This window comes from Pantherophis guttatus, chromosome 2 (genome assembly GCF_059756535.1).
Source record: "Pantherophis guttatus breed Tessera chromosome 2, ASM5975653v1, whole genome shotgun sequence".
Taxonomy (NCBI): domain Eukaryota; kingdom Metazoa; phylum Chordata; class Lepidosauria; order Squamata; family Colubridae; genus Pantherophis; species Pantherophis guttatus.
Window position 1 is genome coordinate 260517785 of NC_142064.1, and position 70446 is coordinate 260588230.

The 70446-nt window shown below is 42.0% G+C and overlaps 4 protein-coding genes across 4 annotated transcripts; 1 reads left to right on the forward strand and 3 right to left on the reverse strand.

Moving 5' to 3' along the window:
* Positions 1-2645: 2645 nt before the first annotated feature.
* LOC148115686 (E3 ubiquitin-protein ligase TRIM11-like) lies at positions 2646-5555 on the forward strand. Its single transcript, XM_087888174.1, has 3 exons — positions 2646-3074; positions 4490-4585; positions 5150-5555. Exons 1-3 carry the CDS (start codon positions 2661-2663, stop codon positions 5411-5413), a joined length of 774 nt encoding a protein of 257 aa, XP_087744300.1. The 5' UTR covers positions 2646-2660; the 3' UTR covers positions 5414-5555.
* A 4075-nt stretch (positions 5556-9630) lies between these two features.
* LOC148115687 (vomeronasal type-2 receptor 26-like) lies at positions 9631-20428 on the reverse strand. Its single transcript, XM_087885220.1, has 5 exons — positions 20267-20428; positions 18152-18964; positions 15618-15845; positions 14019-14145; positions 9631-10532 (listed from the first exon to the last, which is right to left on the reverse strand). Exons 1-5 carry the CDS (start codon positions 20426-20428, stop codon positions 9631-9633), a joined length of 2232 nt encoding a protein of 743 aa, XP_087741346.1.
* A 6284-nt stretch (positions 20429-26712) lies between these two features.
* Positions 26713-44381, reverse strand: LOC148115688 (E3 ubiquitin-protein ligase TRIM7-like). Its single transcript, XM_087888177.1, has 7 exons — positions 43958-44381; positions 41753-41848; positions 41414-41644; positions 37653-37675; positions 34462-34574; positions 32366-32398; positions 26713-28185 (listed from the first exon to the last, which is right to left on the reverse strand). Exons 1-7 carry the CDS (start codon positions 44357-44359, stop codon positions 27668-27670), a joined length of 1416 nt encoding a protein of 471 aa, XP_087744303.1. The 5' UTR covers positions 44360-44381; the 3' UTR covers positions 26713-27667.
* A 4463-nt stretch (positions 44382-48844) lies between these two features.
* On the reverse strand, positions 48845-67929 carry LOC148115689 (E3 ubiquitin-protein ligase TRIM39-like). Its single transcript, XM_087883945.1, has 7 exons — positions 67515-67929; positions 64453-64548; positions 63688-63918; positions 60196-60218; positions 59389-59507; positions 51559-51591; positions 48845-50556 (listed from the first exon to the last, which is right to left on the reverse strand). The coding sequence occupies exons 1-7, from the start codon at positions 67926-67928 to the stop codon at positions 50045-50047; spliced, it is 1428 nt and encodes a 475-aa protein (XP_087740071.1). The 5' UTR covers position 67929; the 3' UTR covers positions 48845-50044.
* Positions 67930-70446: the final 2517 nt, after the last annotated feature.

Here is a 70446-nt window from a genome sequence, read left to right on the forward strand (position 1 = left end):
TGCTAAATTAGAACATATAATGTTCAACATATAATGTTATGTTGAAATGTATGGTAAAAGGGGGAAGTAATAATATTAATAATATTATTAGCATGTAAGGGTCAGTATTTAGAGGAGGGAGTAAGGGGATGGTAAAATATTATATAATCTGTTATGAATTAGGTTTTTGTTGTGAAGAAGTCACGGGGGGATGGGTGGTGAGGGGGGGTTAGGGAGGGGGGGAGAAAAATGGGGGAAAAATTTGTATTTGAAAACTTTTTCAATAAAAAAAAAAAGAAGAAGAAGAAGAGCTGAAGCACTGAGCTGAGCCACAGCAACGAGACATCGCAAATTCTAAGGTCTGACACTGTTCTTCAGGAAGATGTCCACCCTATCTACATTTGCCCCTTTCAACCAGGCAGTGGAGACCTGGCATTCATTCTTCAACCATTTTAACTGTTTCCTGGTCGCAAATGACTATAAAAGTCTGCCAGGGGATAGGAAGTTAGCTGTTTTCCTCAGTGTCTGTGGGCATGATATGTTCGAGACAGCTAGGGCACTATTAGCACCTCAGACAGTCCATAATGTGCCCTGGGAGACATTGCTAGCCATTTTAAAAGGCCACTATGCCCCTCTACCCTCAAGAGTTGCTAGATGTTTTGCATTTCGGCACCGTTTTCAGGCAGAAGGGGAAACTATTAATCAATACATGGCAGCCTTAAGGGCAGCCGCTTTGTATTGTGATTTTAGAGATTACTTAGAAGAAATCCTTTTGGACCAGTTAATATGTGGGGTCAGGGATATCCGCTTACAGCGTCGCTTATTAGCTAGAATGGATATTACATTGCAAACAGCTATAGCTATAGATGAGGCTAGAGCCTCTGAATTATCAGTTAAATCAGCTACCGAGATAAGGCAGAACCTCAGCCCGCAAGTTGCCCAGAAAACTACCATGGTTCACCATGAGGAAATTGAGGTCGAGTCTGACCAGCTGTCAGAGGGCGAGGAAGATGTAAGTTGCTTACAAACGACCCAAAAGAAAGGTGGGAATTCTGAGGGATTGAGGACTCAAGCCCCATGTGCAGGGTGCGGAGGGAATCATTCCCGTTCCTCATGCAGATTCAAAAACGCTGACTGCAGACGATGTGGTCAAAAAGGCCACCTTGCTAGGGTTTGTAAAGCTAGCCAACTGGCTAATAACAGTAATAATAATAATAATAATAATTATAACAGTCTTCCTAGACCTAGCCGAAATTACCAACCCCGAAACAGGCAGAGTAGGAGGGAAGAAGAATGTTTTAATATTTACAAGGGTGCCTGCCACCCTGAGATAGTTATAGGCCAGTCAAAATCGGACTTGAGGGAAAAAATTTTCCTCACAGTTCTCTTAGAGGGTAAACCTTGTAGAATGGAAGTCGACACTGGCTCTTCTGTGTCAATAATTTCGTGGAGCACTTTTAAACGACTGGTGCCCTCGATGTCTAGGAAGCGTTTATCCTTTTGTACATTTAGGCTTCGTGACTACCAAGGTAATCACATTCCGGTTTTGGGATCCGGGAGATTTGGAATCAAGTACAAGGGATTCAAGTGGCGGAGCCCGTTCCTTCCAAGAGGGGGAGTGGGTGTATGCCCAAAATTATGGGGGGGGATCCCCGTTGGGTGCCGGGCCAGATTATAGAGGTTACGGGGCCACGGTCATACAGAGTTCAGCTAGGAGACGGCCGTACCTGGCGGAGGCACGTGGACCAGCTGCGCCGCCGCCAGTTGCCCCCACAAGGGACGATCACAGACGAAGCCCTATCCGGGTTAGTCATACCGAGTTCTGCCAGAGCCTCATCTCCTGAAAGCAAGTCACCTCCTGAGGCTCAAACCGACAACGAGGGGTCCGCAGACTTACCCGTTGTTACTGCACCCATGTTGCCGTTCGAAGCGCCATCCGAAGCTGAACTGCAGTCTCCAGGAGTTCCAGAGGCGCCAGGCATGGGTCCTCCTACCGCAGCTGTCTCCGAGGGGCCACGCAGATCAGGGAGGACCAGAAGACGCCCGGCTTACCTCGCTGAGTACATTTGTGCCATCCAGGAAGAAAGGGGTGTTACGTCCGGACAGCAAGCACGAGTGGCCAAGAGAGCAGCCGATTGGTCTAAACGCCGGCAGGCAGCCGGCGGGAAATTGGCAGCTCCTGATTGGCCCAGCCTCTGACAGCTGAAGTATAAAAGAGCTGTCCGTGCCTCAAAACCTTGCTCGCTCTCCAAGGTAGTTAGCTAATCAGAGCGAGTCATTGTTAGCTGTTATTGTTAGCCAATAAACATGTTGTGAAGTGTTTATCCTGCCTCGCCTCCTTTCTTTAGCCTTTGTTCCATGAACAGAACAGCCAACATGATCGCCAAGATGGAAGAACGAAGAAAGGAAGAAGAAGGATTATTATTTTGAAACCTTTGACGAGCTGATTGGGCAAATAATAATTGATCGGGGGTCCGTCCTGCGAATGTTTGCTTCTCTCCAGTTTGTTGTTTATAAAACACTTTTTTCCCCCTTTAAGAAGCCAGCGAGGCTGACCGCAAGAATAACAGCAATCCATTTCGGTTTCCCGTGTGGGCAGAGCCCAAAGGCGGTCACCTGATTTGGAGGAAAAGAAACAAAGCTTAACTTTCTCTTTCTTTGTCCCGGCGGAGGAGGCGGCGATGGCGGCTGAAGTGCCCTTGCAAGGTTCCCTGGAAGAACTCACCTGCTCCATCTGCCTGGACTTTTTCCAGGACCCCGTGCTCATCCCGGAGTGTGGCCACAACTTCTGCCGGGGCTGCCTGACCCGCAGTTGGGGGACATCGGAATCGGAGGCTTCCTGCCCCCAGTGCAGGCAGACCTTTGTGCCCCGCAGCCTCCTCCCCATCCGGCAGCTGGCGCGGCTGGTGGAAGAGGCCAGGCGATGTGGCAGTCCTAGGAACGAGGAAGGAGGGAGCTTCTGCCCGAAGCACCGGGAGCCCCTCAAGTTCTTTTGTAAGGACCACGAGACCCACATCTGCGTGGTCTGCGACCGATCCAAAGAGCACAGGAGCCACTTGGTGATCCCTGCGGAGGAGGCTTTCCCGGAATACCAGGTAGGAGTCAGCCAGGAGGAATCGCTGCGGAGGGGCATCCAGATCCTTGGTCTTCCTGGCAATCCTTGGACCAATTTACTTTTTCTGTTGTCCACAAACTGGGTTTAGCCTGGCGCAGATGCGAATTAGAACCAGACTGGAGAGGAGGCTGAGGGGACTTTTAATGACGTACTTCAGCAAAAGGGTCTCAACAGCTAAAGGAGCCAAGACCCCTGAACGATGTAATAATTCAAAATATAGGGTTCAGATTAAGGTTCCTTGACAGGAGTTTCTTTTGAGTTCTTGTCCTGGCCTACTTTACTCACATTCCTCATACATTGCGTATTTGTGCTAATTAGCTTTCTTATCAAAAGAGCTGTGTGTTTTATTATTATAATAAGACGGTTTCCAAAGTTGATGTCTATGTGTCCCCCCATTGGTTCCTGGTGTTATTACATTTCTCTGCAACTTTCTGCCTCGGCCATTCCTTTAACAAACTTCCCTAATTCCAACCTGAGACCTTCACCTCCTGCTTTATCCTGTGTGGCTGCTTTTTGAAGACAGATTTACCATAGTCTTTGAATTACAACCATTCATTTAGTGACCTTCTCACAAGCAAAGTCAATTGGGAAGCCAGTATCGCTTCACAACTGTGTTACTAAAAGTGAACAACTGCAGTGATTCACTTAACAACCGAATTGTGAATAGAAGATACTGTAACTTAGATAAGGATGTAAGTTAAGACAGATAGAAGTAGAATTTGTATATGGAAGTTAATTAGGATAGAGATACTTATATAGAAAAGTTGTTACTAGTGCTTAGGTTTTGATGTGTTTCTTTTTGTTTGTTTTTGTTGTATGTTATAGTTTTTTATTTTTTGTTCTTTTCTATTTTTTGTACTGTATATTTTAATGTTTGAAAATTTAATAAATATTATTTTTTAAAAAAAAACAACTGCAGCAAGAACATCACTTAACTGTCTTGCTTAGCAAGGGAAATTGCCTGTAGGGCAAAATAGGCTCCCTTTGCCAGCTCCCTTTCCACATTTGCTCTAGAATGAAATTGTCATTCCTCCAAAGTCTTGAGTGCAGATCCCGAAAAACACTCCTGCTGGATCAGGCCAAACGTTCATTTCTCAGTGATGCTTCTAGATGACTGCAACCAGGAGACTCAGGCAGCTCACTTTAATGCCATTACGTGTAGTCCTTGACTTAAAACCATTCGTTTAGTTACTGATAAAAGTTACGATGTCAATGAAAAAAGTGACATAATGTTTTTCACCCTTATGATCATTGCAGCATTCTGTGGTCACATGATCAAAATTTGGACGCTTGCCAACTGCCATGTATTTATGACGATTGCATATATCTTCTAACTGGGTCTTCCCTCCGATGTAATTCTTTACGGGAAAGAAACTGAAAAGTTGTATTTTTCAGATCAAGGTGGAGGATTGCCTGAAGGCTCAGAAGGAGGAGAAAGAAAAAATAGCTACATACAAAGGAGACACAGAGCAAACAGTGCAGGAGATGCTTGTAAGTATTGATCCAACAGTGAGGAGCTTCTGAGCTAATAGGAAAGAAAACACCGTCTGCCATCTTTGATAATAGACAGCCTGTGTTTTAGTACAAATTCTGACTTAAATGAAATTCAAGTTAAAGATGGTGTTAGGGTACAGAACTTGGTCTTAACCTGGGGACTAAGGTGTCACCATTGACTGAATGAGTCACAGTTGGGTTAAGTGCCCCTATCCCATGAGCCATTTTTTATATAATGGGTTTGTTTTGTTTAATAAATTAATGCAAACCATATTTCATCCTATTGAAAAAATTGTGAACTCAAACATTTTTCTATCTCTGTTTTTGGAATCCCTGATTGCCAAGAAGATTTTCATGACAGGTCATTAAACTAGAGCCTTTTTAAAAAAAATGCTTTCCCCCTACGCTTTTTAATATCAAATGAGTTTTTTGTCTCCTTCAGATATTCTCCCACCTCACTTCTGAAATCTGTTTAATTATTATAACAATTAAAATAAAAGAAAAATTAATTAAGTAAAAAAATAAAATTATGACTTTTGCTTTTCCTCTTTCTTGTTCTAGGATCTCATTGAAAAAGTGAAAAAAAATGTAGTGGCTGAATTCAGAGAGCTACAACTCTGGTTAGAAGGACAGGAGAAGCTTCTATTGACTCAAATGGAAGAAACGGAGAAGGATATTATGGCAAGAAAGGAGAAGGGTTTGGCCAAGCACATGGAGGAACTGGGCTCTCTTGACCATCTCATCCAGGAGATAGAAGAGAAGCTTCAGCAGCCAGCCAGCAAACTCTTACAGGTCAGGCAGGAAGTTGAGATCATAGAATCCTAGGGCTGGAAGGGACCTTGGAGGTCTTTTGGTCCAATCTTCTACCCAAGGCAGGAGACCTTATAACCATCCCCCAAAAATGGTTGTCCAAACTATTATTGGAATCCTCCAGTGATGGAGCACCCAAAACTCAGGGAGGCAGGCTTTTCCACTGATAAATATTTCTCACTATCAGGAAATTTTTCCTTATTTTAGCTTGCATCTCCAGGTGAGCCATTTCCCCCCACCGCTATTTAGCCACAATTTCCACGCCGGGCTAATTTTAGTAATAGTTTAGTAGTTAAAAATATTTAGAATTTTCTTTTTATTGTCTGTGGGTTAGCCAATCACTCACCCAAGACCAGCACTCTGTCCAAATCTTCCCTCCTGTACATCGCTTGCTCCAGAGGCTCCAGCTTCATGGCGATTCACCCTGATCACCACCCCTCATCACCAGCTCGGAGAGAGTTTCTCAGGCTATCCAAGGAACTTGTCTGTCCCTCTTTAGACACCCAGCTGCCTCTCTTTCTTCACTGTCCCTACAGGACAGCTTTGGTCTGAAGACTCCCCAGTGTCGGTTCGTCTGGCTGATTTTTGCCAAGTTCATCAGAGCCCAGCATTTTCCCAGCCAGTGCCGCCGCACCACTTCCAGATTCCCTCCCTATGTGATCAGGCTTGATCGGCCTCTCCTCTCCCCTTCTCTCCCTCAGACTTGCCCCACCGAAGTCTCTCCTTTCCTCTCCCCTTCCCCCCTCTCTCTTTCAGGTGGGGAGTAGAATGTCTAACTCCCAGCCCACAGGTCGGATAAGTCACATTCTGGCAACACCCATGCCCAAGTGGCAGTAGGAACAAAGCTCTTTTCAGGTGGAGAGGGGGAGTAGAAAGTCTAAATCCTTAGCATCAGAAGGTGTTAATCATAATATAAGAAATACTAATGATCTGATGGTCATTTCGAAAAATCCTTTCTTAGCGAGCACCTAGAAGCCAATAGGAACATACATGCCAAATTTCAACTTTATAGGCTTTACGGTTCTACAGATTTCGTGATGATGCATGAGTGGTATTTCGCTTTTATATATATAGATTTGACATGCTATTTTTGAATCATGGATTCTGATGTTAATTTTAAGTTTGTCTGTCTCTATAGATGGACTGTGTTTCAAAGATGTTATGGAAGAGAGACAGGTTTTACCAGAAAAGACTGAGACTGATCTGAAAATGTATTTTAAAATGACAAGCTACAAGAAAGATACAGGAAAAAGATACTGTACTGCATTGGACAGACAAAAGAAACCAGCTGGTGTTAAAATAATTAAAAGGGACATACAAATAATACCTCAAGAGAGTGGCCTTTATAATGTCCTTATATTGGATTTACAAAAGAGGCTTGTGAAACCTTGGAAGAATTTTGTGAGAAGAGACAAAGAGAAAATGAAAAGAAATCAAGTTTTAGGACATTATTTAAAGCAACTAAAGATCAAGATTATTAAAAAGGAAAACAAAAATATAAAGTTGATTTATTTGTTCCAGGTTAAAATACATACGTTCTTCTCTCTGGTAACCCTTAATGGATTTTTGTTAATCAGTACAAAATGTTAAGGTTTTAAAGGATTTTTTTATATATATAAATAAGAGATTGGATATGGGAAGAAGAGATCATTTGTTGTATTTTGAGACAAGGTGGCAAGTTATTAAAATTGTTTAGATTTGTTGTAATGAAGGGGGAAATCATTTATATATACATATATTTCTTTTTTTTCTCTACCTTCTATTATTTTGTTTTTCTTTTTTTTAGTATTTATTAGTTTTTTATTGTTCTAACCTTAATTTTTTTTTATTTATTATTTATTTATTTATTATTTAAAATTTTATACCGCCCTTGTCCTGAAGAACTCAGGGCGGTGTACAGCCACAATAAAACAACATATCTCCAAAAATTTAAAAAACAGTTTAAACCATATTAAATAATTTGGCCCTTGTATCAAAAAACCAAAAACACCCAATTAAAATTCGGTGTTTAATTAAAAAAGCCAGCCTGGCCTGTTGAAACAATAGAGTCTTAAGGACACGGCAAAAGGTATGTAGGTCGGGGATCATACGTATCTCTGGGGGCAATTCATTCCAGAGGCCCCCACAGAGAAGGCTCTACCCCTGGGTGTCACCAGTCGACATTGTTTGACCGACGGCACCCTGAGGAGTCCCTCTCTGTGGGAGCGTATTGGCCGGTGGGAGGCTATCAGTGGCAGAAGACTTTCCTTTATAATAGCCGCAACCCCCCACCCTTACCCTGAGCCCTCGGTTGATGGAATGTGCGGAAGCCTGGTGGGCACATTTCAACGAGGGGAACCCCACTCTCCAAGCCCAGCCAGGTATCCGTAATACCCGCCAGGTCAGCACCCCCCTCCCCACTGTTACAGGATTTAATAAATCCTGTAACTGTTTCTGTTTGTTCGTACTTTTTCTCTTGATTGAGATTTTGAAATGATCTTACTACCACTTTTGTTTATTATGCATCCTATTTATTCTGCTGGTCTTCCAGAAAAATTTAGGCAACTGTTCGTTCAGAAATTGGCTGGTCAGTTACCAAAAATTGTTTTCAGAAGGTCAAAAGTTATTTTCTGCTTTTGCCTTTCTCAAACATTTTACACTGGAGGAACTTTTGAAAGAATGTTCCAAAAAATTCTTATATCTGTAGGTCAAAGTACAGCCTGTGAAATTCAAAAGACAGTGAATAATTTTTTTGTTCAGTCAAGACCTCTTATAGAACCCTGTGAAAACTCTGCAGAACAATATATATATTGTGAAGATCCCCAAATGTGAAGAAGAAACAGCTAATAAGGGAAGGAGATATATACATTATTCTAAATCAGTGTTTCTCAACCTCAGCAATTTTAGATTTGTTAAGTACACATATATTAAAATTTCTGAGGCTGAGAAACACGGCTCTAAATATAAGGATATTACAGTAACATTTGAAATGTAGTATAGCAGCTTTGATATACAAGAGGCACCAAGAGTCTGTTATTTTAACAAGCTGAACATCTTCATCTGCAGAAGAAATAGAAGTAAGATGGCAATCATTACACATCCTTGAATCTATTTATTCCCACTAAATGAATACATTTTATTGATATTTGGGATAATTGATACAACTTTGGCAGATAGAATTATCTTAAGGTAAGAACGAGCTCCCCCCAGAGATACGGAGGATCCCGGATCTGCGCACCTTCCGCCGTGCTTTAAAGACCTTACTATTTCACCAGGCGGGCCTAGCCTAATTTTCTCCCTCTTTTATAAAAGATTTTTAATTTTTAAATATCTTTTAGTATTTTATACATTCAATTTTAAATTGGTTTTAAAAGTTTGGGGTTTTAAATTTGTTGGGGCCAAAATTATTTAATTTGATTTTATTCTACTTTTAAATTTTGTATGTATGTGTTTTATTGTTTGGCTGTGCACCGCCCTGAGTCCTTCGGGAGTAGGGCGGTATAGAAATCAAATAAAATAAATAAATAAATAAATAAGGTCGGCCTATACATTTTATAAATAAATGAAAAATAAAAACTGGCACAACTGTAAACAAAAATCTTATCATCAAATGGACAATTAAGAAGATAGAACATAGGATAAAGCTTTAGTGTTAAATAAAAAATATGCATTGGAATTTATTCCACCACTCATGATCAGGCCAAAGCACATTCATTCCAAATGCATCTGAAATAGATTGTAAACTACCCCATCCTTGCTAGAAATTGTACAATACCCAGTAGAGATTTTGTTTGTGGTTCTGTTGGGAAGACTGCAGAAAATTTCTGTTCTCCCTCGTATTCGGCATTTATTTATCTATTTTAAAATATTTGTCAAGAGCCGGGAAAATTAGGAGATCCAGGCAATTCATTTATTGTAAACTTAAGCTCTCTACAAAAATCTGGCCAATTAACAGTCAAGGGAAATTCGCAGGAATTAAGGACAGAAAGGAATTCAAGACTAGATTTCTTGGAGGTGAACAGGAACTGGTGACGTATGATGTGTTTGACTCCTCCCTCAGGCTTAGCCTGGTCATCTCCTACATTATATAGCTGTTAATATGCAGCAACAATCTTGAGTAGTACAAACAACAGAAAACCCCAAACCATGAAATAAAAATAAAAACTCTATTAAAAAGTCTATAAATATTCATGGTACACCACAGCAGCAATATTGCTAGTATAGCTCCATGTTGCTAGCATCCATGAGGTGATTTATTTTACTTTCATGGTTAGCTGCTCCTTTGTATTCAGCTCCGGCCTGAGCAAAATAATGTAGCACTTGGGGAAAAAAATGCAGCCCAACAAGCCAGCACTGGAGGCCAAGATGGAGAAGACCTGCACAGCCACCATGTACTTGCCCTTGGTGCTCAGATAGGTGGGCACAAAGGAGATCCAAACACTACAGAAAACCAGCATGCTGAAGGTGATCAGCTTAGCTTCATTGAAGGCTGCAGGTAGTCTTCGGGCTAGGAAAGCAATTGTGAAGCAGACAACAGCAAGGAAGCCCATGTAGCCAAGGGCAGAGTAAAACATGGTGATTGAACCTTCATTGCATTGCACTACAATCTCTGCAGCCTGGGAATGCATATCCAAATCAGGGAAGGGGGGAGTGGTGCCCAACCAGATAGTGCAGATCATAATTTGAACAACAGAACAAGAAAAGACAATGGAATTGCCCAAAGACTTCCCCAGCCATCTTCTCATGCTATTGCCTGGCTTGGTGGCTAGGAAGGCCAGCACCACCATGATGGTTTTGGCCAAGAGAGAAGAGATGGCCACTGAAAAAATGATGTTGAAGGCTGCTTGTCGCAGAAGGCAGGTGGCTCTTCTTGGCTGGCCAATGAAGAAAAAGGAAGACAAGAAGGAAAGCAGGAGAGAGCCAAGGAGAATGTAGGAGAGATCTTGATTGTTAGCCTTGACTATTGGAGTTTCTACAAATTTGATGAAGATTCCCAACACAAACCCAGTGGTTAAGGAAAGGAATAAGGCAAAGGCAGCTAGGATGATGCCCAAATGTCCTTCATAAGAAAGGAAGGTTTTAAGTTTGGAAATGCATTTATCGCTGTCCTTATTCGGATGTTGATCTTCTGGACACTTGTTGCACTTTTCAGCATCTGAAAGAGTAAGTGTTAGATCTGAACCATGTCACAGCATGGTTTTTTCCACCCCATTCAATAATTTATAATGATACCAAAAGTCAGGGGGGAAAAAACCCACAGCTAATTATATGGGGGGACAAAAATTCTGCATAATAATATTCATCCCATGCCCCAATCGCCAACATTGACCCTACTGTCCTCAACAGCCATGACTTCCAAATAGCAATAGCAACAACACTTAGACTTATATACCATTTCACAATGCTTTACAGCCCTTTCTAAATGGTTTTCAGAGTCAGCATATTGCCCCCAACAATCTGGGCCCTCATTTTACCAACCTCAGAAGGATGGTGTCAACTTCAAACCGCACGTGGCAGAAGCCATTTTCCTGTTCCTCAGTTGCCACACAGGGGGGAAGGAGGTTGGAATGCCTTACTAGACACAATAGAGAGCTTTCTCTTGGGAACCAAAGTCATCTCTACTGGTAACAGATAAGGTCGGGGAAGGAGTGCCTGGAGAGCCCACCAATTAACCTAATTGGCCATCGTGTCCTGTGATCCTTGGGGATGGGATTATTTCCTATTTTAATTATAATGAAATCACGGGAATTATTTACAGTTGGTTTTCCTTTAAGCGGGGCCGATATGATGTACTCAATAAAGAAGTTCTTTGAGGAAGATTCTAGTCAGAGTTCTGATTGGCTTGTGCTCATTAGTCGGATCATTGACAGATGGAAGTTTGAGTCAACCTTGAACCAGTGAGAAACAAACACCTGGCAGTGAGCAGTGAGTTAGCCTGCAACGCTGTATTCTAACCACTATGTCACAACCAATGTCATTAATATGCAGTATCCCTAGCATTAACCGAGCATTAGCAATGTTATTGTTTTATACTTAGAACTAAGTACAATCTAAAATCAATTTTTCCTATCTGAACTAAAATGGATTTAACTAAGAAAAAGCAATTAATGTTAAACTCCCCTGGGAACTTTCATACTTGACGTGTATTGGACACCTGAAATAACTTTAAGAAGCAAGGGGAAGAGCCACACAACCAGCCAAAACAAATTTGATCTGGAGATAGAGATTTAATTTGAAAAGGTGTTTCAAACGTGACCCTCCCTAATTCTCACAAGGGGGGGGTGCACTCAGATTTGCAAGATTCTGTTATAGTAACCTTAGAATAAAAGTATATTAGTACCAGGGCCGGATTTAGATGAAAAGAGGCCCTAAGCTATTCCACTTATGAGGCCCTTTCACCTATAGTGAAAGTGTAATTTTAATTTTGCTAACAATTTGAATGTAGGCCCCTCTTGATTTTGAGGCCCTAGGCTGAAGCCTAGTTAGCCTATAGGAAAATCCGGCCCTGATTAGTACCCATGAGCTTGGTTTCCTAGTCTAGTCTATCTCAAACGGCTCACATGAGGGAGGAACTAGAAACTGGACCTCTTTACTTCTGGTCCAACTCCTCCACTTACACCACACTGGCTTTTAATCTGTGAGGAAGGAACTATCCCAGATCCCCTCAAGGAGCTTTTTGACCGTAGGTCCATGATGGCGAACCTATGGCATGGGTGCCACAGCTGGCACACAGAGCCCTCTCTGCGGGCATGCGAGCCATCGCCCAGTTCAGCTCCACCGCGCATGCATACGTGCCTCCCGCCGGCCAGCTGATTTTCAGGTCTCTGCCGTGCAAGCGCGTGGGTGGGGCACATGCAGGAGACATGCATGCATGTGCAAGAGGGTTGCGCACGCATGGGCGGGGGACAGGGGGAGCACAGGAGGTGCTGTCGCCCATTTTTGATCCTAGGAGGCTGCAGGGAGGCCTACTAGGCTTAAAACAGGGCACGAGGGGGAGCGGAGTGCCCCCTCACGGCCTGTTTTTGGTTCCAGGAGGCTGCAGGGAAGCCTACTAGGCCCAAAACGGGGCGGGGGGGTTTCATGTGTACATGCGCAGGGGGGGAGCAAGGGGGGGTCATGCACACATGCACAGGGGGGTGGGGCACATGGGGGAGTGCGCAGATTGAATTATGGGTGCCTGCACACGGACATGCTGTTGCACATGCGCACACACACTTTTGGCACAGAACAACAAAAAGATTAGCCATCACTGCCCTAGGTTTTCCTGCTTCTACTCCAGTTTTTATACCTCTACATCACCTTGTTTTGGGGCTGAGAGGGTGATTGACCAGAATCCCCCAGAGAGATGAGGATGGAAAGAACCTGGGACTCTGTGTACTTAATCCAGCTTCTTCATTCATCATTAAATAGGAGGAGCCAGCTCAAAGCCCTCCTGCACTTAAGCAAGAGTCAAACCATCATCTGTCATGGATGTTTCCATTTGGATTCTGGCCCTAATTGGTTGATTAGCTCCTTCCAATACTAGGATTCTATAACTTTCTCAAATTAATTTCTACTATGACACTTGTCCCTGCACTGAGAAAATGCATGATCCTAGCCACTTAAACATAAAGAAATTTCTGCAGTTGGTAAAGTAAACGATGCATTGAGGCAAGCTGCACCTGGTCCAGTGGTGATTCAAATAATTTAACAACCGGTTAGCCCGGGATCAGGTTGGCTGTCATGGGAGGTGTGGCCCATCCCCATTCTCCAGCTCCACCACACATGAGGGACAAGCCTCCCGCAATGGCCAACCTGACCCTGGGTGAACCGGTTGTTAAATTACCCCCTCCCCTGCAATCAAAGTGGATCCTGGGTGTTGCGCTGCGCTGCAATGGAGAAATGGGCAACGGAGCGGCCAGCACAAGGGAAGGAGGAGGGAAAGCTGCCTTCTCCTTCCCTCGCGCCAGCCACTCCATTGCCCATTTCTCCATTGTGCTCAGTGCAGCGTCCAGGATCCACTTTGATAGCGGGAGGGTGGGTAATTTAACAACCGGTTCGCCTGAGCCAGTGCGAATCGGCTGAATCCCACCACTGATCTGGTCAATCCATGACTCTCTATTAAAATCATTTTGTAGAACACAATTTAGGGAATAAATGTTGAGAATAAAATGGCAGGAAAGGGATCAAAGTCCTTTTAAAGAATTCTTGTCTCGGAAAGAGGTGGAGAAGTCTATTTAGAATAGAATAGAATAGAATAGAATAGAATAGAATAGAATAGAATAGAATAGAATAGAATAGAATAGAATAGAATAGAATAGAATAGAATAGAATAGAATAACAGAGTTGGAAGGGACCTTGAAAGTCTTCTAGTCCAACCCCCTGCTTAGGCAGGAAACCCTACACCACTTCAGACAAATGGTTATCCAACATCTTCTTAAAAATTTCCAGTGTTGGGGCATTCACAATTTCTGCAGGCAAGTTGTTCCACTGATTAATTGTTCTAACTGTCAGGAAATTTCTCCTTAGTTCTAAATTGCTTCTCTCCTTGATTAGTTTCCACCCATTGCTTCTTGTTCTACCCTCAGGTGCTTTGGAAAATAGTTTGACTCCTTCTTCTTTGTGGCAACCCGAGACAGCCTTCTACTTTGGAGTCACTCACCTTCGTGAACTGAGATGGTCCCTTCTGCACATGGAACACAATCATAGCAGCAAACTGGCTTCCCCTCTTGAACTACTTTAACAAATCCAGGGAGACAACTTTTTCCACACCTAGAGGGAGGCAGAAACTAATCACACAAGCAAAGAAGATCAAGGAAAATATATTAACAGCTATTTATCTGATTTGGCTTAATACAGACAATCTTTGGTTTACCACAACTTATTTAATGACCGTTCAAAGTTTCAATGACACTGGAAAAAGTAACTTATGACCATTTTTCACATTTACGACCATCGCAGCATCCCCATGGTCACGTGATCAAGATTCAGACTCTGACTCATACTTATGACAGATGCAGTGTCTCAGGGTCATGTGATACCCTTTTGAGACCTTCCGATAAGCAAAGTCAATGAAGGAACTTCAGATTCACTTACCACCGGGTGAACTAACTTAATAAGTGCAGTGATTCACTTAACAAAGATGGCATGACATGTTGTAAAATGGGGCAAATCTCATTTAACAAATGTCTCACTTAGCAACAGAAATTTTGGGCTCAATTGTGGTCACAAGTCGAGGGCTACCTATATAAACTAGCCCTGAAATTAATTAATTAATTAGTTAGTTAGGTAGTTAGTTAGTTAGTTAGTTAATTTTTTTAATTAATTTTATTCATTTATTTATTTATAATTAGACTTCTATACCGCCCTTCTCCCGAAGGACTCAGGGCAGTGTACAGCCATATTAAAACACATAGATTTACAAAATTTAAAACCAATTAAAATCAAATATATAGAATTTGGCTCAAAAATTAAAACATACATACACCCCTTATAAAATTCATATTAGGCCAGTCCAGCTTGCTGGAACAGAAGAGTCTTCAGGGTGCGGCGAAAGATATGCAGGTCAGGGCTAAGACGAAGCTCTAGGGGGAGCTCATTCCAGAAAGCTGGTGCCCCCACAGAGAAGGCTCTCCCCCTGGGTGTTGCCAGTTGACATTGTTTGGCCGACGGCACCCTGAGGAGCCGCTCTCTGTGGGAGCGTATTGGCCAGTGGGAGGCTGTTAGTGGCAGAAGGCGGTCTCGTATATACCCCGGTCCTAAGCCATGGAGCGCTTTAAAGGTGGTCACCAACACCTTGAATCGCACCAGGAAGACCACCGGGAGCCAGTGCAACTCGCGCAGGAGGGGTGTTACGTGCCACCCATCTCACCACAAGGTAATACATTCTTTGTTACCTTTCCCTACGTCCCCTGTCTGCTTCAGTGATGTTTTAGATCAGGGATGTCAAACTTCCGGCCCATGGCCCGGATGCGTCATGGGCTGACCACACCCACCCCTCATTTACCAAAGGGGGGGGGAAGTTGTGATATGTCACGTGACGATGACGTGACGACATGAATTTGACACCCCACTGTTTTAGATTCTTCTTTTTATTCTTCAGGACAAAGACAGTCCTTTAACTCTGGATGAAGCTTTTGATGATCTGTCAGAACTGTGTAAATGGAGGAATAAGGGAAGCGCCATATGATTTCCGATTGGGTGACATTAAGCAGTATTCTAAACGTAGCCAAAATGATAAAATAAAACCATTTCCCCCCACCTTGTTCAACAAATTCATCTGTGCCATATCATCCGGGTTGATGACGAGATTGAAGTCAAGGGTGCTCCGTCGTTTTAGGTTCCCGAATTTCACTCTGGCAATGGACTTATTTGGTAAGACGGTCCAGTAGATGATGTCAAAGTCAGCGGCCAGGTCTCCTCTCTCATCTAAGTAGATTCCATCCATGGAGGAATTGTAGAACGGAGAATTTTGCAAAAAAAGGTGAAGCTGGAATGGAAGAAGAAACTGCAGTAGATAGAAAAGTCAAGTTTCCTATCCAGTTTGGATTATTGGTCCACACTGATGGCTCATGTGAATTTGGAAAGTTGATTTGATTTAGTGTGCTTCACTTCAGATTGATTCACTTTTCTGGATCAAATGGAATCAAAAATGAATGGACAAATCATCTGAACCCACCTCATTCAAAATATTAATCCCAGTTGGAAAGTAAATTCAAAAATTTGATCAAAAGTACTCATACTGAGTACTTTTGTGGGAGCCCCAGCCCTGTGGAATGAACTGCCCCCAGAAATACGTAAGATCTCCGACCTCCGGGTGTTTTGTTGCGCATTGAAGACCCTGTTGTTCCGCCAGGCCGGGCTATCAACATAATAATTTTAAATTGGGGTATTTTAAATTTTTGGGGTTTTAAATCGGCAAAATCTATTTAATTATTTTAATTTTTAATCATTGTTGTGTTTTGTGTTTTTAAATTGGCTGTACACCGCCCTGAGTCCTTCGGGAGAAGGGCGGTATAGAAATAAAATTATTATTATTATTATTATTATTATTATTATTATTATTATTATTATTATTATTATTATTATTATTATTATTATTATTAATGAGGACCCAGATAATGAGGACCTGGATTGTGGGGGCAATAAGATGACTTTGTATAAAAAAAGAACACCGCTTTGGGGGGGGGGGCAAAAGCCCTACTAAGCAGGTATATACAAAAGTATGAAGGCTATTGCTTAACACATTGTAAGCCGCCCTGAGTCTCCGGAGAAGGGTGGCATATAAATCGAACCAATAAATAAACAATAAGTAAATAAATACTTAATCTCCAAACTGAATTTATTATTATTCTGTCTTTAAACATTTGAACCAACCTTCCTTCCTTCCTTCCTTCCTTCCTTCCTTCCTTCCTTCCTTCCTTCCTTCCTTGCTTCCTTCCTTTCTTCCTTCCTTTCTTTCTCTCTCTCTCTCTCTCTCTCCCTTTCTTCCTTCCTTTCTTCTTATTTATTTTATCCTGAGAAGAAACTTCCAAGCTCATCTTGGCTTATTTTCAGACAAAGCAAAATTATTGTTTAGTATTACAAATTAAGTTAAAAAGCAGTAAACTAATTATTGTATGTGTTTAGCTGATTCATTTAATTTCCTGCTTTGGGCATTGGACTGATTAGCAAAAAGTGCAGAGTAAATTATTGTTCACATTTTCTTTGTTTTCCTCGCTCCTTCTCTTCTGTTTTAAAAATGGATATATTAGTTTTGTTGTGCAAAAGTGTGAAACTAGTTTGCACTAAAATAATTATACATGGATTAATAAAGTAATATCATTAATAAAACACTAACGAATCAAAAAGGACTAGGAACAAGATACAAAGTCAAACACACACACACACAAACAAAGACACATAGACACACATATACAAATATTAGCAGGACATCCAAAGACGTCAGACATAGAAAATGCATACAAAAAATTGTCCTTATCAGTCTGTGGGTCATCCAGACTCCAATGTGAGAGAAATGCAAATTTACTGTATGTGTGAATTGAAAGCAAGACTCTTTGAATGGGAAGCTCAATCTGAGAGGTTTGTTATAGTTGTAGCATTATGGGGGAAAGTGGAGGCAACATAGAAAGCTATACAAATGGGTGTCATTCCCAAATTTTTACCTCACCAGCATTTGATGAAATTTGGGAATAAACTTTTGTTTGTTTGTTTCACAACTAATCAAGGAGAGAACCAACCTAGAACTAAGGAGAAATTTCCTGACAATTAATCAGTGGAACAGCTTGCCTTAAGAAGTTGTGGTGCTCCGTGACTGGAGGTTTTTAAGAAGAGATTGGATAACTTGTTTGTCTGAAATGCTTTCAGGTTTCTGTTTGAGCAGGGGGCTGGACTAAAAGACCTCCAAGGCAGTGGTAAAATTCAAATTTTTTTACTACCGGTTCTGTGGGCGTGGCTTGGTGGGCATGGTATGGCTTGGTGGGCGTGGCAAGGGGAGGATACTGCAAAATCCCCATTCCCTCCTCACTCCTGGGGGAAGGATATTGCAAAATCTCCATTCTCACCCCACTCTGGGACCAGCCAGAGGTGGTATTTGCCAATTCTCTGAACAACTCAAAAATTCCGCTACTGGTTCTCCAAACTACTCAAAATTTCCGCTACTGGTTTTCCAGAACTCTGTCAGAATCTGCTGAATTTCACCCCTGCTCCAAGGTCCCTTCCAACTCTGTTATTCTGTTATATTTGCATCATGGATTCTTATGCGTGAGAAGAGGCCTCTGAGGAGAAACGGATTACCTGCCAAGCCTGTAGCTTCTGAATCTCTAACCTGCTTCCACCTTTCATCACCCACCTCTTGGAGAGAGATAAATGTGCAGCATGTAAGGCCCGTGCTGTGGCCCAGATGATGTTGTAAATGCAAGAGCTGTCTAAAGACAAAGTCCTTTGGCAGTCTTCCTGTGGCAAGGTCTCCCGTTTCTCTTTCTCTGTGCATCTTATCCAGCCTTTCACAGTCGAGACATCTTTCAAGTAGGAACAACTAAACACTTTGGCTACAAACTCTCCAACGGAATCATAAAAGGCTTCAAAATCACCAGGTTTCCTCTTTGTATTTCCTTGCATGAAGAAAGAAAAAATGCCGTGGATGTATCGGAAAGAGACATCACTGTACATCAACTCTAAAGAGAGGTCCCAGAGAGCTGTCGTGACCCAGATTTTTCCTACGATAGGTCTTGTCAAGACAGCGATTACTTTTTGTATAACAAATATTGCTTTTAGGAAAGAACTGGCTTCAGCGTAGTAAACAAAGACGTTGATTTGTTTCCATTTGGAGAACTGGGCAAAACGAATGTTGACACTCTTGTCGGTTACCGAAATGCTTTGGGATACAACCGCACAAATGCCGTTCTTTATTAGCATAGGGGTCAAAATCCTCATAAAGCTCTCTCCATTGTCGGTGTCTGCCACAATGAGTCCTATCAAGGTCCAGCTAAAATGCAGGAGCAGTTGGATAATTCCTGGCTTCAGAGTTCCATCTCTGGGGACCACGTGGTAGGAAAAAGGAAACGGGGTTTTATCTGACTGAACTGGTGAAACAAAATTATAACTGAGCTGAAAAGAAAAGGGAGAGGTTAATGGTGTATTTTGTGGGGTCCATGGTGCTCTCTGAGCTTGCTTGTTTTCTTGCAGATGTTTCATTATCTCAAACTAGGTTACATCATCAGTGCTAGTAAGGAGTGCTGTTTGCTGGCAGTTTATATTCTGGTGACTTGCCTCTCTGTGTGGGTGGGTCTTAGAGATTATTTGATTAGGCTGTTTACTGATGTCTCTTTTGCAGTTTCTTGATTGGGATACTGCTTACTTGATTGTTGATCTGAAGTTAATCTTGGAGTTAAATACTGATACAGATTAACAAAGTTGGAAGTGACTTGTAGGTCATCTAATCCAACACTCCCACCCACCCCTCGCCCAAGCAGACCTTACACCATTTTTGATAGATGGCAGTCCAGTCTCCAGTTAATCTATGCTGATCTGGTTGCTGAATAAGAGCCATGGTGGCGCAGTGGTTAAAATGCAGTACTGCAGGCTACTTCTGCTGACTGGCTGCTGCCAGCTGTTTGGCAGTTTGATTCTCACCGGCTCAAGGTTGACTCAGTCTTCCATCCTTCTGAAGTTGGTAAAATGAGGACCCAGACTGTTGGGGGCAATAGGCTTACTCTGTAAACCGCTTAGAGAAAGTTATAAAGCACTGTGAAGCTATATATAAGTCTAAGTGCTGTTGCTATTATTGGTAGATAGGTGCTGGAGTCTTTTTGTTCTCTTTTGGGCTGGTTGATTGTCTCCTTTGCATAGTCTATAGATGCTGTTAATGTCTATGTGTCTATTGATGGCTGATTTGTTAGAATGCCAGCCTTCTAGAAATTCCCTGGCATTTTTGGACTTTTGGACCAAACACAATCTGCAATGGAGAGGACAGGACAATTTAAACTTTTTGCTTCCTCTGAGAATCTATGTCCATCAGCTTTGATGCTATTATCTCCATAGTAATAATCTCATTTTGAATTTTATATACAAAATGTCAAGAGCCGAGGTGGCGCAGTGGTTAGAGTGCAGTACTGCAGCTACTTCAGCTGACTGCTAGTTCAGCAGATCAGTGGATCAAATCTCACCAGGCTCAAGGTTGACTCAGCCTTCCATCCTTCCGAGGTAGGTAAAATGAGGACCCAGATTGTTGGAGGCAATATGCTATTTAGTATACTGTCTTTCTTGTAAGCCGCCCAGAGCCCTGGGAGAGTGGGCGGCATAGAAATATGAAAAGTAAATAAATAAATAAATAAATAAATAAATAAATAAATAAATAAATAAATAAATGGAATTAATTTGCCCACCTTCCTGACACACACCCAGATATACCTGTGGTATTTTGAAGATGCCCAAAATGGTTGAAATCTGGATGGAAATATCAGCATCAGATCCTTCAAGGACAGCCAATAGGTTTTCTTGCCTTCCGCAACTATAGTTTGGAATATTTGCCTCCCCAGTAGAAACTAAGTTTAGAAGAGCATCCGAAGTCATCCTAGCATCATAATAGTTGTCGTAGATATTGTAGCCCAGAGTGATGTTGTAAAGAATCCCGGGGTCTTGGTTGATCTCCTGAATGGCAAAGAGGAAGGAGAGAGTTTTCCAGAACATCATGGATCCTTTCCTGAAAATATATGTTTACAGAGTATCCTATAATTTATTTAATTTGTGCTTTTCGGTCCTCAAAACTTTTTCCATGTAAAATTTACACTAATCCAGAGTCAGGGTTAAAACCCAAGTGTCAACTAAAATGTAATGCTTTGGTCTATTGATGGTCTTCTAACCATGTTCAGGGACTTTTTATGAAACAAATAATCCTATGAATGAATGAATATGCTCCTTATCTGCTCAATCACTGAAGCTTTCTCAGCAAATTATGACGCTGCAAAAACTACAAAAAAGATGATCCAATATGCCATAGAGCAAAAGGTACCATGGGAAAATTAGAAAATAAAATCCACAGTATCATTAGATAGCAATCATTTGAATGGAAGAAGTAAAGAAGTTGAGTGTGCAGAGCAGGGGTCAGCAACCCGCGGCTCTGGAGCCACATGTGGCTCTTTCATCCCTCTGCTGCGGCTCCCTGTTGCCAGTTGGTTCCACAATAGATAGGGCTTTTGGTTAGGACAGGTAAAGGAAAAAGGACGCCATGCAGGAGGAGACTCTATGGTGGGGGAACCAGATTTCCAGTCGGCAGAGGAAGAAAGACGCCGTGCTAGGAGGAAACTCTATGGTGGGGGAACTGGACTTCTGGTCAGCTCCAGAATTGAACAGGGGGCGTCCGGTTAGGACCTTTGTGGCTCTTTGAGTGTTTAAGGTTGCAGGTGTAGAGGTAAAGTTGCTAGACTGGCAAAGGAAAACCCAACTCCTAAACTACTTCCTGAAGCTCCCTGGAGGTCATTGGGTCAATGGATTTGAGGGCCCTCATAAGAACAGAAGAATTAAAATCAAGGATTTCATGCCAGGCTTTGCTAATATACTGTGTCTGTTTAGACCAGGGGTGGGAACTATGGCCTCTTTATGACCTGTGGACGTCAATTCCCAGAATTTCTGAACCAGCCATGCTCAGGAATTCTGGGAATTGAAGTCCACACGTCATAGAGGCTCCATCGTTCCCCACCCCTGTTTTAGACAAAGGCAAGGCAAGGATTTAACTGGGACTGCAGAAGAAAATTGCATTGACACAGCCCCAAAATCATTGCCAGGAAAATTGACTTCCCAGGTTTACTGGAAACATACTGGAGAAATTTAGCTTATTTTTATACTTTAATATGATTTGTTCAATTTTATAACATTTTATATATACGGATAATATATAATTTAACAAAGGTTTATTAAATTTATTAAATAAACCATTATTTTTTTTTAAAAAAAATAGAAGATACAATCTCAAACAAACTAAAAAGGCAGACTATGAGGAAAAAATATCTACCTTCTATTTCATACTTATTAATAGTCACTGGCTTACTCATTAATACACTATTATCCATACAAAATAGTCCTGTAAAATATCACACATCTCTTCCTTGCTCTTTAAACTGATGTCAAAAACATATCAGAAGGAGCTTTAGCCAATGCAGAATAGGAAGTGTGCCTCATGCCCCAAAGTCTTTTCTCCAGAGCAGGAGCTCACACCAACACAGTTCTAAGCTGCATAAACAGAGGGATAGAATCAAGATCACGTGAAGTGTTAATACCACTTTATAATGCCTTGGTAAGGCCACACTTGGAATACTGCATCCAGTTTTGGTCATCACGATGCAAAAAAAAATGTGGAGACTCTAGAAAGAGTGCAGAGAAGAGCAACAAAGATGATTAGGGGACTGGAGGCTAAAACATAGGAAGAACGGTTGCAGGAACTGGGTATGTCTAGTTTACTGAAAAGAAGGACTAGGGGAGACATGATAGCAGTGTTCCAATATCTCAGGGGTTGCTACAAAAAAGAGGGAGCCAAGCTATTCTCCAAAGCACCTGAGGGCAGAACAAGAAGCAATGGGTGGAAACTAATCAAGGAGAGAAGCAACTTAGAACTATGGAGAAATTTCCTGACAGTTAGAACAATTAATCAGTGGAATAACTTCCCTCCAGAAGTTGTGAATGCTCCAACACTGGAAGTTTTTGAGAAGATGTTGGATAACCATTTGTCTGAAGTGGTGTAGGGTTTCCTGTCTAAGCAGGGGGTTGGACTAGAAGACCTCCAAGGTCCCTTCCAACTCTGTTATTCTATTCTGTCCTGTCCTGTCCTGTCCTGTCCTGTCCTATCCTATCCTATCCTATCCTATCCTATCCTATCCTATCCTATCCTATCCTATCCTATCCTATCCTATCCTATCCTATCCTATCCTATCAGATAAAGGGTAAAGAAATAAATCCTTCTAGAAGGCTGGACCTTTAGATATCTGTGACGAAGTGTAGTGACCACGATGGGCCTGCCTTACCAAAAAAATTCAGCAGAGGGTGCCTTGCCGAAACTGTATGCCTGAAACTGCGCCTGCTTGGCAGAGATGATCCCACCGATGAGAAGCTCTCCTGGCTTGTAAAAATTCTGGGGTTGCGCTCCATCCATCTTCAACCTCAAGGGGCATTTGGTTCCGAGCCTGCCATCCGCTACCTGGAATAGCAGCAAGGCAAGCAGAAAAAAGAGGGCCATTCTTAGTATGGCTGACTCCAATTCTCGCTTTGGCACAGCTTATTTGAAATCGCAAGAAAGAGTTTCTAACAAGCTGAGTCCCAAGACACACATGGGTTTCCTGCTTCAGATGGAGCCCAACTAAGGTTGAATATGTGAAGAAGATGAGAGACCTTCAACGCTGTCTCTGCCCACCCCCAAAATCATCCACCCCAGGCATTTATTCACCAATAATTTGCAATGTAAAACCTTAGCATATGTTGCTCCTGAGTCAATTATTTCTACGGCAGGCAACTTGTTAGAAAAATAAAATCTCTGGAGCTTTGGTACAAAACAACAAAGAAATTACTATTATAATTACTATAATAAGGAGGAGAAAAATCATCCTGAACTCTGTGGGATTCTGGTTCAGATGGGACTGCAAAGTATGCCATCTTAGGCCCATTTCAGCATGCTTTCTGGATGCTTCCCTATGTCCCCCTTTTAATCTACAAGTAGAGCAAATATGTTATTTTATTCAGTTTACTTAGTAAGAACAATATACAAAGGAAATTGTATTAAATTGTGATTTGTATTGAAGTTGTCATTTTGTAAGCCGCCTTGAGTCCCTAGGGAGAAAGGCGGCATATAAATCGCAATAAATAAATAAATAAATAAATAAATGTCATTCATTTTTTTTAAAGGTAAATGTTTCCCCTGTCTAGTCGTGTCCTACTCTAGAAGGAGGCTCTCATTCCATTTCTTAGCTGTGGTAGCCAGTGTTGTCTGAAGATACTGATGGGCCGTCTGCTAAAATGAAGCCAGGTCATGGCACCCACTTGAAAGTAAGTCAGGAAGCCTGTAATTGTGGAGTCTGTCTGGCAAGAACAAAGACTGCTGATCCACAGGAAATATGCATGTGTAAAGCTTGTAACAATTCTGGGTAGTTAGAAAGCTTATACAAGTAACAGTTAGGCAACTTGCAGACCTCAGCTAAAAGTTAGGAATAGAGATGGCCTGCAGCAAATCAAAGGGGTATTAGATAACTCCTGGGGCATTCATTAGCCAAGGCTTGGGAATAGGGACAGCTAGAGACCAATAGAACAAATTGTAGAATTATTACTAAAATGTTTATCAGATTACATCTCTTATTATCCTGCCTTGTCCCGCCTTCTCCTTTAGTGAAAATGTATAAAGCTTTCTTAATTCTTTGTTCTTGGCTCTCCTGGCAGTTTGGCCAGGAGCCCTTTTCCTTAGGGTACCCCAATAAAAAGCAATCAAACCTGCATCTCGTGTCTGGAGTCCTTCATTGGCCTCAGCACCAGGCTCAGACCCAAATTGGGGGCAACAATACTTCCATGGTTATGTAGCCAGCATGACTATATGCTGAGATACATGGAATAGTGTGATCTCCCCACCGAAGTGGTACCAATTTACCTACTTGCATTTGCAGGTTTTTGAACTGCTAGGTGGGCTGTAAATATAAGTAGTCCCCAATCTTCAACCGCAATTGAACCCAAAATTTCTGTTACTAAGCAAGACAGTCCTTAAATGCTCTTTGTCCCATTTCATCACCTTTCTTGTCACAGTTACCATATTTTTCGGAGTATAAGACACAGCGGAGTATAAGACGCACCTTAGTTTTTGGGGAGGAAAATAAGAAAAAAGCTGATTGGCAGGTGGATCGGCCTCCCGGAATACCCCCAATCAGCTGTTCCCAGAGGTGAATTTTAGCAATAGGTTCCTTGGTTGTGAGCTCTGCGCCTTGCTTTTTTTTTTTTTTTTTTTTTGCTTTTTTTCCTGACTCTGAAACTTCTGAAACTGTTTCAGAAAAAACTTTTTTTCCTGCCTCTGAAAGCCTCCGAAACAGAACTTCAGGAAAAAAAGCCTCTGAAGCTCTGTTTGGGGGCTTCTTTTCTGAAGCTTCGTTTCTGATGCTTTTTTCAGCCTCTGAAAACTCCCTTTGAGAAGCTGGGTAGGGCTACATTCAGAGTATAAGACGCACCCAGATTTTCACTCTCTTTTTTGGGTGGAAAAGGTTTGTCTTATACTCCGAAAAATACGGTAAGTGAACCACTGCAGTTGTTAAGTTAGCAACACTGTTGTTAAGTAAATCTAGCTTCTCCATTGTCTTTGCTTGTCAGAAGGTGGAGGATACAAGGATTTATATTCCTTGCAGTCATCTGGTCATTAGCACTCTTTCTGAGAGTCACCATGCATATGGCACAACATAGGAGAACAAACTCATCTCTTTTGAAGACAGCAAAGTCCACATTGTGGACAGAGAAGACCGCTGGTTTGAAAGAGGGACTCAAAGAGGCCATCTACATTGAGATTGAACAGCCCTCTCTCAACAGAGGGCGAGGAATATGACGCTGCCTATCTCCTGTTTACAATACAGTCCTTTCAGGAATTCCAAGAAGGTTCCACACCCATTTGCACTGTGATTCAGATGAGCCTGAGGACACAGATAAACCTCCAAGTAGCCTCAATGACTCTCAGAAAGAATACTAATGGCCAGATGACTGCAAGGGACATACATTCTTCCATCCTCCACCATTCACTCAGAACTGAAGAAGCTTCTTGTATGAGAAGCGAAACGTCTTTGAGGAAAAGAGCCTTGATAGTACAGTGGTCTACGCACCCTGTTATTAACACAGCTGCCTGCAATTTACTGCTGGTTCGAATCTCTCCAAGGCTCAAGGTTGACTCAGCCTTCCATCCTTTCTAAGGTAGGTGAAATGAGGACCCAGTTTGTGGGGGCAATAAGCTGACTTTGTATAAAATATACAAAAGAATGAAGGCTATTGCTTAACGCATTGTAAGCCGCCCTGAGTCTCCGGAGAAGGGCGGCATATAAATCAAATTAAAAAAAAAATCCAGTTGCCTTTTGAAAAAGCACCTTTGGCACAATCATAACCTGCATGTCTGAGAATCTCCATAGACAGTCAATACAGTTCTCTTTATTTATCTAAAGCATTCCTTAGCTACTGTAGAAGCTAAAGCAGGAAAGTGTGATGGTGACAGATTTTTATAGAATATTACTGAATGAAAATGTCCTTCCCTTTTGTAACAAAAAATAATCATTTCACTGACTGGAATCACAAACTCACTCCTACTCGGTGGAATTTCTGAAAACCAGTCTGGTTTGAGGCTTGTTGAAGAAATAAATTTCCATATTTAAGTTTCCATATACAAACATTTATGCCCAATTTCCATAGACATGGGAAGGACGGAAGGGAAAATTCAAATTTGGATTAAATGTAAAGATTGCTCTTTTTAACCAATTTTGATTTTCTCCTTCCCTTTGATGAGTCAAGATCTTTCTCCTTCCTTTTGATGAGCCTTCTCAAGTTTTGCAACCTATTTCTATGTGAATTTTAACTCTCCAAATTCCCTAGCCAACATGCTGCTCCCTGAGAATTCTGGGAAAAGACATCAGCATATCTGGAGGGGCACCTGGATTGGATAATCCTATGTTTGATAAAAGCATATGAGAATGTCTCCGCTGTGCAATGGCCGAGATCACTTCAACTCCCAGAATTCCCTTGCCAGCATGGTGATTGGGGGAATGCTGGGAGTTGAAGTCGACACATCTTAGTTGCTAAGATTGAAAGAGACTGGCCTATATTACACACAATTACACACACATACACACACAATATGCTTCCGTAGTTCCACAAATGTACCTTTATGACACAAGATCAATAGTAAGGATTCTTTATATCAGCAGTTATATTCAAAAAACATGACAGGACGGACGGACAATGGCAGCTGCGTGAAGTCCCCAAGATGTTTCTGTAATGGGAGCCTGAGAAAACCATGAGCTTTCTTGAGGTGAATGATAAGACATGATGAAGTTACCCACAGCTGTGCTAAAATTCTGAACTGAAGGCGATGCGGAAAGGCAAGCCATGGTACACTGTTGATTTCGATGAGGTGACAGCCAAACAGCCCTAGTCATCTTATTACCCAGGAAGCTGAGCAGAAGGAATTGCTGTACAAATTTATATATTAAAAAAGATCCATTCCTAACAAATTTGGCAGTTTTAAAGCTAGAAGGAAGATCAGTCAAGACAGTGTTTCCCAACCTTGGCCATTCCCAGGTGTGTGGACTTCAAGTCCCAGAATTCCACAGCCACCATGGCTAGTGAATGAAAGTTCTGGGAGTTGAAGTCCACTTATCTGGAAATCGCCAAGGTCTTGAGATAACGACACTCTCATCCTGTGAGAAGCCCTGTTTCTTTGCTGAGGGGAAATATTACTTTTGGGCAGTAATGTTATTGTTTCTTAAAAAAAATAAAGATAAACTCTGCATCAGTTAGCTATTAATCTATCTGAAAGATAATGGAGGTTTGATAGAGCTGTCAGAGATCCTTTTCAATGAGCATTTTCCTCATTGAGCCTCTTCATACGTGCTGGGACTTGCACCTTCCAGAAGGCAGGATGGAAAACAATCGCACTGACTTGGAAAACCTGAAAGCTGCAGCCCCACCAGACCTAGAGGGACCAAGACTGGGGGAAAGCCACCTTAGATCCCCACTCGTTTCTTGTTCTTCTTGATTATTGATTTTTCCAGACTTGACAAATATGACAACCAAGACTGAGAAGCAGACATGACAACCTTAATGAGCGATGGAAAGGCGAGCGTTTCCAAACACGTAAAATAAGGGAAGGATCACCTCTCCAGCGAAGGGGGGCACAGAATATGCAAAGAGAGGAGCTCCTGTATCGGCATCAAAAAAAGTCACCCATCCTCCTTCGTAGTTCAGAATTATTCTGATCTTCTTGGGCATCCTACGCAAAGTCAAGGGAGTATAAAAGGGAGGGTTGTACGCTGTGTAGTTGCCATCCCATTTCCCCACAGCCCAGAAACCTTCTTCTGGACTAAATTCAATATCTCCTTTTCTCCTTACAGACTTTCGGGCAACTCCGACACCCCAGGTGTCTTCTGTCCCCACACTGACTTCCCAGAAATGCCTGCCAGTCGTGAATCCTGAACAGGCCAACACAAAAGGCCATTCGTCAAATCTTTCTGGGGTTTTGGGTAGAGGTTGATAAAATTCGCCCATTTTCATACTTTTACAGTCATCTGTCAAAATGAGACGAGGGTGAGCTGTGTCTGGATCCAGAAACACATGTGCTGTTGAGAAAGAAGAAAGATGAGAAAAGAAAAGATAAGCGGCGTTAGTTGTTAAAATGGCAGCTTAATATTGGTGCAAATCAAGATGTCGGTTGTCCCCTTATAAAGCCTAAACAGATCAAGAGCTTGATTATACAGGTAGTCCTCGACTTATGACCATAACTGAGGCCAAAATTTATGTTGCTAAGTGAAACATTTGTTAGCAATAGCAACAGCACTTAGACTTATACTGTATACCGCTTCATAGTGCTTGACAGCTCTCTATAAGCAGTTTAGAGAGTCAGCATATTGTCCCCCAACAATCTGGGCCTTCATTTTACCGACCTCGGAAGGATGGAAGGATGAATCAACCTTGAGCCTGGTGAGATTCGATCTGCCAAACTGCTGGCAGCCGGTGATCAGCAGAAGTAGCCTGCAGTACTGCACTCTAACCACTGCGCCACCGCAGCTCCTTAAGTGAATTTTACCCCATTTTACAACCTTTCTTGCCACCATTTGTTTGTTTGTTTGTTTGTTTTTTTATTTATATGCCGCCTTTCTCTGGAGACTCAGGGCAGCTTACACTGCGTTAAGCAATAGCCTTCATACTTTTGTATATTTTATACAAAGTCAGCTTATTGCCCCCACAAACTGGGTCCCCATTTTATCTACCTTAGAAAGGATGGAAGGCTGAGTCAACCTTGAGCCTGGCGAGATTCGAACTTACTTTTAATTGCAGACAGCTGGTGTTAAATTACAGTGCTTTTAGTCTGCAGAGCTATCCAGGCTCTTCACTAACCATTGTTAGTGAATCATACAGTTGTTAAGTAAGTAACACAGCTGTTAAGTGAATCTGGCTTCCCCAATTGATTTTGCTTGTCCGAAGATCGCAAAAGGGGATCATGTGTCCCTGGGACATTGTTACGGTCATAAATATGAGTCAGTTGCCAAACATCTGAAATTTGATCACATGACCATGGGGATGCTGCAACAGTCATGTGACAGTCTTAAGTCACTTTTTTTCAGTGCTGTTATAACTTTGAACAGTTACTAAATGAACTGTTGTAAGCCGAGGACTACCTGTATACATATCTGGGTACATAGAGCTCTGGTGGTGCAGTGGTTAGAATGCAGTATTGCAGGCTAACTCTGCCCACTGCCAAAAGTTCGATCCTGGACCGGCTCTAGGTTGACTCAGCCTTCCACCCTTCTGAGGTCAGTAAAATGAGGACCCAGATTGTTGGCAGGCAATATACTGACTCTGTAAACTGCTTAGAGAGGGCTATAAAGCAGTGCGAAGCAGTATATAAGTCTAAGTGCTATTGCTATCATTGTAAAGGACCACTCATTTCAGAGCAGGAGTTCCTATTAAGAGGATTGTCCATCCTTCAGAGCTCATCCCTTCCTCTGATCATTGATTCCTTTAACAAACTCATCCTGACAGAAAGAGCAGATTGATAGAGGAACTGAATCCGAGCCTGCCTCCCTGAAACTTAAATCTATTATTCTGAGACCTACAACGGACTCCTAGGTGAAATCCAATTTTTTTTACTACCGGTTCTGTGGGCGTGGCTTGGTGGGCATGGTGTGGCTTGGTGAGCATGGCCTGGTGGGCGTGGCAGGGGAAGGCTATTGCAAAATCCCCATTCCCTCCCCACTCCTGGGGGAAGGATATTGCAAAATCTCCATTCCCACCCCACTCTGGGGTCAGCCAGAGGTGGTATTTGCCGATTCTCCAAACTGCTCAAAATTTCCACTACGGGTTTTAGAGAACCTGTCAGAACCTGCTGGATTTCACCCCTGGAACAGACCTTCACATTCTGTACATCACCCTTCAGGCACCCTTTCCCTTATTTATTTATTTATTTATTTATTTATTTATTTATTTATTTATTTATTTATTTATTTATTTATTTATTTATTTATTTATTTATTTATTTATTTATTTATTTATTTATTTATTTATTTATTTTATTTGTATACCGCCGTTCTCCAACAGGACTCAGGGCGGTGAACAGCCATGGTAAAACGTAACATATAAAATTTAAAAGCAATTTAAAAACATTAAATAATTTTGGCTATCCATTTAAAACAACCCGGATTAAAACCAATTACAAATTAAAACTGAAGGGATGGGATCAAGCCAGCCCGGCTAGGTGAAAAAGATGTGTTTTCAGGGCCCGAAGAAAAGTCCGGAGGTCTGGTATCGTGCATATCTCTGGGGGCAAATCGTTCCAGAGGGCAGGTGCCACCACAGAGAAGGCTCTCCCCCTGGGGGTCGCCAGCCGACATTGTCTGGCCAACAGCACCCTGAGGAGTCCCTCTCTGTGGGAGCGTACTGGCGGCAGAAGGCGGTCTCGTAAATACCCCGGCCCTATGCCATGGAGTGCTTTAAAGGTGGTCACCAACACCTTGAAGCGCACCCTGAAGACCACAGGAAGCCAGTGCAGCTCGCTCAGGAGAGGTGTCACATGGGAGTGCCCCGTCGCTCCCATAATCCCCTGCGTGGCCGCATTCTGGACCAACTGGAGCCTCCGGGTGCACCCCAAGGGGAGCCCCATGTAGAGAGCATTGCAGTAGCCCAGACGGGAAGTGACGAGTGCTTGAGTGACCGTGCGCAAGGAGTCCCGGTCCAGAAAGGGACGCAACTGGCGTATCAGGCGAACCTGATAAAAAGCCCCCCTGGCCACGGTCGTCATATGCTCTTCTAAAGACAGCCATGTATCCAGGAGGATGCCCAAGTTGCAAGCCCTTACCGTGGGGGTCAATGATTTGGGGGGGCAATGATTACTTACTTACTTTGAGAAGTATTCACAAGCAAGAAATGTTCCCCAAAGCACTTTCCTACTCATTCTTTCTGCAAAGCATCAAAGTGGATCTCCAACTAGAGTAGGAGGGGGCCATTTTTACGATCTGTGGACTTCAAGTCCCAGAATTCCTGATCCAGCCATGCTGGCTCAGGAATTTTGGGAGTTGAAGTCCACAGATCATGAAGGGGCTATATTTGCCCATCTCTAGAGGATCCTACTGGAGGCAACATGCAGTCATCAAAGTTAAAAACATCCGTAGATTTCTACTGCATGTGTTGGTTTATTCTTCTTCCAATGCTATGAAGTTTTGGGAATATGCCTTTTATCTGGTCATTTCACATATGCTGCACAAAGCTTCTATCATCCACAACCCTTCTGCCTTTTGTGTCTTTCAACCAGGGGTGAAAGACAGGTTCTGACAGGTTCTGGAGAACCAGTAATGGAAAATTTGAGTAGTTCAGAGAACCAGTAGCAGAAATTTTGAATAGTTCGGAGAACGGGCAAATACCACCTCTGTGTTGTGGTCCGCCAGCAGCCTGCAGAGCTGGTAGCAGAGTCGGACAGTGAGGAGGCTGGGGAGGGCAATGGGCCAGTCCTGGAGTCAGGGGAAGGCTTGGACGAGGGCTCTGCGTCAGAGGAAGAGATGGGGCCAGAGCCATCTGGGAGCGATGAATGGACTCCAGAGCCTCCAGAGGTGGATAGCAGAGAGGCAGAGGAAGAGGAGGAGCCTGTTCCTAGTGCATGCATGCCAAGAGCTGCCAGAAGGCAAGAGCAGCTAAAGCAAAAAGGATAACTCGGGAGTAAGGCCAGGAGATGATTGGCCCCTCCCAGAAAGCTTAAAAGAGCAGCAACAGCTCTTGGGATCTTTGTAGGAAAGCAACATTGCTACATTTGTTTCTTGTTGGCATCTCTTGCTTCTGAACTTTGTGGGGTTTTGCCAAGAAAAGCCTTTGGCAGGATGCCAAAGAAGACAAAGGTTGGTGATAAGGCCGAAGGACTGTTTATGAAGAATTTGTTTTGGAATTAATTTGGACTAAGCTGAGAATGAAGTAATTCTCAGCTGTTCTAATAAAATATGTTTGTTTAGGATTGATTGTGTCTGGTAATAACTACTTGAGCCTAGGTCACAGCACTCTGGCTGGTCCCAGAGTGGGGTGGGAATGGAGATTTTGCAGTATCCTTCCCCTGCCATACCCACCAAGCCATGCCCACCAAGCCACACCATGCCCACCAAGCCATGCCCACAGAACCAGTAGTAAAAAAGTTTGAATTTCACCACTGCTTTCAACTATTAATTCTAAGATGCTCCAAGGAAATGTAACAAACCAACTTTCCAATAAATTGCTATTCCTTCTAAGCTCTTACGCCGTCTTCCTGACAACAGGATTTACCTTTCTGCAGCTGAAGTCCAGCCATCAGAGACTCTGAGGGGAGGGAAAAAGGAAGAGAACGTGAAGCGCTAACATAAACCCAGGAAGGACAAAAGCGATTTATACAACAACATTGCATGCTAGGGAAACGTTAAGTAGAAACCAACAAGAATTTGACAGGAAGGCAGTACACTTTTCTCTTTTGAATCTAGCCATCAGATTCCAATAATAGCCAATGTAAATTAATAACTTGTTTTATAGGAAGAAAAGGAACAAAGTATGGAGGAGAGCAGAAGAGAGGGGAGGGGAGAGGACAGGACAGGAAATGATGGAAAAGGAAAAGGAAAGAGGAAAGGGGAAGGGAAGGGAAAGAAAAAGGAAGGAAAGGAAAGGAGATGACAGGGGAGGAGAGGAGAGGAGAGGAGAGGAGAGGAGAGGAAAGGACAGGAAAGGGAAGGGAAGGGAAGGGAAAGAAGGGAAGGGAAGGGAAGGGAAAGGAGAAGGGAAGGGAAGGGAAGGGAAGGGAAGGGAAAGGAAAGGAAAGGAAAGGAAAGGAAGGGAAGGGAAGGGAAGGGAAAGGAAAGGAAAGGAAAGGAAAGGAAAGGAAAGGAAAGGAAAGGAAAGGAAAGGAAAGGAAAGGAAAGGAAAGGGCTATCAGCATTTGTTTTGAACAATGGCATCTGATAGGGGAGTGTTAAGAAAGCATTGGTGATCATGTGAGCAAAACTATGCTCCTTTTTTACATGTGCTCCCCTCTGGGGGGGCCTTCCCCTGCAGACACCCTGTTTTGCATCCAATCATTTACTTATTTATTTATTTTATTTGTCAAGCATATATAAGATAACAGATAAAAGTATAAACATAATTTGAATACATGAAAAGAATAAGAGTAAAAAGGGACATTAGGACGGGGACGGTAGGCACGCTGGTGCACTTATGCAGGCCCCTTACAGACCTCTTAGGAATGGGGTGAGGACAACAGTAGACAGTTTAAGGTTAAAGTTTTGGGGGTTTGGGGAAGAAACCACAGAGTCAGGTAGTGCATTCCAGGCATTGACCTCTCTGTTGCTGAAGTCGTATTTTCTGCAATCAAGTTTGGAGCCGTTTACCTTGAGTTAGTATCTAATATTTGCTTGTGTATTGTTGTGGTTGAAGCTGAAATAGTCTTTGACAGTTAGAACATTGTGGCAGATAATTTTATGTATTACGCTTAGGTCAGACCAACATCGGCGTAGTTCTAAGTTGTCTAAGCCCAAAATTTGAAGTCTGATGGCATAAAGTATTTTATTGCGGGTAGAGGAATGGAGGACACTTCTCCTGAAATATCTCTGGACTCTCTCAATTGTATTAATGTCTGATATGCAGTGTGGGTTCCAGACAGATGAGATGTATTCGAGAATTGATCTAGCAAATGTTTTGTATGATCTAGTTAGTAGTACAATATTACCAGAAAAGCAGCTACGGAAGATTAGGTTAACAACTCTTAATGCCTTTTTGGCAATGTTGTTACAGTGGGCTTGGGCACTTAGATCTTTAGAAATGAGTACTCCAAGGTCCTTGACAGAGTGAGGGTCATCTACAAGGTCATGTCCATCTAATTTGTATTTTATTTTTTGATTTTTTTTTTGTCAATGTGCAAGACAGAGCATTTGTTGGTTGAGATTTGAAGTTGCCACTTGTTAGACCAAAGTGACACATAGTCAAGGTCTTTTTGAAGGGTAGTTGCATTCATTTTTATTATTATTATTATTATCAAATTTATATACCGCCCTTCTCCCGAAGGACTCAGGGCGGTGTAAACCAAAGTAAAAAACATAGATACAAACATTAAAAACAATTTAAATATATATATATATATATGTTTGGCCCCATAATTAAAAGAACAATAACAAACCTATTAAAAACATTTTAAAAAGGGTTAAGCCAGCCCGGCTTGCTGAAAAAGAAAGGTCTTCAGGGCACGGCGGAAGGCACCGAAGTCTTGAATTCTTCGTATCTCTGGGGGCAGTTGATTCCAGAGGGCAGGTGCCCCCACAGAGAAGGCCCTCCCCCATTGCTTGGCCGATGGCACCGAGTTTCATGTGAAACTCCAAACAGAAACATCAATTCTACATTACCATTGAATATATTTCCAGAATTTTCCAGAAAAGGATTGATATCACAGAAATCCCAGGACCTCCATTTCAGCTCCAGAGGGAAAGCAATTGTGCTTTCAAGTGCTTTGTCATACCTGGGGAACAGAAACAAAATAAAGACATGTGGCAGCTCCAAACATACAGTGGCAATGGGAAAAGTTTGGAGAACGTTTGGCACAAGGAAAGGGATGCTTAAGGGTTTAGAGAAATGTTATTTTGCAGAAAGCAGCGGTGTTGATATTCTAGGGCCGTGATGGCGAACCTATGGCACGGGTGCCACAGGTGGCATGCGGAGCCATATCGATGGGCATGCGAGCTCAGCTCCGGCACAAATGCGTGCACCAGCCAGCTGATTTTTGGGCCTTCTGGGCCCACCAGAAGTCAGGAAACACACTGTTTCCAGCCTCCGGAGGGCCTCTGGGGGGGGGGAAGGCCATTTTTGCCCTCCCCAGGCTCCTACAAAGGCTCTGGAGCCTGGGGAGAGCAAAAAACGGGCCTAGCGGGCCCACCAGGCCATCACGTGCCAAAAGCGGGGGGAGCATGGGGGAGCGGGGTTTGGATGTGGGCACAAGTGCGTGTGACCCCACCGCGCTCCCCCCGCTTTTGGCACACGATGGCAAAAAGGTTAGCCATCACTGTTCTAGGGAAAGGTGTTAAAGATGCTAAGAAAAATGATGGTGTCAACAATTTACAAGCAAATGAGTTGAAATGGCTTAGAAGATGGTTGAGTTCCTTCAGATAGGCAGCTCTGATGGTAAAAGGACTGTCATAAGTCTCCCCTTACCAAATTAGTAATATTTATAAGATACATGGGAGGGGGAGGAGTGCAGACACTATTTTTCAAATCAAGATAGTTTGAATGACTTAAAAGGTAAAGGTTCCCCCGCACATGCGTGCTAGTCGTTCCCAGCTCTAGGGGCAGTGCTGTTGTGGCCCACCAGTGGCCTATGTGGATCGTGGCTGATCCCAACGACAAGGAGGCTAGTGTGGTGTCATGGTAGCAGCCTGCGCAGCCGGCGCTCACGTCAGACAGCGAGGAGGCTGAAGAGGATGTGGTGCCAGAGGCAGAGACTCAGCCAGGGCCTTCAGAACCTCCAGAGGCTCCTTCAAGTGGAGAGAACGAAGTGGAGAAGCCTCTCCTCTATACTCGAGCACGCAGGGCTGCCAAAAGACAGGAGTGGCTACTCAGGAGGAGGAGGTCTCCTCGAGAGTAAGGCTTGAGGATAATTGGCCACTCCCTTAGCCTATTTAAATCACACGCCGTTAGTAAGTTTCTTGCTGGAAACAACTTGTAATTATCATCAGAGCATTTTTGGAAAAGTCTTATCGTATCTTGTTTTCTGGGCTGGTCGCCAACCTTTGACGGACTTTGGTTTATTCTTGCTACTTAATAAATTTGATAAGGACTGTTGGTGTGTGTCAATATCCTCCAGAATCCGGAGCTGGGGCAGAACAAGTGCTCATCTCAGTTTCTATGCCGAAGAGCCAGCACTATCCGAAGACGTCTCATGTGGTCATGTGGCTGGCATAACTAAACGCCGAAGGCACACGTAGCACAGTTACCTTGTCACCAAAGTGGTCCCTATTTTTCTACTTGCATTTTTTACGTGCTTTCGAACTGCTAGGTTGGCAGAAACTGGGACAAGAAACGGGAGCTCACCCCGTTACGCAGCACTAGGGATTTGAACTTCCAACCTTCTGATCGCCAAGCTCAATATCTTAGCCACTGAGCCACCGCGTCCCATACTGAATGGCTTAGGGAAGGTCATAATCCAAAATGTAAGCAGGACCAGATCAAAATCATGTAACATTTGATTACAATTTAGTTCTCCCCAACCTAGAGCCAGTTTGGTATAGTGGCTAAGATACCGAGTAAGAACTGGGAAAAGGTGAGTTCTAGATCTACCTTAGACGCAAAGACAGCTGGGGGACCTGAGCCAGTCCCTAGCTTCCAGCCCCAGAGAGAAAAAGGCAAAAGAAAGACCCTTCTAAAATCTTGCCTTAGCCAGGTGCTTGCCGGAAGTCAAGACTGACTTGAAGGGGCCCAAAAATAAAAAAATAAAAAAGAGGAGGGAATTTAGCACTATATCAAAACTTGCTCTAATGTTTTGCTCAGGATAATCAAAGGGGCCCTGATTATCAATATAGCTTTGGTCATGTGTGTTTAATGCTATCCTACAACAGCATACAAAACCCAACATTTTTCTTCCAATATTAAATAAATAGAAGACTAAGATAGGGACAGGAAGAATATTTGCTTCAAAAATGTGTTTTTAAGCTAAGGGAAAAAGTGCACTCTTATTAGGAGGAAGGTAACTAATGTATAGTCAGCTGGAGCAGAGCTGTTATTTCAGTTTACGGTTCTCTCCTTTTATTTATCTTTTTCACAAACACATGCACATGTACATTTTTAAAAATCGCTCTTATTTTCGTTGAAAAATAAAGGGAGAGAGATAGAGTGGAATTCCACAAAGAGAGTCTGGAAAGCCATGTTCTCCCTGTGCTTCAGCTAAGGGTATCTCATAAAATCATCTGCTACAATGTCCTACCTGTCAATGACTACTTCAGCTTCAACCACAACAATACACGAGCACACAATAGATACAAACTTAAAGTGAACCGCTCCAAACTCGATTGCAGAAAATATGACTTCAGCAACAGAGTGGTCAATGCCTGGAATGCACTACCTGACTCTGTAGTTTCATCCCAAAAACCCCAAACTTTTAACCTAAGACTGTCTATTGTTGACCTCACCCCATTCCTAAGAGGTCTGTAAGGGGCATGCATAAGAGCACCAGCGTGCCTACGTCCCTGTCCTAATGTTCCCTCTATTCGTATCTATTTTATGTATTCAATTCATGCTTATACTTATATATATTACCTAATATGCTCTTGACAAACAATTAAATAAATAAATAATATTTTTAACAAACTCCCACTGTTTCCTATCATCTTGGATGGATTCCAAGATGGCGCTGCTGAAGGCTGCCTCGGTGAAATGCTCTGTAATGCTCTTTATTTTTAATTATTCTCTGCGACTCACTATGGATTTCTTACGAGACCGTGCCTGCCATCGGTTGACAAGATTTGAAGTCCAGAGTATCAGGCGGGTGACCTATTTTCTGCTACATGGTCTTAGAAAGGATGGGAGGAAATGAGCAGGAACTACTTACCTTTGCATGTTGGCTTTAAAGTCCTACAAAGAAAGGAAAAAGAGATCTCACTCTTTGCAATAGAGTAAAGTAAGAAGGTTGCTTAAACCCTCAGAGGTTTCCAAACTTGGCCACTTTAGAACTTGTTGACTTCAACTCCCAGAATACCTCAGCCAGCCATGTGAATTCTGGAAATCAAAGTCCACAACTCCTAAAGCAGCCATGTTTGGAGACCCTTATCCTAAGCAAACATCTTCTCTAGATCTTTGAAGAAACTATAGCTCAATGGGAGACTCACAGAAAGATGAAGCTTCCCTACTGCATGCGCTTGTACTTGATAAGATGCTCTTATTCATAAATTCTTCACTTTGATTGAATTATTGGTTCTCCAGCCATACTTCCCCCAGAGTACTAACCTTCCCCCAGAGTTACGTATAATAACAGACCTCCGGATTTTTCGTCGGGCCCTGAAAACCTATTTATTTCAACTAGCTGGGCTGGCTTGAGCTAAATTTTAAATTGATTTTAAATTGGGTTGTTTTAATTTACGGCCAGAATATGTAATTATTTTAATACTGTTTTTTAAATTTTGTATGCTTTGTTTTTACTTAGGCTGTGCACCGCCCTGAGTCCTATTTGGAGAAGGGTGGTATAGAAATTTAAACAAATAAACAAATAAATAAATAAATAATACTGTAATTAGACCAGTGTTCCTTCACTTTAGCAACTTTAAAATGTGTGTGGAGTTAAAAATTTCCAGAATTTCTCAGTCAGATATGCTGGCTGGAAAATTCTGGGAGTTGAGGTCCTCACATTTTAAGGTTGCCAAGGTTGAAAAATGCTAAATTCGACGTTGCAAGGTATAGGTTCAAAACTGCTGACATGAATTGAGATCTTGTTCAATTGACATCAACGTAGGGTACCTAACATTCCTTCTCAAGGAAATTACATCTACTGAACAGTTATGGGGTTCAATTTTCTTTGGAGCAGATCTGAATTCCCATTAACATATGCCCATAGAGTTTTTTAAGAAAAAAAATACCCTAGAAATTCTGTATATTTAAAAGTAGCATGAGAGGAAAGACAGTTGGGAAGTTGGGAAAAGACAAAAATAAATAGAGGAAAGAAGGAGCCCTAGGCATTGAGAGTATCAAATATGAATGAGTTTTAGGAAATATTCTAAATAACAGAGAACTATGGTTCTTAGTATGGGAGTCGTGTTTACACTACAGCCTTTTTATTCAGCTTTGGAAGGAAAGCTACTAATCTCTTTGTTGTGAAATTGTTTCAAAAGATTGGATTAAAGTCCAATTAAAGACCCACAAATCACAGTTTTGCCCACAGCCATTAGTTTGCACAGATTACTTCTTTTCTTAGCCACAGATATTTGCATTACTTTAGGAGCAGTAAATTCAAAGGAACCATTTTATATTCTGAGGGAAAATCCAGTCTCTGCTTTGTACCCAGGTTAGTTGCATTACAGTGATTTGTCTTTTCACCTCTTTCATTTCCTATAAACAGATATTTTGTGATTGTCTATCGTTCAAAAATATCAGAAGTGTTCATTACTCCAAAAACATGAAAGAATCTTAAGCTAGATCTAGCTATTAACAACAGGAAAATGAGTAGAGTAGAGTAGAGTAGAGTAGAGTAGAGTAGAGTAGAGTAGAGTAGAGTAGAGTAGAGTAGAGTAGAGTAGAATAGAATAGAATAGAATAGAATAGAATAGAATAGAATAGAATAGAACGCTTTATTTGGCCAAGTGTGATTAAACACAGAAAGAATTTGTCCCCAGTACATAAGCTCTCAGTGTACAAGCAAAAAAACCCAGAGTATTAATAATCATAATAATGTTACCAATAAGAGAAGGCAATAAAACAGATGAGAAGGATAATAGTAATACAGCCATACTACATGGGTAAATATCCTTAGATCTAAGGCAGTACTGAGGGAATTAGGTGTTCAGCAAAGTGATGGCACAAGGGAGAAAACTGTGTCTGTATCTGGTTGTTTTGGCCTGCAAAATTCTATTGTGGCATCACAAGGGGAGGAGTTGAAACAGATTATGTCCAGGATGTGAAGGGTCTGTAGCAGGGGTGTGTTTTACTTACCTTTACTACCAGTTTGCATCGTGCCCGCGTGCTCGCATGTATGCGTGCTCTTCTGTGCATGCACAGGAGCTTCTGCACATGTGTAGATCTACTTTGATGACATCCGGGTCAGTGGGTGAAGCCTCCCACCAGTTTTTTACTACATTGGTCCAAACCGGGGGCAACCCACCACTGGTCTGTAGATATTTTCTACAGATAGCCCTCCTTCTGATGCATGCAATATGCAGGTTGTCAATGGAAAGGAGGCTGGTTGCAATTGTTTTTTCTTCTGTCCTAATCAACCATTGAAGTCTGTACCTGTCCTGTTTGGTTGCTGTACCAAAGCAGACAGTTATAGAAGTGCAAATGATTTGATCTTTCCACATCCTGGGGAAGTGTTGACAGGGGGACAGAGGTCGACCCCGAGGCCCCTCATATGTGGGGTGCCGCAGGGGTCGGTCCTCTCGCCTCTCCTGTTCAACATTTATGTGAAGCCGCTGGGCGAGATCATCCGTGGTTTTGGGGTGGAGTACCATCAGTATGCTGACGACAACCAGTTGTACATCTCCACCCCGGATCACCCCAACGATGCCCTTGAAGTGATGTCCCGGTGCCTGGTGGCCGTACGGATCTGGATGGGGAGGAACAGGCTCAGGCTCAACCCATCCAAGACCGAGTGGCTGTGGTTTCCGACGTCCCGATATAGTCAGTTGATGCCATCACTGACTATTGGGGGCGAATCACTGGCCCCCACGGAGAGGGCTCGCAACTTGGGCGTCCTCCTGGATTCACGGCTGTCTTTAGAAGAGCACCTGACGGCCGTGACCGGGAGGATTTTTTATCAGGTTCGCCTGATTCGCCAGTTGCGTCCCTTTCTGGATCGGGACTCGTTACGCACGGTCACTCATGCCCTCGTCACCTCCCGCCTGGACTATTGTAATGCTCTCTACATGGGGCTCCCCTTGAGGAGCACCCGGAGGCTCCAACTGGCGCAGAGTGCGGCCGCGCGGGTGGTAATGGGAGCGTCATGGCGCTCCCATGTGACACCTCTCCTGCGCGAGCTGCACTGGCTCCCGGTGGTCTTCCGGGTGCGCTTCAAGGTTTTGGTTACTACCTTCAAAGCGCTCCATGGCTTAGGACCTGGTTATCTACGGGACCGCCTACTACCACCAATAGCCTCCCACCGGCCAGTACGCTCTCATAGAGATGGACTCCTCCGGGTGCCGTCAGCCAAACAGTGTCGGCTGGCGACCCCTAGGGGGAGAGCCTTCTCTGTGGGGGCACCTACCATCTGGAATGAGCTCCCCCCAGAGATACGGAGGATTCCGGATCTGCGCACCTTCCACCGCGCTGTGAAGACTTTTTTATTCCATCAAGCGGGCTTGGCCTAATCTCCTCCCTCTTTTAATATGTAAATTTTAATCTGTTTTTAAATTATTGGGGTGTTTTAATCTTTCTGGGCCAAAATGATTTAATTTGATTTTATCTGGTTTTAAATTTTGTGTATTTATGTATTTTATTGCTTGGCTGTTCACCGCCCTGAGTCCTTCGGGAGTAGGGCGGTATACAAATCAAATAAACTAAACTAAACTAAACTAAGTGAAGATGCCCCATTTGGGGTTCTGAGCTGGGTCTTCTCTGGTGAGGAGCCCAGGCTAGTGTTAAAACCATGTTCTTTTAAAACTATCTTACCATTAAGAACTCCACAGCTGGCTGCTCACACACCTCCTGCATCTCCCGAATGATACTTTTAAGCACGATGCGTTGCTTTGAAAGTCCCTCCAGGTATTCCGTCTTGGTGTTTTGAATATCCTTCTCCACCATTTTCATTCGGTTGTGTAGTTGTTTTTCCTGTTTATGCAGAAAATCGTGTAGTTGTTTGAACACATTGTCTAACTTCTCCTTCTCTTCTTCCATTTGCCCCTTTAATGAAGAGAGAGAGGGGGGGAGGGGAAAGATCAATTTCACCACCTTTTGAGATAAGCTTGATAATTAGCTGGTTTTCCAAAATTCAGAATGACCAAGATTTACAAGCAGCTCGGCGATTTCGTTTTCTGCATCTGAAGGATGATTCTCCATTATATCTTTCTTTTCCTCCAGAAGTATAATCCGGCTCCGTAACTGGTCCTGAAAGAGATAAATTGAGTCATGTTTCAAACACGATCCTCCATTTTACAAGTTTATTTACTTATCCATCAGAATAAGGATCTTTCTTTGGACCAAAAAGTAGAACTGTTCGAAGCACTAGCTGCAGTGGTGGGATTCAGCCGGTTCGCACCACTTTGGGAGAACCGATTGTTAACTTTCTGAGCAGTTTGGCGAACTGGTTGTTGGAAGAAATCATTAGGGCAGAGAACCGGTTGTTAAATTATTTGAATCCCATCACTGACTAGCTGCCTGTATCTCTCACAAATAAAGGCAAATATATGTGTCCCAAGATAATAGCAATAGCACTTGGACTTGTATACTGCTTCAAAGTGCTTTACAGCCCTCTCTAAGCAGTTTCACATAGTTATCAGATTACCCCAGTGGAGAAATCCAATTTTTTTTACTACCGGTTCTGTGGACATGGTAGACGTGGCAGGGGAAAGATACTGCAAAATCTCCATTCCCATCCCACTCCAGGGGAAGGATATTGCAAAATCTCCATTCCCACCCCACTCTGGGGCCAGCCAGAGGTGGTATTTGTCGGTTCTCCAAACTGCTCAAAATTTCTGCTACCAGTTCTCCAGTACCTGTCAAAACCTGCTGGATTTCACCCCTGGATTACCCCTAAGAATCTGGGTCCTCATTTTACCAACTTTAGAAGGAACCTAGAGCCGGTCAGGATTGAATTGTTGGCAGTGGGAATGCAGAGTTAGCCTGCAATACTGCACTGTAACCACCATGGCTCTGTTTACGTTGTATTATCTCCAGAATGGAGAGAGATAAATTCCCAGAGGATGGGCGAGTCTGAAAGCTCGGAAGACTAAATCTGTGGTCCCGATGATCAACTCTGATTAGATCCTGCAAAAAGTAGACTTTGACAAACTGCCTACCTTAGTATTTTCAGTTATTCAGCAACACCTCAGTACTGCTGTTCGTTCCGAATCTTTCCAAAAACTCATGTTTCATAGAACCAAAATTGTACGATTGGAAGAGACCCTGCAGAATGTCTAGTCCAGTATTTCTCAACAACTTGAAGATGTGTGGACTTCAATTCCCACAATTGAATTAGCTGACCAGAATTCCTGTTCTGGTCAGCTAATGTGCTGACCAGAACAGGAACCCACAACTTACGACCACAATTGAGCACAAAATTTCTGTTTGCTAATTGAGACATTTGTTACCTCACCCCAGGGATGAAATGTAAAATTTGTTACTACTAGTTTTGTGGGCATGGCTTGGGGGGGTAATGTGACTGGGTGGCGTGGCCAACTTTTTTTTCTTTGTAACTTTTCAAAGTATTTTTTCTAATGCTTTGAAACGCCTCTGCCAATCAGGCAACTCAGCTGGGATCGTCAGAGAGGCTTTTTAAAAAATGCCTCTCTGACTATCAGGCAACTCAGCTGGGATTGTCAGAGACTTTTCAAAGCATTTTTTTTACCACCTCTTCGGCCAAGAGGTTGCAGAAAAAAATGCTTTGAAAAGCCTCTGAGGATCCCAGCTGAGCCACACGATCATCAGAGGGTTTTTTTTTTTTTTTAAAAAGCATTTTTTTGTCGGAAGAGGTTGTAGAAAAAATGCTTTTAAAAGTAAAAAAAAAAAGCCTCTGATGATCGTGTGGCTCAGCTGGGCATGGGGTGGGGGCACAGGGATTTTTGCTACTGGTTCTCCGAACCACCCGCTGCCATCACTACTGGATCGGGCGATCCAGTCCAAACTGGAAGCATTTCACCCCTGCCTCACCCGATTCTTAAGAGGTCCATAAAGGGGGCATGCATAAGCGCATCAGTGTACCTACCGTCCCTGTCTTACTGTCCCCATTTATCTGTACTTACTTCCTTTGTTTATGCTTATGTTTATACCTATATACGGTACCTGCTATTTTGTACATGTTTGACAAACAAACAAACAAACAAACAAATACATAAATAAATAAATAAATATTTCTTTAAAGGCAAATCTCTGGAACGAGAATCCAAACAAGATTTTCATCAACTCCAGAAGGAAAGATGCCAGCATGTAAACCGCATGTTAGAGGCAATAGGCATCTGCCACTGAAAATCCAAAGGTCCCTTAATAGCAATTCCCTACCTTTAATGGTTGGGCAGCTTGTTTGGGAGAAATCACAGTGTGAGTTTTATGTTCCGTTGACTTCTTACAAACGGCACATATCAGCTTCTCGTCCTCTTGACAAAACAGATCTAGTATCACTTTGTGTTTCGGGCAGACAAATGACTTTTCGGGAAGCAACCTGAGTTTCTCCTCCACGGTGGGCTGCTGCAGGATTCGCCGGAGTTTTCCTTCAGGGATCGGCTCTTCGCAAACAGGACAGAAAAAAAGCCCTTCCTTTTTCCGTTCCCGATAATGATCAGTGATGCAAGGCCGACAGAAGTTGTGTCCACATTCTAGGGATATTGGATCTGTCAGATATTTACTACACAGGTCACAAAATTCATCTTTTCTCTCAGGCGCTGCCAGTGAGGTTGAGGCCATGTCAGACGGAGAATTCCCTCTCTGAATAGCAATAACGAGGTGCAAAAGGGAGCAACGAACATTCAGTACCTATTTTTAAAACTGTTTTAGAGTAACTTTTACTTCCATAATTAAAGAGATGGTCTTTTCTACAGATGGCGAGCCATCTGGGGTGTGGAAGGTAAATTTCTCCCTTTTTTAAACAGGATTTCAATAAACGAAATGATATTTTTCTTCTTATTTGCTCAAAAGAAAAAAAAAACCATGCTACTGAATTTATGGGCGTCTTTAATCGCTTGTTTAAATAAACATGGAACCGCTGGAGCTCTCTAGTCAATATATTTACTAGGTAGAATAGAATAGAAAGCAGAGTTGGAAGAGAATTTTGAGGTCTTGTAGTCCAATCCCCTGCTTAGGCAGGAAACCCTATACTAGGGATGGCTAACCTTTTTGCCGTCGAATGCCAAAAGTGGGGGGAGTGCAGAGGGGTCACGTGCATGCCCACACCTATAATGCAATGCCACCCCACATGCCACGCCCCCATGTATGTGTGCGCGACCCCTTGCTGCCCGTTTTGGGCCTAGTAGGCCTATCTGAAACCTCCTAGGACCAAAAACGGGCCATGGGGGAGGCGCACCACACACCCCGCCCTCCTCCCACGCATGCGCACATGACCCCCTGCACATGTGTGACCCCACACACATGTGCAACCCCCACACACATGTGCGCGTCTCCCACATGAGCCCCGTCTCTGCGCCAGAGACACAAAAATCAGCTGGCAGGCAGGAGGCACACGTGCATGCGCAGTGAAGCTGAGCTGGGCGCCAGCTTGAGTGCCCACAGAGAGGGTTCCGCATGCCACCTTCGGCACACGTGCCATAGGTTTGCCATCACAGCCATATACCATTTCAGACAAATGATTGTCAAATCTCTTCTTAAAGACTTCCAGTGTTGGAGCATTCACAACTTCTGGAGGCAAGTTGTTCCACTGATTGATTGTGTATTAGCTAGTCATTATTTTTTAATTGTAGGTATCCCAGAGTTGTTGGGAATTGGGACGCTTATACATTGAATGTATGCAAGTATAAATAAATAAATGTTATGGGCTTCAGGAGAGAAGACTGAAGATGAAATGTCTTTCTACAGTACTCCTTTTATTCATTGTCATGCAACGGATCCAAAACAAGAAGCCAATGGTGGCTCAGCAGACTAAAGCATTGTGATTAACACCGGCTGTCTGCAATTACTGTAAATTCAAATCTCACTAGGCTCAAGGTTGACTCAGCCTTCCATCCTTTCTAAGGTAGGTAAATTGAGGACCCAGTTTGTGGGGGCAATAAGCTGACTTTGTATAAAATATACGAAAGTATGAAGGCTATTGCTTAACGCATTGTAAGCCGCCCTGAGTCTCCGGAGAAGGGCGGCATATAAATCAATTTTTTTTTTAAAAAAATTGCTTAGAAACAAACAAAAAACCTACATCCTTACCTATTACCTTGATGTATAATATCATTACAGATCATCAATCTTGGTGTTTAGAACAGTGTTTCTCAACCTTGGCAACTTTCAGATGTGTGGACTTCAACCGCCAGAATTCTATATTCCAAATTCTGAATTCTAAATTCTGAATGCTGGCTGGGGAATTCTGAGAGTTGGACTCCACACATTTGAAAGTTGCCAAGGTTAAGAAACACTTGTTTAGCAGCTCCTTATTTTCTAATGATATAAATGACTTTCATTTTAATATCTATAAATAACAGGGAGGGAGGGAGAAGGAGGGGTGGAGGCAGGAAAGCACCACTAATATGACTGTGACTACTGTTGTACTACTGTATCTGTCTTTCCCCAAAAATAAGACCCGGTCTTATTTTCTTTTGGGCCCCAAAATAAGCACTAGGGTTTATTTTCAGATGGGGGGGGGTGTCTTATTTTTTTCCACACAGGCAGCTGAGCAGTGCGTCCAGCAGGCTGATGCCGCCACCACGAGCCAAGGCAGGGGGTGAGGCAGGATAGGGCGAGGCAGGGCAGGGCTGGCCACCTTCTGTGTGAAAAAGTAAGAGAAAGCGAAGAGAAAGCAGGAGGGGTATGGGAAAAGGGGGAAAAAACTGACAAGTCAGAAAGAGCCAGGAGAAAAGTCTCACCCTTCTGACTGCTGGGTCGCTTCACCCTTCTGGAGAGAAACCAACGTTTCGATTCCGCTTCTGGGTTGGAGCTCAAAGTGAGGCACACAGGCAGCCTGTCCTGCGGAGTGCCAGCCAGCCTTGCCCAGCCTTCCCCACCAGGAAGGAGGCCGCTGCCTCCTGCACAGTCCTTTCTATTCTTTCTGCAGCCGCATTCCCCCTCTGACCCTGCAATACCACCCATCACCACCCAGGCCCTGTCCGAATTGGTGGCAAAGAATACTGTTTGGGTGTTGTAGCCTGCAGAGCCCTGATGCTGACGGGGTGAGGTGGTGGCAGCACGAGTCATGGCTACTGCCACTGCCACCGGTGTGGGAACGGGAGTGGCAGCAGGAGGCACCCCGCTGGCTGCCGCCACCAGGTGAGACAGGGAAGGAGCTGCTCCGGCAGCCGCCACCTCACCTCACCAGCATCAGGGCTCTGCAGACCAGATAATGAACGGACTGGGCAAGGCAGGAGATGGGGCAGATATGGCACCATGCTGCTGCCCCTGCACACTCCTCCCCCGCCATCCTACATCATCCTCCAGCAACGGTCCCACCTCCTCATCCACCTGCCACTTCAGTCCTGTGGCACCGTTTCACACTGCCTGGTCCCCATTTGCCGTTTCAACAGCAGCAGCTCTGGAGGCCTGCAGCTCTGCCACCGCATTTCAGTACCGGTAGATGCCAGCCTTGCAAATAAATCAAATAAATATTTTGGGGGCTGCATGGGAAGCCCCTCCACCTACCAACAAAGCAAGGACTTTGTTGGGGGGGGATAAAAGGGGTCCTGAAGACAACCTATATTTCATTCAGTTCTGCACTTTGCTCCTTCAATAACATGGAGCCTGGAGATGGGGTTTCATTGACGGTCACCATCAAGCCATCATCTCAAATGATGGGCCATCATCTCAAAGTCCATTCTTTGAGTCGTTTTTGGATTCCAGACTTGACAGCTTCCATCCTTCTGCTTAGTGCATGGCAGCCTGGTTTTGGATGTGTGTGTCTCTCGTGTTTGTGTGTGTGTGTGTGTGTGTGTGTTTGTATGTGCATAATAGCAGATATACTTTATAATCAGGAGAAGTTTGCTGTTATTTTAAATTCAATGGGTCTCCCTGTATTTTACATTTGTGCCTCAGTAATTAGTTGAAAGTGATTTGAGTCTGGCAGTTTTCCAGGACTGCAAGCGTGTGAGTGAGGGACCATAAGGTGAACCCGAGAACACACTTGTGTAACATCTGTATTAAATATGTTCATTTGGATCACTGGCTCCTTTGCCAACAGCAGTTTGTCAGTCTGGAATTACTTAGATGTTTTGAGATGTTCCAGAGAGCTGCTGTTAGGATTTCAGGTCACCATTTCAGCTCACTTTTTTGTTGTTGTTTATGTGTTTCCTGCTTTATCATTTTTACAAATAATTCAAGGCAGCAAACATATCTAACACATCTTCCTCCTCCAATTTTCCCCACAAGAGCAACTCTGTGAGGTGGGTTGGACTGAGAGAATGACTGCCTCAGTCACCCATTTGGCTTTCATGGCTAAGGCAGGACTTGAACTCACAGTCTTCCTCTTGCTAGCCCGGTGCCTTAACCACTAGATCAAAATGGATTTGACTCCCATCTCAATATCAAAGTCACTTTTGGGGTGCCTTAGATTGTTGACCCCGGTGACTGCCTGGATGAATCTCCCTGCACTGTTCTTGGCAAGGTTTCAGAAGTGGCTTGCCATTGCTTGGTCCCTAGGGCTGAGTGAGAGTGGCTGGTCCAAGGCCACCCAGTTGGTTTTGTGCCTACGGCAGGATTAGAACTCATGATATCTAGCTTGATTTCTTAAACCACTACACTAGATTGCCCCTTTCTTTTACAGTTGCTCAATAAAAGGCAGAGTGGTTTAAAGCAAGAGGGGAAATGAGTGTTATTGTCAAATAATGTATTTATTTAATAATGTAATTCGTTTTTACAATTCTATTAACAATTAACTGTTTTAATTGGGGTGTTGATTTTAATTTAATTTTATTGTGATTTGTATCGGAAATTGTCATTTTGTAAGCCGCCTTGAGTCCCTCGGGAGAAAGGCGGCATATAAATCGCAATAATAAATAAATAAATAAATAAATTCAATTTGAATTTAGGCTTGAGCCAAGTGACACATTTAGTCCACACAGCGCTCACATCTCCTATCTTTATAATAGATGGTATGTTTTGTTTTTGTCTACCGTCTTCTGTGCATCTTCTTTCTATGTGTTACACTGAATAATCACTGTTGTTTTTTTTTTATTTCAAACAGCATAAAACCAATAACCTCACTCTAAAGTAGAAATAAAATCTCATATTGGCAGAATAAAATATGGTAAAAATGAATTTATTTAACATAAAATTGCAAAGGAAGGATATAAAATTACAGTCTTACAATCAGAAAACTGGATATCGTAGATAACTGAGTATGATAAGTATAAAAAGACAGAAGCATTACTAGGATTTTTTTTTTAAAACCTATTGAGTCTAATACAGGTAGTTGTGACTCATGACCACAATTGAGCCCAAAATTTCCATTGCTAAGCAAGACGGTTGCTAAGTGAGTTTTGTCCCATTTTACGACCTTAGTACAGTTGTCATATGAATCACTGCAGTTGTTAAGTTAGTCACATGATTGTTAACTGAATCCGGCTTCCCTATTGACTTTGCTTGTCAGAAAGTCACAAAAAGGGATCACATCACCCCAGGACACTGCAACCGTCATAAGTATGAGCCAGGGGCAAGTGTCTGCATTTTGATCATGTGACGATGGGGAAGCTGCAACCGTTGTAAGTGTGAAAAACGGTCAACATCGATTTTTCATTTCTGTTGTAACTTTGAACGGTCGCTAAATGTACTGTTATTAAATCGAGGACTTGCTGAAGCACTGCTAGGATTTGTTGGGATTATGATAATTATGTGTTTATTTAAAAGGAAACAGAAGAAAGATTACAAAAGATATTGAGTTTTGGAAACCTACACAATCATTGATTGCAACTAACATTAAACAAGCCTGATATCAGTGGTGAAATTCAAATTTTTTTACTACCGCTTCTGTGGGCGTGGCTTGGTGGGCGTGGCAGGGGAAGGATACTGTAAAATCTCCATTCCCACCCCACTCCACGGGAAGGATACTGCAAAATCCCCATTCCCACCCCACTCTGGGGCCAGCCAGAGGTGGTATTTGCCGGTTCTCTGAACTGCTCAAAATTTCCGCTACCGGTTCTCCAGAACCTGTCAGAACCTGCTGGATTTCACCTCTGCCTGATATGTAAATGGAAAAGAACTGTGACAGAGATCTAAAATCATGATTTACAAGTTTAGCTGTAAGTGAAGGTATCTTTAATATTGATGCACCTGAACACATGATACTAAAGCCTATAAAACTCAAGCATGGCTGGAAAATTCTGGGAGTTGAAGTCCACAAGTCTTAAAGCTGCCAAGTTTGAAGACCTCTGAGCTAAGGAAACTCTGCTTTAAAGGCTTTCAGAGATAACGGCTTGGCAAATAGGAATTTTTCCAAAGTTTTCTCTATGGATGTCTCCTCTTTGAGGGGAGCGTCCCACCCTCCCTCAAATAGAAACAGGGCAGAAGGGTCTCTCCAACCAAGGAAGCGTCTGAGAATGTATGGAGCAGAGATGCTGTGCTGGCATCAAAAAAGCTCACTTGTCCCCCTTCGCAGTTGAGAGAGACGCGGATCCTCATGGGCTCCTCAGTCAGGACCAGGTCAGAGCATTCTGACGGAGAGATGGCCATGTAGTCCCCTCCCCATTTCCCAACTTGCCAGTGCCTGGTCTCCTCAACATTAGTTAAGTTCAGTGGCTTCTTGGCAACCCCTAGACTCCATTCCACTGCATCTCTTACACCAACAGTCCAGAAATGTCTCCCTGTTGAGAACTCCTGCCAGCCAAGGACATAAGGACTCTCGCATTTTGGGTCAGGATAGATTCTTTTAACTGGCTTAAGCCCTTTGACGTATTTTCGATCTTTGGAGACGTCAAGCTGGTCAGGATGGGCTGTGTGTGGATCCCGAATTACATTCACTGTAAGGGGGAAGAAAGGAAGGAAGGAAGGAAGGAAGGAAGAAAGGAAGGAAGGAAGGAAGGAAGGAAGGAAGGAAGGAAGGAAGGAAGGAAGGAAGGAAGGAAGGAAAAGAACAAGAGCTTCATCTGAAGGCCTGGTTTCTGTCTTCACACCCACGATATCCACCCTACGGCCTCCACTCTGAAAGGAGTTCAGTTTCTAAGCACCCCGTCCAAGTTTGAAAGATTCAGTGCTTTATTAAATGGCACGTAAGCATTTCCTAGTCTTTTCAACCCTTCACAGTGCTTCACCTCTTCCAGCAAACCTGTATGTCACTCTCTTTAGCTTCCACCTTGCAGATGAGAGTAATGGGGCTGGGAGTGAAGAGTGGTTGGCTTTGCTTTCAGTGAGTTGCTGGGCGGGCCCAGGTTGAACAGGGACTCTGCCTGGAGCATTAATCCAGAAGATCAGGCAGAGGAAGAGGCTGCCATGTTTCAATTCTGAACTGGCAGAATCAGAAGGATCCCCCAGAGGTTACTTGGGACACACGATGGGATGTGAGGAAGCTCCGCCCTTTTCTTTGCGAGCATCAGGGTATCACTGGCATGTAGAAAATGGGAGGATCTTGCAGAAAACAGAAACCTGTTTTCATCAGTCTGATGGCCTACAAGGTGGAGGCAATCCTGATGCTCCAACCTTGCTATTTGCTTTGACCCAAAGGACCTAATTTCTCTGCTCCCAAAGACCTGGTCTCTCACCAATTTATAGTCAGGCAGTAAAATCAAGAGGATGTTATTAGCTTGATAGGAACTCAATGTTCCTTTCGGTCCCAGGCCATATTTTCCCATTGTCCAGATGTTTCATTCAACACCAAGATTGACTTCAATTTACTAAATCTTCATAATCTTTAAGATATCTAATACTATTTTTTTTCTTTGTTATTCTATTATACTTTATCTTAAAGCTACTGGCATCAGAGCTTAAAATTGCAAACGACTGAGATTTTTATAATTCATATTTACCTTCCTGTAGTTGAAGTCCACTTTCCAGAGTATCTGGGGAAGAAAAGGGAGGGATTCAGCATCTCATCACTGGAATTGGAGCAACAGAAGGGCCTCCCTCAGATTCCCTGATTTGCTTTCCTTGGACTCAAATCAGGAAATAAGGAATATAGAAAGCTACAAGCCAGAATCTCATTGGTGGCTATATATATTCCATCAGGTATAAATATATTCTACTATATATTCCATATACAGGTAGTTCTCAACTATTTGCGTAGTGAAGTTACAGCGGCACAGACAAAAGTGATTTATGACCGGTTCTCACACTTACGACCAATGCAGTCTCCCCACAGTCACACGATCAAAATTTCGGCACTTGGCAACCAGCATGTATTTACGATGGTTGCAGCCTCCCATGGTTCTGGGATTGTCCTCTGCAACCTTCCTAGGGAGCTTCTGACAAGCAAAGTCAATGGGGGAAGATTCCAGATTCACTTAACCACCACACGATTCGCTTCACTGCCATGATCTTCTTAACAACTGCGGCAAAAAAGTTTGCAATATGGGACCCAACTCACTTAACAATCATGTTGCCTAGCAACAGAAATGTTGGGCTCAACTGTGGTTGTAAATCAAGGGACTTACCTGTATATATTCCATTATATTTAGTGGAAGCTTTTTCTGCTTCCCCAGTGACCAGTGAATATGGATTTGGGAAGTAAACAATACAGCTAGTCCTTGACTTACAACCACAATTGAGCCCAGAATTTATGTTGCTAAGTGAGAAATTTTTTAAATGAGCTTTACCTCATTTTATGACTTTTCTTTCCACATTTGTTAAGTGAATCACTGCAGTTGTTAAAACTAGTAATACGGTTGTTAAGTGAATCTGGCTTCCCATTGACTTTGTTGGTCAGAACGTTACAAAAGATGGTCACATGACCCTGGGAGACTGCAATTGTCATAAATATGAACCACTTGTCAAGCCTCCAAATGTAAATCACATGACCGTAGGATCACATGCAACGGTGATAAGTGGGGGGAAACGGTCATAGGTCATGTTTTTCAGTGCCGTTCTAACTTCGGTCGGTCACTAAATGAACCACTGTAAGTCAAGGACCACCTGTAAATGGTCAACTATAACTAGCTAATGGTTACTCCCATTTTTAGGTAGCCCATCTTTAATGAAAGAAACCAGAAAGCTCCTCTTTCCCTCCTGGTGCCAAGACACAAGGCCTTTCCACAGAGAAATGAGGGTGTTTCTTCCGCTGATCCTGAAATTGATCCCTCTTTGATCCCCCTGACAGCAACCCCGAATCTCTCTTGGATGCTCTGGGATCAGAATGTCATCCAGTGTAAAACCTCGATGGCTGGTTTTTTACCTCTTTTTTACCTTTTACCGGTCATAAAGTGTGAAAAATTGTTATAAGTCACTTTTTTCAGTGCCGTTCTAACTTTGAATGGTCCCTAAATGAACTGTGGTAAGTCTTGATAGTACAGTGGTTTAAAGGACCCTGTTATTAACACAGCTGCCTGCAATTACTGCAGGTTCGAATCTTGCCAAGGCTCAAGGTTGACTCAGCCTTCCATCCTTTCTAAGGTAGGTGAAATGAGGACTCAGTTTGTGGGGGCAATAAGCTGACTTTGTATAAATATACAAAAGTATGAAGGCTATTGCTTAATGCGTTGTAAGCCGCCCTGAGATTCCGGAGAAGGGCGGCATATAAATCAAATTAAAAAAAAAAAAGTCAAGGACCACCTGTAAATGGTCAACTATGACTAGCTAATGGTGAGCCCCATTTTTAGGTAGCACATGAAAGAAACCAGAAAGCTCCTCTTCCCCTCCCGGTGCCAAGACACAAGGCCTTTCCCTTTAAGGTGTAAAACCCTTAACTATGCCCAATAAAAACAATTGTGGAGAAAATTGAATTTTTTTCTTCAAAACATTCTGCATGACCCACCATATTTTTATCCAAAAAGCCTTAACTTTCCTACAGGTCCACCAAACATGATAATACGTAGCATCCAAACATTCACATCTCCAACATTTTGGCTGAACATTAGGGTACATACATGACAACTTTTTAGGATCTAAATGCCATCTATAAAACATTTTATAAAAATTTTCCCTCAGATTCTGCGACTGTGTAAATTTAACATTCTGAACCCAAATTTTTTCCCATGTTTCCAACATCACTGGTTCTTCAAAATTTTGTGCCCACTTAATCATGCAATCTTTAACTAATTCCGTTTCTGAATCCCTTTCTAGCAAAACATTATAAAGCCTTTTAATATGCATTGGACCTTTCTCTCTTATATGTCTAACCAATTCTTCCTCATGCAACATAATACCAGTTTTTTGGTCCTCTTTCCATCTCAATTGTAATTGATTATATTGTAACCAGGTTAAATTAATCCCTTCATCCAACAGTGTCTGCAATGTCTTCAGCTGCCATCTGCCCGCATCTGTAAAAAGAACCTCTTTGTATAAAAACCCCCCGAGTGACATTATATTTGTATTCCACAAGGTATGACCAAGATCCAGCCATAGCGGTATTTTATAATCCCATTTGAGTCGGTGCTTCTTCCAAACTCTCATCAAAGAGTCTCTAAGTATATGACTTTTAAATACTTTATCAACTTTGTCATCATAAAATAGGTAAGCATGCCATCCAAATTCAAGATCAAAACTTTCTGCATTCAATATTCCAGCCTTTTTACCCCCAAACCAATCACTTGTTAAAGTTAAAGCTGCTGCATCATAATATAACTGTAGGTTTGGAAGTTTAAGGCCTCCTCTTTCTGGAACATCTTGCATAATTTTCAATTTCACTCTCGGCTTTTTCTCGTTCCAGACGAACTTATTAAGTCCAGTTTGCCAAACTTTCAGTTGTTTATCACTTTTAAGCACCGGAATCATTTGAAACAAAAACAGAAATCTTGGCAAAATGTTCATCTTAACTGCTGCTATTCTTCCAAGTAAAGACAGTTGCAGCTTTTTCCAAGTCTCCATGTCTTTCTGAACCTCTCGCCACAACACCTCATAGTTATTTTGAAACAATTTCATGTTTGATTCTGCAACCTGAACTCCAAGATATTTTACCTTAGGTACAATTTCAAAACCTGCCCTCCTTTCAAGCTCATGTTTACGATCTTGTGTCATATTTTTGACTATCATTTTAGTCTTTTTTGAATTCAGTCTAAAACCTGAAACTCTACCATAGTCTTGTATAATGTCATTCATCAGGATTGTTGATTCCATTGGTTGTGATAGGGTAACCACCAGATCATCTGCAAATGCCTTTATTCTATAATCCTCTTGCCTTATCATTATACCTTTCAAAATTTTTGAGTCCCGTATTGTATTTAGCAAGACTTCCAATGTTAAAATAAATAAAAGTGGGGACAACGGACATCCCTGTCTTGTTCCTTTTTCAATTTTAAACTCTGTCGTCAAACTTCCATTAATAATAATCTGTGCTTTTTGCTCTTGATAAATTGCTGAAATCGCCTGTGTAAATTGGTCCCCAAAGCCCATCTTTTTTAAAGTCTTTAGTAGAAAATTCCAATCCACTCTATCAAAGGCCTTCTCCGCATCCAAAAAGACCAGCACTGCAGAAATCTGTTTATTCTTATCAAGATATTCCAATAAGTCTATTACTTGCCTTACATTGTCCTTCATGTATCTGCCCTCAATAAATCCCGCTTGGTCCTCATGAATCACCTTTTGGATTACTGGCATCAACCTGTTGGCTAATACCTTCGCATAAATTTTATAGTCTGTGTTCAAAAGAGATATTGGTCTGTAGTTCTCTGGTTTTTTAGGACCAACTTGTTCCTTTGGTATCAAAGATATATAAGCAGTTGTCCAGGATGGGGGTATTTTACCCCCTTGTTGAATATTGCAAAATAAATCTCTAAGTTGTCCCACCATTTCAGCTTGTAAAGTTTTGTAATACACTGCAGTCAAACCATCCGTGCCAGGAGCTTTAGCTGTTTTTAGCAGTTTAATTGCTGCTATTATCTCCTCCTCTGTTATAAGATAATTCATTCTTTCCTTTTGTTGATCAGTAATTTTTGTAACTCTCTTATCCTTTAAATATTTTTCTATAAGTCCATTCTGCACCTCTTCTTTAGCATATAGTTTAGTATAATAATCCACAAAAGCTTCTTTAATTAATTTTTGTTGAAAAATTTCTTTCCCTCCAATATCGATACTGTCAATAGTCCGCATACTTTGTTTTTTCCTCAATGTGTAGGCCAACCATCTGCCCGGTTTATTAGCATTGCAAAATGTATTATGCTTCGCGTATTGTAAACTTGTTGCAACTTGTTCCGCCATAAGCATTTGGAATTGGTCTTTCAAAAGTTTTATAGCACTTCGTATTTTTTCATCTGTTGGGTTTTTAATAAGTAACTGTTCTTTATTCTTTATTTCCATTTCCAACTCAGATCTTTTCTTTTGTCGGAACAGTCTATGTTTAGAATTCATGTAGATAAGTACCCCTCTCATATAAGCTTTACTTGCATCCCAAACAATTTCAACTGGGGTACCTTTATTCAAATTTATTTCAAAAAATTCTTTCAAATGCTTTTTAAGTTCTATTATATTTTTTTCATATCTAAACAAGTTCTCATTTAATCTCCAAGAACGTCTCTCAACCTTATCCATCTCGATTTCTATCCATACAGGACTATGATCAGTCAAAGTTCTTGGAAAAATCTTTGTTCTTTTTGTCTTAACAAGTAGATCATTTGACAAGATAAAATCAATCCTAGAAAAGGATCTATGTCTATCAGAAAAAAAAGTGTAATCCAATTCATTTGGATTATGTATTCTCCAAACATCTTTTAGTTCCATATCTTCTTTCATATCAAAAAAGGTCTGTGGTAATCTAATTCTAGACTTTGCCAAGCTCTTTTTATCTAATTTAGAATTAATTACTCCATTCCAATCTCCCATAATTAAAATAGATCTGTAGTCCCATTGCAATATTTTAGTATGTAACATCTTGTAAAAATAATCCTGTTGTTGGTTGGGAGCATAAATTCCAATCAAAAGAATTTGACCATTTGCTGTAAACAATTCAATTGCTACAAATCTACCATCTTGATCTACTTCTATAACTTTTGCTGTTAATTTTTTATTTACATAAATAACCACACCATTCTTTTTCTGCGAAGTTGAAGATATATAATGTGCTCCTAGTTTTGAGTTTATCAAATATTTTTGATCTTGAGTTGTAATATGCGTTTCTTGTAAACATATTATATCATTATTAAATTGTTTCAAATATGTAAATAATTTTTTCCTTTTCTGTGCTGAATTCAACCCATTGACATTCCAAGATAAACACTTAAAGGTCATTAGCCTCTTTCTGGAGCGCAGAGCAATATGCTTGAAGTTCATCCGAGAGCTTCGATCTCGCTCCTCCCATAGCGCCAATCTCTTGTGCAGTGCTCTTAACTGCCTTCTTGTCTTGTCTTTCCTGTTGTTGTTGTTGCTTCTGTTTAAGTAGCTTGGATTGAGCTCTAGTTATACGTTGATCTTTAACTTCAGTCAACTGAATCAAATCCAAAATTGGAGAAGAATCCAGCGATGGCTCACTCAGAATACCTCCTTCTGCACCTTGCACGTTTTCTAATTCCTGCTTAGACTGTTCTTTCAATTGCCTCTCTTCACTCTCCTTAATCTCCAGAACTGTAGATGTACGTGGAGATGGTGTTCTTTCCTTAAGAATAGTACTGTAAAAATGTTGCGCCTTCTCCACGGTATTCAACCGATATCCTTCTCCCTTATATCTGAAAATTACCCCAGCTGGTGCATCCCACCGGAAGGGTATCTGTAAATTTTTCAATTCCTTAACAAGAAAACCAAATTCTTTTCTAGCTTTCAGCATTTTAGGAGGTAATTCTTTAAAAATTACAAGCCGTGAGCCCCCCACTTGTATAGAAGTGTGAAAAGATTTTTGCAGGATATCATTTCTAATTTCTCTCTCAGTAAAGTATATGACCACATCTCTGGGTAGTTGTCTTTGCCTGGCCACCCAAGAGTTCACTCTGTAAATTTTATCTATTTTATGAAATACCAAATCAGGATTAACTTGTAAAATCTTAGCCAGGGCTTCAGAGCAAACTTGTCTCAAGTCCTGTCTTTCCTCCTCTCGAATTCCCCGAAGCCGTATGGCAAATTCCATCGCCCGGAATTGTATCATAACAATCTCATCTTCAATTCTCTGCATTTTATTGTCAACTTCATCAATTTTATAATCATTGTCTTTCATCCTAACATTAACTTCTGATTTAAATTCTTCAACTTTAAAATCAACTTTCCCAATAAAATCTGCCAGGCCAGACGCCACTTCTGATATTTTTTTGGTCACCATAATTTGATTCTGTTTCACCATGTCTTTAACTTCATTAATTTCCTGCAAAAATTCCTGATGTGATTTTTGAAGTTCCTGTTGTGATTCTTGAAATTTATCATCCAAAGTTTTAGAAATAAATTCTTTTAAATCTGCCACATCAAATTCTTTTTTCTGAGTTTGTAACTGTTGAGCAGGGGGAAGTTGCGTTTGATGTTTATGTGTGGGGGATCCCCCCCCTGATGCCTTCCCTTCCTGCTTCTTTGAAGCCATCGTGCCACGTAAGCTAGTTTTTTTGAAGAGGGAAGTTCTTTTTCCTTTCCCTCTTCCACAGAAACTTCTAAAAAAGTCCCCCAGATTTAATCAGGTGGAACTAGAATAAAGCAAAGTCAAATTTTAGCAAAAGAAATTTTTTCTTTAGATAGAGCAACTTTGTAGCAATTTTACAACTTTGTAACAAAGCAGGGAGGCTTCACAAATCCACTTTCACTAGCTCGTTAACTCAAACGCTGGACGCCATATTTTTTCAAATCACTTTCACTCGCTCACTTTCTCTTTTGATTTAAAAAGTCAACAAAGCACCAATACTTGCAGTTTTCAAGTTTCTGGATTCAAGTTGATATTTCCGCTGTTTGTTAAAATTAATTCCTCTCACTTTAAAAGTTTGCTGCTGCCGGCTTGTTCTGCTGAAGGCAGAATCGTCCCACGCCGCCCGGAGTCTCCGCAGGTTGGAAGGGAGCCACACCTGTTTTCACCCCCAGAAGCAATTCCCTGGGGGGGTTACAGGGGCTCAACCTGTACCCTGCTGTCTCTGCTCCTGCAATCTTCAAGATTTCGGAGTTTTCGAGCCGCACCTCGTTCGCGGGGCGGCTCTACAGGCGGCGGGGCTGGCGGTCTTTAAAAAGTCACCGCCGTCGCCGAAGCTCGCAAACCGGAAGTCAACTGTGGTAAGTCTTGATAGTACAGTGGTTTAAAGGACCCTGTTATTAACACAGCTGCCTGCAATTACTGCAGGTTCGAATCTTGCCAAGGCTCAAGGTTGACTCAGCCTTCCATCCTTTCTAAGGTAGGTGAAATGAGGACTCAGTTTGTGGGGGCAATAAGCTGACTTTGTATAAATATACAAAAGTATGAAGGCTATTGCTTAATGCGTTGTAAGCCGCCCTGAGATTCCGGAGAAGGGCGGCATATAAATCAAATTAAAAAAAAAAAAGTCAAGGACCACCTGTAAATGGTCAACTATGACTAGCTAATGGTGAGCCCCATTTTTAGGTAGCACATGAAAGAAACCAGAAAGCTCCACTTCCCCTCCCGGTGCCAAGACACAAGGCCTTTCCCCAGAGAAATGAAGGTGTCTCTTTTGCTGAGCCTGAAATTGATCCCTCATTGATCCCTCATTGATCCATGTGACACCCAGAATCTTTCTTGGATGCTCTGGGATCAAAATGTCATCCAGCTGTCATCCACCTCGACAGCTGTTTTTTACCTCTCAATTTTTTCATGGCACTTTTCAGAAGCACAGTCATATCACTGTGATCCCAGATTGTCCATTTCGGCTCTAGAAGTAAATCCACCCGATTCTCATATGTTTCCTTATCCCGGTACCTGGCAAGGCAAAAGAACATTGTTTATCATCCTGCCAATGGAAGAAGCTTTCTAAAACATCAGTGCTCTGGGACTTTGGAATTCAAAGGCAATCACCTGCCACATAAAACCCCACTTTTAATCATTATTGATGAGAAAGACAAAAAAATCTGAATAGTGGACATGGCACTACATGGAGACAGCAGAATAAAAGGGAAAAAAAACTGGAGAATATAATAAAATACAAAGACCTGCAAATAGAAGTAGAACGACTGTGGCAAAAGAAAGCAAAGATAGTACCAATAGTAATAGATGCCTTGGGTACAATCCCAAAACATTTGGAACAGCACTTGAGCACCAATCGGCATTGACAAAACCACTATCAGACAATTGCAAAAGGCACCTTTACTTGGGACAGCTTACATCCTACGATGATAACTTTACCACCATCATACATCTTTGGGAAGGACTGAATAGGTGGATAAAAATGCCAAATTCAATTGAAATATCTGTCTGATTGGGCAACCAACCCTAATAATTCACCATATCAAATATTGCTACTTATATTGTTGTCTGAGGAAGTATCTACAAAGCCTTGAAATACAGTACTTTATCTTTAAATTAAATTACTAGAAGTTTCCAAAATAGGAAAACCGCTAGAGGAGCTGCCAATCTGTGAGACTGTAAAGAAAAGGGGGGATTCACTTACTTCTTCAAGATGCTTCCAATGTCCTAAAAAAAAAGAAACAAAGCATTGAAAATAGCCATTTCTTATGCAGAGAGTTAAATTCTAAATTCACAAAAGAAACATGTGAAGCCTCTGGGCAACCAGAGACTAACATGTCAGAGTTTGTTGCAGCAATCAAATCCAGAAAGCACACACAGGTAACTGATGCAGCAGGATTCATTAACTTCTCTTTATATACATAATAACACAGGAGACATATATACAATACCAAGAGTGGTTCTTCCAATGTGGTAGAGAGAATTGGTTTCAATTCCAGCAGCAGTTTTTGGCTTTTGCACAGACTCAGAGCTATAATACTAAGCCACACCCAGACTCCTAGCTGTCTCCAGCAAATACTGTTTCAGTTTCCCAGCAGTCTTCATTGGCTGACTTAGTTGCTATGCCTATTCATTGGCTGACCTTGTTACCATGTCTCTGCCAGTCATGAATACACTGACATAACACACACAAAAAACTATTTAAAAAAAAAATACCAATGCTCTTTTTTCCCCAACCATTCACCTTTTTTAGAGAGGTATTCTTTATTTTTACTGTTAGTCTTAGAAAAAATTCTCCGGGGTGTGTAATAAAACATAATAGCAAAAAGAAAAGAACATTTGAAGAAGAAAACAATGCATCAAAAAAAAATCCCCTCCATTTATGCTTCCAGAATCAAGGCACTTTGGAAAATCCAAGTGGTTATAACTTTGTAGAAGGCCATCAGTTTTGGGGTTCTCCTTGTCCTGGAGATGGGGAGGGGAAGACTCTACAAAGAACACCCACTACCATATCCCATAATACAGTGATGGCTAACCTTTTTGCCATTGCGTGCCAAAAGCGGGAGGAGCGCAGGGGGGTTGCGCGCACGTGACTCCCCTGCTTTTGGCACGGGATGGCACGGTGGGCCCTGTAGGCCCCTTTTTCTCTCTCCCCAGGCTCCAGAGCCTTTCTAGGAGCCTGGGGAGGGCAAAAATGGCCTTTTCCAGCCTGTTTCCAGCCTCCGGAGGGCCTCTGGGGGGTTGGGGAAGGCCGTTTTCACCCTCCCCGGGCTCCTAGAAAGGCTCTGGAGCCTGGGGAGAGAGAAAAATGGGCCTTCCCCATCCCTCCGGAGGCCGGAAACAACCTGCTTCCTGACTTCCGGTGAGCCCAGAAGGCCCGAAAGTCAACTGGCCGGAATGCACATGTGAGCTGGATCTGAGCTCATGTGCCCACCGATATGGCTTCACGTGCCACTTGCGGCACGCGTGCCATAGGTTCGCCATCACGGCCCTAATAGGTGATAGGAGCCCTAAGCAGGCATTTTTAAAATCAAGAAGAATATAGACAGTGACCAGCACTTTGAATTCTTGCTTTTCGCATGGCCTGCTTTTTCTGAATTACATTATATATTCTTAATATTAGGTAGTTCTACACTTTCAATAGTTCATTACTGACTGTTCCAAGTTACAACAGCACTGAAAAAACTGACTTTTTAACACTTAAGACTGGTCACATGATCAAAATTCAGCCACTTGGCAACGGATTCATTTTTATGACGATTGCAGCATCCCAGGGGTCATATGACCTCCATTCGTGATCTTCTCATAAGCAAAGTCAATGGGGAAGCCAGATTCACTTAATAATTGTGTTACTAACTTTGCCACTGCAGTGATTCACTTAACAACAGTGGCAAGAAAGGTTGCAAAATGGAGCAAAATTAAGCAACAGAAATTTCAGGCTCAATTGTGGTCATAAGCAGAGGACTATCTGTAGTCTTCATACTTTGCTTTCCATTAAAACAGTCAAAAAGATTATTAAATAAGAATGGTTTTTTTCTTTCCCCTCCTTTCGCCTTCTTATCCTTCTCCATTTCTCTATTTTATTTATTTTCATTTGTACTTTTCACTATTATAATTTCAATTAAATTTATGAAAGAAAAAAAAAGAGGAAAGAATCAAAAAGAGTATTAAGAGCCATTGTGGTTAGAGTGCAGTACTGCTGGCTACTTCTGCTGATTGCCGGCTGCCTGCAATTTGGCAGTTTGAATCTCAGCAGGCTCAAGGTTGACTCAGCCTTCCATCCTTCCGAGGTGGGTAAAATGAGGACCCAGATTGTTGGGGGACAATATGCTGACTCTGTAAACCGCTTAGAGAGGGCTGGAAAGCACTGTGAAGTGGTATATATACCCGTATTTTTGGGACTATAAGTCGCATTGGGCTATAAAACACACCTAGATTTAAAGGAGGAAAACAAGAAAAAAAAATAGTTTTTGGCCTCTGCGCCAGGGGTGGGTTCTATTTACCTTTACTACAGGTTTGCATCGTGCCCTGCACGCATGTGTGCTCTTCTGCACGTGTGCAGATCACTTTTGATGATGTCCAGGTCAGTGAGTGGAGCCTCCCACCGGTTTTACTACTGGTTCTATAGAACCGGTCCAAACTAGGGGCAACCCACCACTGCTCCGCATGTCCTGTTTTTGCCCTCCACGGCCCCCAGAAGCATTCTGCAGGCCAAAAATGGACCCATTTTTGGCTTCCCAAACTCTCAGCACGTCCCATTTTAACCAAAAACATGCCCATTTTTGGCCTCGGGAGGCCTCCGGGCATCCCATTTTCACCCTCCCCAGCCCCCAGAAGCACTATGTAAACCGGGCCCATTTTTGGCAAAAACGGGATGTGCAGAGGCCTCCGGAGGCCAAAACTGGGCCCATTTTTGGCCTGCAGAGTGCTTCTGGGGGCCAGGGAGGACAAAAATGGGATGCATGGAGGCCTCCGGAGGCCAAAAACGGACCCATTTTTAGCCTGCAGAGTACTTCTGGGCACCAGGGAGGACCAAAATGGAGGGTTTGGGAGGCCAAAAACAGGCCCATATTCACTGTATAAAATACACAGATATTTCCACCCACTTTTTTTGGGGGGGGGGGGATGCATATTATAGTCCGAAAAATATGGTAAGTCTAAGTGCTATTGCTATTGCTGTGGAAGGGAAGCAGTCTATTCCATTTCATCATTGGTATCAACATCAAAAAAGATGGTGAGGCCCCAGGAAGAATGCAGAGAGGAACAATAAAGATGATAAGGGTTCTGGAGGCCAAACCATACAATGAATGGCTAAGGGAACTCGGTATGCTCAGCCTAACAAAGAGAAGGCTTAGGGGAAACTCTACAGCCATCTTCCAATACTTGGAAGGCTGTCATAGAGAAAAGGGCATCGATTTAATCTCCGTAGCACCTGAAGGCAGGACAAGAGGCACGGAGTGAAAACTCATCACAAAGAGATCCAACCTAAAATACAAAAGAATTTCCTGACAGTGAGAAGTATTTATCAATGGAACAGCTTCCCTCCCAGAATGCTCCATCACTGGAGGATTCCAATAACAATTTGGACAACCATGTTTTTGGTATAAGGACTCCTGCCTTTGGAGAGGATTGGACTAGAAGACCTCCAAAGTCCCTTCCAGCCCTAGGATTCTATGATCTCAGCTTCCTGCCTGACCTGTAAGAGTTTGCTGGCTGGCTGCTGAAGCTTCTCTTCTATCTCCTGGATGAGATGGTCAAGAGAGCAGAGATCCTCCATGTGCTTGGCCAAACCCTTCTCCTTTCTTGCCATAATATCCTTCTCCGTTTGTTCCATTTTAGTCAACAGAAGCTTCTCCTGTCCTTCTAACCAGAGTTGTAGCTCTCTGAATTCAGCCACTACATTTTTTTTCTCTTTTTCAATGAAGTCCTACAAGAAGAAGCATATTTTAATTTTAGTTAATTATATTTATTTTAATTTTTATAATAATTAAACAGATTCCCTGAAAAGTCCAGAAATGAGATGGGAGAATTTCTTAGGGAGAAAAATATATATATATTGACATCAACAAGCGTAGGAGGAAAGGTTTCTAAAAACAAAAACCAAAAAAAAAAAAAAGGCTCCAGTTTACATTATCTCTCATGAAAATGTTCTTGGCAATCAGAGATTCCAAAAAAGTAGGCTGAAAAATGTTTTTTTCAATAAGATGAAATATGGTGTGCATTAATCCATTGTATAAATCATGGATCATGGGATAGGTGCACTTAACCCAACTGTGACTCATTCAACCAATGTTAACATCTCAGGCCACAGGTTAAGACCTGGTTTTGCGCCTGTCTTTAGCTTCAATTTCATTTAAGTCAGAACTTCTACTTACAAACAGGCTACCTATTATCAAAGATGGTGGATGGGGTTCTCCTTCCTATTAGCTCAGAAGCTCCTCACCGTTGGATCAATACTTACAAGCATCTCCTGCACTCTTTGCTCTGTGTCTCTTTTGTAAGTAGTTATTTTTTCTTTCTGCTCCTTCTGAGCCTTCAGGCAATCTTCCACCTTCATCTGAACAAAAAATGCAAGTTTTGAGTTTCTTTTCTGTAAAGAATTACATCGGAGGGAAGATCCAGTTAGACGATATATGCAAGTTATAAATACATGGCAGTTGCCAAGCGTCCAAATTTTGATCATGTAACCACAGGGATCCTACAATGGTCATAAGTGTGAAAAACTATCATAAATCACTTTTTTCAATGCTGACACTAAATGAATGGTTGTAAGTCGAGGACTATGGTAAATCTGTCTTCAAAAAATTGCAGGCACAGAGGATAAAGCAGGAGGGGAAGGCCGAGTCAGAAAGTTGCAGATGAGCATAACAAGACCAGTAACAAATAGTGGGACACTATTGCCTAGCAACAAAAGAAGAGAAGGACTAGGGCTGACATGAAAGCAGTCTTCCAGTATTTGAGGGGCTGCTGCAAAGAAGAAGTGGGTGTCAACTTATTTTCCAATAAGCAGGACAATGGATGGATACTAATCAAGGAGAGAAACAACCTATAATTAAGGAAAAACTGTCTAACAGTGAGGACAATTAGCCAGTGGAACAGTTTGCCTTCAGAAGTTGTAGGTGCTTCATTGCTGGAGGTTTTTAAGAAAAGACTGGACCAGCCACCTGTCTAAAATGGGTCTCCTTCTTGAGCAGGGGGTTGGACTAGATTACCTCCAAGGTCCTTCCAGCTCTATTCTGATTGATTGGTTGATTGAACAACAAAGTTACAAGAAAGTTAGAAGGACTCCATTAGAAGGATGTAGCTAAGGCACACGTAGACATAAACTTTGGTAATCTCTAGTTTATAATAATAAAACACACACCCTTTTTTATTTTTTAAATTTATTATTTTTATAGTGCATTTTTATTAGATTATCAAAGTATTAAAAAAAAGAGAATTTTTTAAAAATAATAGAAAACTGGGGAGGAGGGGAAAAGAAAAAAAATGTGTAAACAGGGAAAAGGAAAGAAAAAGGCACAGACTTCCAACTCTCTTTAGCACAGTAGAAAATAACATTACAACCTCAACTTTTTACTTTTACACAACAGTATTGTAAGGTTTTTGAATTCAGCTCAGAATCTGATAATTCCAATGAAACTCTGAACACGAGGCTACTGATAATCAAATTTTATTTCTGCAGAAAGGAATCCGCCTCGCTGGACGGCTTTTTTTTCTCCCACCTTAACAGAGCAGGCAGAGAGAAAAGCAGACACATGCAAAGAAAACCTTTTTCCTTCTTCTTATAGTCTACACAGGTTACACATATTGCTTGCATAGATCGTCATTGCTATAGAAACACAATTTCATATCACACGAACTTCAATAAACAATAGACCTTAGAAGGGGAAAGAAATACATTCTTTGGTGTATAACTCAGAGTTTTGTTAGGGAATGCTGAACACACATTTTAAGTTACAAGCATGGCTACTTGGCAGAATCCACATTTTACTTTTCACAAGAAGTTACTTTAGCTACTTTAGGTTACAATGGAGCTTCTCTCAAGAGCAATTAACAAAAGCTGAATTAGGTTACACTCTGTGTGTGCTCTAAGCCTTTCAGTATATACTAGCCATTTCTATAGCAACAAACCTATCTAATCAGCAAAAACAAAATCAACCTTTCATTTTTTTCCCATTACAAGCATAAAATCGGGAAACAATTTTCAAATAAAAACCAAATTAAATGTATTCCCTTCTTTGGATAAAAGAGTCAATTTAACCATCTCTAATTCTCCTTACTGTAAGGAATAGTATGTGCTTTGGTTTGCTCATTAATCTCTATAAATTGTCATAATTTATATATTAAAAGAATTCCCTATATTATTTCAATTTTTTTAACCCTAAAGGGAAAAAACACTTTTCTGGCTTTTGATATTTTACAAACTTTAAAAATTACTTAAATATTATAAAGGGAGAAAAAAAAACCTTTCATTTTAAACCGAGAACCCAAAACTACAAAGCTTTCATTCAATTATGTATAGATCACATCAATAAAAATCCAATTAACTCCAATTATCTTATTGGATTTAAATCTCTCCCTCAAGTTTATCCTCATGGAATAAAATCTTCTTTTAACCTCTTTTGATAAGAAAGCTCGTTAGCATAAACATGGAATGTGTGAAGGAGGAGTGTAAACTAAAAGAATCCAATCAAGAGAAACATGTGAAATAGAAAATACTTATCAGCGCAGGTTTTAGATTTTGGCAGTGGCTTACTCTCCAAACTTGTTTCAATTTAACTTCTGAACATTTCATTACCAGACTAGGTAACATCATGGGCAGGATTTTCTTGTCCTGTTTTCCTTGGCTTACAAATGCCTTGTGTGCCAGTGTGGTTGGCTGTTCTTTTGGAGCTATATTTAAATTCTGACTTTACAGCTGATTTTTCTCTTCTTGATTAGTAGTTCAAGTGGTCTGGCTTCTTACATATTCATATGCTGGATCTAGATCAATATCCTTGTTAATTGCTCCTTTGGTAGAATACCAGACTTCAATACATTCACATGCGTGGCGGGTGTTGGCACGCCCAATGATTTTGATTCCTTCCCAATCTAATCCTTCCCATTTATAAACTAAAGAAAACAGGACAAGAAAATATTGCTGATGATGTTACCTAGTGTGGTAACAAAACATTCAGAAACTAAATTGAAACAAGCTTGGAGAGCAAACCTCTGCCAAAAAAGTGTCAAGGAAACAATGAGCCATTATTCAGGTGCTAACTTCCTTAATCATAACTATATAAAATTTTTTATTTGTGCATTGTTCGAGATCTGGGCTCCTTTAGGTGCCGAGAGGCTTTTGAAGTACTTTTAATAAAAGTTCCTTGAACCGCCTCTGGTGTCTTGTTCAAACTGGCATCTAGAGCCAAGCTAAACCCAGTTTGTGGACAACAGAAGAAGCAAGTAATCTGGTCTAAGGATTTTGCCAGGAAGGTCAAGGATCTGGATGCCCCTCCGCACTGATTCCTCCTGGTTGATTCTTACCTGGTACTCTTCGAAAGCCTCCTCCAGAGGGATCACCCAATGACCCTGATGCTGTTTGGATCGGTCGCAGACCAGGCAGATGAGGGCCTCGTGGTGTTTACAGAAGAGCTTGAAGGGCACTCGGTGCTTCGGGCAGAAATTCCCTCCTTCCTCGCACCAAGGATCTCCGCATCGCCTGGCTTCTTCTAGCACCCGCGCCAGCTGCCTGTTGGGGAGGGTGCTGCGAGGCCTATAGGTCTGTCTGCATTGGGGGCAAGAAGCCTCCGATTTCGACATCCCCCAACTGCGGGTCAGGCAGCCCCGACAGAAGTTGTGGCCGCACTCCGGGATGAGCACGGGGTCCTGGAAATACTCCAGGCAAATGGAGCAGGTGGCTTCTTCCAGCAAGTCCTGCAAGAACGCTTCGGCCGCCATCGCTGCCTCCTCCGCCGGGAAAGGAAAGAGTAAGTTAAGTTTCGCGCCTTTCTCTGCAAATCAGGTGGCCGCCTTTGGGCTTTGCCCAGGCAAGAAACTGGGATGAATTGTTGCTGCTCTTGCGGTCAGATCCCCTGGCTTCTTAAAGGAAAAACAGTCTTTTAAAAAGAACAAATTAGAGAATGCCAATTGATCGTAGCATTCTGTTAAAGGGGGAAACAGATTTTAAAAACTGGGGAGAAGCTAACATCCTTGGGACGGCCCCCGGTTCAATTATTGATCAAAGTGTCCTGCTAAAGCAGAGGTTGGGAACCATGGATGCTTTATGAATTGTGGACTTCAACTACCAGAATTCCTGAGCCAACATGGGAAATGCTTTTAAAAAAAACTGGAAGGAAAGAAATCTTTATGGGACAGGATGGAGTAAACTTGGAATGAAACAGACTGGGAGAAACCCTTGATAAAAGCCCAAATCCAATGCTGCAGTTGATAGAATGTCTCAGAGATAAAGGGGAGCAAAGGGTAGAAATTATAATCCTTTCTCTAACTTCTAATATGAATATCTGGCAGAGGAAGAATTGCTTGGATTGCCCCCTTCCCAGCCAGCAAATCAGGAAATGGGTCAGGAAAAGCTCTAAAACTGGGTAAAAGTCAGCCTGGATCACTCCGTGGAAGGGAGACACAGAAGACTATCTTGTAGATTATGGGATACCGGTATGTAGAATTTGGAATGGGAGGATTTGCTGGATGGAAATCTTAGACCAATGAGCTCCCTTAAGGCAAAAGATGGATAGAAAGAGCCATTAGTAGCCTCAGGCCAACCTAGGACAGGGGGATCCAGGGGGGCCCCCAGATCTGGTGGGTGGAGAACATCTTATAAGCCCTTTGTTCAAGGGCTTTTGGGGGAGGCTTCCTTAGTCATAATGGGGTTCCGGAGGGAACATGGACACTTCCAAGCCCCTTCCTTTATCTTGCTTGTTTGGTGGTGGCACTCAGCTCCATTTAGTTGCCCAGACTGCACCCCACACAGGATTACGGAATCATTAAAAGAATATATATATATATATATATTCTTTTAATATATATAATATATATATATATATATATATATATATATATATATATATATATATATATATATATATATATATATATATATATATATATATATATATATATATATATATATATATATATATATATATATATATATAATATTATATATATAATATATATATATATTATATATAATAATAATATATATAATAATATATATATTACGTGTCTCGTCTTTATTATTTTTACAAATAACTCAAGGTGGCAAACATATCCAACACATCTTCCTCCTCCAATTTTCCCCACAACAACCCTTGTGAGATGGTTTGGACTGAAAAAGAATGACTGGCTCAAAGTCACCCAGATGGCTTTCGTAGCTAAGGCAGGACCTGAACTCACAGTCTTCCTCTTCCAACCTTGGCACCTTAACCACTTAACTGGATTTGACGCCCATCTCAATATCGAAGTCACTTTTGGGGTGCCTTAGATTGTTGACCCCGGTGACTGCCTGGATGAATCTCCCTGCATTGTTCTTGGCAAGGTTTCAGAAGTGGTTTGCCATTGCTTGGTCCCTAGGGCTGAGCGAGAGTGACTGGTCCAAGGCCACCCAGGTGGATTTGTGCCTAAGGCAGGATTAGAACTCATGATATCTAGCTTGATTTCTTAACCACTACACTAGATTGCCCTTTTCTTTTACAGTTGCTCAATAAAAGGCAGAGTAGTTTATAGCAAGAGGGGAAAAGAGTGTTATTGTCAAATAATGTATTTATTTAATACATTTAATACATTACAGAATTTTACAATTCTATTAACAATTCAATTTGAATTTAGGCTTGAGCCAAGTGATACATTTAGTCCACATAGTGCTCACATCTCCTATCTTTATAACAGATAGTATGTTTTGTTTTTGTCTACTGTCTACTGTGCATTTTGTTTCTAGGTGTTACATTGAATAATCAATGATTGTTTTATCGTCACTCTAAAATAGAAATAATGTATCATGTTGACAGAATACAATCAAGTAAAAATAAATTTATTGACATAAAATTGCAAAGGAAGGAATTAAAATCCATAAGAAACGTATAAAATTAGAATCCGTGTTACAATCAATAATCTGAATGTTGTAGATAACTGAGTTACGTATAAAAAGACATAAGCAAAAAAGACTAGAATTTGTATTTTTTTTAAAAAACTATGAGCCTGTAAAGCTTATATTGAGTCTAATATTTCCTGAAGCCCTGCTAGGGGCTTGTTCAAATTGTTCGAATTGTGTATATTTCAAAGGAAATATAAAAAAGTGGAGGAAAGAAAGAAAAAGCATGGAAAGATTACAGAATGTATTGAATTATTGGAAGCTAAACTATCATTAAAGGCACACGGTGGCTAGTGGCTAAGATGCTGAGCGTGTCGATTGAAAGGTCAGCAGTTCAGCAGTTTGAATCCCTAGTCCCGCTAACAGGGT

Coding starts and splice junctions, on each gene's coding strand:
- LOC148115689 (XM_087883945.1), bottom strand. CDS start 67,928: ATGGCGGCCGAAGCGTTCTTGCAGGACTTGCTGGAAGAAGCCACCTGC. Junction 64,549..67,514: donor AGGCTTTCGAAGAGTACCAG/GTAAGAATCAAC, acceptor TTTTTTGTTCAG/ATGAAGGTGGAAGATTGCCT. Junction 51,592..59,388: donor TGCCATGAAAAAATTGAGAG/GTAAAAAACAGC, acceptor TTTCTTCCCCAG/ATACTCTGGAAAGTGGACTT.
- LOC148115686 (XM_087888174.1), top strand. CDS start 2,661: ATGGCGGCTGAAGTGCCCTTGCAAGGTTCCCTGGAAGAACTCACCTGC. Junction 3,075..4,489: donor AGGCTTTCCCGGAATACCAG/GTAGGAGTCAGC, acceptor TGTATTTTTCAG/ATCAAGGTGGAGGATTGCCT. Junction 4,586..5,149: donor AAACAGTGCAGGAGATGCTT/GTAAGTATTGAT, acceptor TTCTTGTTCTAG/GATCTCATTGAAAAAGTGAA.
- LOC148115688 (XM_087888177.1), bottom strand. CDS start 44,359: ATGGCCTCAACCTCACTGGCAGCGCCTGAGAGAAAAGATGAATTTTGT. Junction 41,849..43,957: donor AAGCTGCCCAACCATTAAAG/GTAGGGAATTGC, acceptor TATCTCTTTCAG/GACCAGTTACGGAGCCGGAT. Junction 41,645..41,752: donor ACGAAATCGCCGAGCTGCTT/GTAAATCTTGGT, acceptor TCTTCATTAAAG/GGGCAAATGGAAGAAGAGAA.
- LOC148115687 (XM_087885220.1), bottom strand. CDS start 20,428: ATGACTTCGGATGCTCTTCTAAACTTAGTTTCTACTGGGGAGGCAAAT. Junction 18,965..20,266: donor GCATCTTCAAAATACCACAG/GTATATCTGGGT, acceptor TTTTCTTTTCAG/CTCAGTTATAATTTTGTTTC. Junction 10,533..14,018: donor GACCATCTCAGTTCACGAAG/GTGAGTGACTCC, acceptor TTACTCTTTCAG/ATGCTGAAAAGTGCAACAAG.